At 46.5% G+C, this 72,089-nt stretch overlaps 1 protein-coding gene and 1 pseudogene across 1 annotated transcript; both read right to left on the bottom strand.

The window, feature by feature from the left end:
- Nucleotides 1–22,037: 22,037 nt before the first annotated feature.
- LOC131752226 (proteasome subunit alpha type-6 pseudogene) lies at nt 22,038–23,013 on the bottom strand (annotated as a pseudogene).
- A 1,787-nt stretch (nt 23,014–24,800) lies between these two features.
- NOX5 (NADPH oxidase 5) lies at nt 24,801–51,781 on the bottom strand. Its single transcript, XM_059056110.1, is given in 15 exon segments — nt 24,801–24,932; nt 25,972–26,135; nt 33,149–33,248; nt 33,888–33,972; nt 34,223–34,347; nt 34,742–34,786; nt 38,551–38,693; nt 41,957–42,089; nt 43,754–43,921; nt 44,883–45,061; nt 45,224–45,377; nt 46,898–47,132; nt 48,114–48,324; nt 49,869–50,016; nt 51,656–51,781. Coding segments are annotated over 15 exon segments (2,148 nt in total).
- Between the last annotated feature and the right edge of the window lie 20,308 nt (nt 51,782–72,089).

The following is a 72,089-nucleotide window of genomic DNA, read 5'->3' as shown; positions in this document are numbered from 1 at the left end:
GGGGAACGGGGATCCTGCAAGCAGGGAGAAAAAAAAAAAAAGCAGCAGAGGCACTCATAGGAGGAAGGTGGAGTGAGGACAATTTACTGCAGAGTCTCAGGGACAACCTGCAAAACGCTCACCACAGGATGAGGGCCACACCTGGAGGTGCAATACAGAAAGCCCTTGTTTACAACAGCAGGAAGTAGGCACACATGCTGGTGGCATGAGTTCTGCTGGACCAGGACTAAATGAGGCATCACCCAGACAAGCCATATTTGTAGAAAGTGGTCTGTCTCTGTGGCAACAGAGGAGGAGAGACTTTGCACTGGAAAAAGCATCACCATTGGCTGGAGACAATTCAAGGCTAAGTGCGCTTATATTAACCCTGGGTCATAAGGAAAATTTAGACCACCTGGAAGGCAACCTTGGCCACTCTCATACAGGAGGTCCACGGGCAAGGAAAAAAATAAATCACCAGCTTCAATGATGAATCATCTACACAGAGATTTGACAAGAAAAAAGGAGGGGAAAAAAAAAAAGCAACAGCAGGCAAAGGGGCATCAAAAAAATGTTGCCACAGAACACATGAAAATTCTAACCAGAAAATTAAGGACACATAGTGAAGAGACCTCAGGGAAGAGGTCGTGAAATAATAGGAGGAAATGAATCCTGAGCTGGCAGGACTCAGGGAAAAAGTGGAAGAAAAAAAGAGAACTGTTTAACCTTCATTAAAATGAAGTCTAAAATCTGAAGAAGAAATAGAAATTCAGAAGGAGAAAGCAAGAGAAATAAGGGAAGTCAGAAAATTAAACGAAAATAAAAAAAGGATTAGAGAGAAAATGATAGAAACACAAGAGAAAGAAGATCTGTTTGTATGTGCATTAAACATCTCTGAAAAGACACACAAGAAATTGGTAACATGGTTTGCTTCTAGGGAGGGAAATTAGGTCATAGGGGCCAGTGGATGGGTGGATGGGAGGAGGGCAGGGGTGGAAGGGAGAATTCTCAGTCTTTTAACATTTTGACTTGTATGAACATGTTAGCTCTTCAAAAAAATTATCATTAAGCAATCCTCACAACCCCACGACACACACACCCACACATTCACAAATCTTATTGTGTTGCTCTCCTCATTTAAAACCCTGCAATCTTTCTCATCGCTGTCAGGATAAAGAGCATCTCAAAATGGCTTATTGGGCTTCCCTGGTGGCGCAGTGGTTGAGAATCCGCCTGCCGATGAAGGGGACACAGGTTCGTGCCCCAGTCCAGGAAGATCCCACGTGCCGTGGAGCGGCTGGGCCCGTGAGCCATGGCCGCTGAGCCTGCGTGTCCAGAGCCTGTGCTCAGCAACGGGAGAGGCCACAACAGTGAGAGGCCCACGTACCACAAAAAAAAAAAAGCCTTATTAGTAGGGCAACAATAAAACCTACTGCCCAACAGGGCACTTCTGAGGTTGAAAGGAGGTGGGACAGATGTAACCGGAGACTAAGGTCACTTATAAGGCGGGTCACAATGTGGCGCTTGCTGCCCGCTCTAGCCTCACCTCCCACCTTCCAGCCCATGGGCTCTCACCCCAGCCATACTCCAGACCTCCCCACACATGCTGCGCCCTCTGCGGTAGTGTCTCTCCTGCAGTCCTCCACACTGTCTCAGGGAGGGGTGTGTGGAGATCAAAATTAGGAACTTGCTCCCCTCAGGCTATCCTCCCCTGCCCAGGAATCAGGAATTGGGCTCTAGCATACGGCTGCCTGCTTGTGTCCAAGATGAGATGTCTTCGGATGTCCACCCCAGAACACACTGATAGCTAGCACGGGGACGGTGTCTTTTGCATCTGGTTTTATACTTTTACCTTGGCTCCTGCTTGCCTCTACTTCTTGTGCAGAGCCAAGTCTGCAAGGGGACCCCTCCTATACCATTTCAGCCGTGCCTGACTTCAATACCTTCCATGCACAGCTGTAAGAACCTGGAGCAACATTTCCAATCTCCCAGCACAAGCCACTCTCTATTAGCAATTTCTCTGGAAACCGTGTAATTCCCAGTGTGTAATTTCTATTAGTAACTTCATTCTGAAATCCCATCAAGTTACCAGGTGCTATCCCAGCATCCCAATAGGCAAACACCCTAACAACTCCCCCTTTAAAAGAAAGGAAAAGATTGTCCTCCTTCAGCTCAAAATGTCCGAAATCATTGCATCCCTACATGTGGACTCAGGAGAATTGAAGAGGGAGAAGAGAAGATTAGGGTCCTAGGACACCTGGGCATGAGGAGCACAGCTCTCCTCTTTTCCTGTGACTGGCCTCTGAAGCCCCTCCTGCTCAAAGAAGTTGAAGGGAAGACCCCCAACTGCCTCAGCTGGAGCTGTGTGACCCCTGAGAGCCTCAGCTCTCCATTCATCAGTGTCATCGTGAGGATCAGAGGCGACATAACTGAAGCCACACGTCCCGCACATTGCACATAGTAGGCAGCTGCGATGGCTATTCCCTCCCTTCTGCCTTCTGGTGTTTCTTGTCTAGAGAACTTGATTGTGTTGGGACTTTTCTACAGCATTGCTCAAGGAGCCGGAAATGGCAGCCCTGCTGATTGGGCTGCTGGTTTGCTGGGAACAGAGTGGTAGTGTCGACATCTGCGGAAAGCTTTCTTGCTAAACTTTAAACACTTTGCAGATTTAATCCTGCTGGCATTGCCTGCTAGTGATATTTCTATGGCTATGATGGACACGCTGAGTTCAATCAGACACCTGGGGAGAGGTCAGGATAATTGATCTCCTTTAGGGTTCCAGCAAAGTTAGGTGGACACCAAGTCCATTTTAGCATGAGGAAACTTAACATATATTATTGACCGTTATCTGCCTGGCACATGGGAGGAGTTCAGTAAACATCGACAAGCTGAATAATGTGAAGCAATAAATGAATTAATTGCACAGGCCAGAATAAACTATGCAGTTTTACTTTGTACTGTATGTTTTGCTAGGTATGAATGGCTAATTTCAAATGTTTATATATTTATTTGGGCACAGTGGTGTGTCAGGCCCTGCCCTAGGTTCTGGGGACATAACTATAAGCAAAACCAAGTCTCTCTGCCTTCTGAGACCTCTCAGTGCAGAGAGGCTGACAGAAGAAATGGGAGTATTACCTATATTAGTCTTCTGGGGCTGCCATAACAAAATACCATAGACTGGGCAACTTGAGCAACAGACATTTATTTTCCCATAGTTATGGAAGCTGAAAGTCCAAGATCAAGGTTCAGCCAATTTGGTTTCTAGTGCGCACTCTCTTCCTGGCTTGTAGATGGCTGCCTTGTCGCTATGTCCTCATATGGCCTTGCCTCAATGTGTGCAAGAGAGAGAGTTCTCTGATGTCTCAACATCAGTCCTCCTCAAACTCTTACAAAAATTTGAGGAGAAGGGAATACTTCCAAACTCATTCTATGAGGTCAGTGTTACCCTGAAACCAAAGCCATGTAAGGACACCTCAAGAAATGAAAACTATAGATCAATATCCCTGATGAATATAGGAACAAAAAGTCTCAACAAAGTAGCAGCAAACTGAATTCAAGAACACTTAAGAAGGATTATACACCACGACCAAGTGGGATTTATACCTTGTATGCAAGGATGGTTCAACATATGCAAATCAATAAATGCAGTACATATTAATAAAATGAAAGATAAAAATCACATGATCATCTCAATAGATGCAGAAAAACCATTTGACAAAATACAACATCATTTCATGATAAAAACCCTTAGCAGATTGGGTATAGAAGGAACATACCTAAACATGATAAATGTCATATATAACAAATGCACAGCTAACATTATACTCAATGTAGAAAGATTGAAAGCTTTTCTTCTAAGATCAGAAATAAGACAAGGATTTCCACTCTCATCATTTTTATCCAATATAGTATTGGAAGCCCTAGTTAGAGTAATTAGGCAAGACAAAGAAATAATAGGCATCCAAATTGGGCAAGAGTAAGTAAAACTTATTCTTCCTGTATATAGAAATGCAGGTGATATGATCCTGTATATAGAATATCCCCAAAGACTCTACCAAAAAACTGTTGGAACTTATCAGTGATGTCAGTACAATATCAACATACAGAAATTAGTTGCGTATCTATACACTAAGGATAAAATATATGAAAAAGAAATAAAAATATTCCATTCACAACAGCATCAAAATAATAAAATGCTTAGGAATAAATTTAACCAAGGAAGTGAAAGATCTGTACAACAAAAACTATAAGACTTCTGAAAGAAATCAAACAAGACAAAACAAATGGAAAAATATCTGTGCTCATGGATCGGAAGAATTGATATTGCTAAAATGTCTGTAATACTCAAGACCATTTATAGATTCAATGTGATCACCATCAAAATATCAATAGTATTCTTCACAGAAATAGAAAAAAAAATCCTAAAATTTATATGGAACCACAGCAGACCCCCAAATAGCCAAAGTCATCCTGATGAAAAAGGACAAAGCTGGAGGTGTCACACACTTCCTGATTTCAAACTGTACTACAAAGCTACAGTAATAAAAACAGTACAGTACTGGCACAAAAATAGACACATAGACCAAGAACAGAATAAAGAGCCCAGAATTAACTCCAGCTTATACTGTCAACTTATATTCAACAAGAAAGCCAAGAGCACTCAATGTGGAAAAGATAGTTTCTTCAATAAATGGTGTTGGGAAAAACTGGATAAACACATGTAGAGGAATGAAATTGGACTCCTATCTTACACCACTCACAAAAACAAACTAAAATGGATTAAAGACCTACATGTAAGACCTGATACTATAAAATTCTTAGAGGAAAACATAAGCAGAACACTCTTTGACATAAACTGCAGCAATATCTTTACTCTCCTAGAGTAATGGAAAAATAAACAAATGGGACCTAATTAAACTGAAAAGCTTTTGCACATCAAAGGAAACCATAAACAAAATGAAAAGACAACCCACAGAATGGGGGGAAATATTTGCAAATGATGCAACCAACAAGGGCTTAATTTCCAAAATATAAAAACAGCTCATACAACTCAACAACAAAAAACAACCCAATCAAAAACTGGGCAGGGGCTTCCCTGGTGGCACAGTGATTGAGAGCCCGCCTGCCAATGCAGGGGACGTGGGTTCGAGCCCTGGTCTGGGAGGATCCCACATGCCGTGGAGAAGCTGGGTCCGTGCGCCACAGCTGCTGAGCCTGTGCTCTGGAGCCTTTGAGCCACAACTACTGAGCCCACATGCCACAACTACGGAAGCCCGTGTGCCTAGAGCCAATGCTCCGCAACAAGAGAAGCCACCGCAATGAGAAGCCCGCGCACCACAACAAAGAGTAGCCCCCGCTTGCTGCAACTAGAGAAAGCCTGCAAGCAGCAATGAAGACTCAGTGCAGCCAAAAATAAATAAATAAAATAAAAAAATTTATTTTTTAAAAAAAAACATGGGCAGAAGGCATAAATACGTCTCCAAAGAAGGCATACAAATGGCCAAGAGGCACATGAAAAGATCTTAACATTGCTAGTTATTAGAGAAATGCAAATCAAAATTACAATGAGATATCACTTTGCACTAGTCAGAATAGCCCTCATCAAACAATCTACAAACAATAAATGCTGGAGAGGGTGTGGAGAAAAGGGAACCCTCCTACACTGTTGCTGGGAATGTAAGTTGGTGCAGCCACTATGGAGAACAGTATGGAAGTTCCTTAAAAAACTAAAAATAGAGCTACCATAGGATGCAGCAATCCCATGCCTGAGCATATATCCAGAGAAAACCACGGTTTGATAGGATACATATACCCCAATGTTCATAGCAGTGCTGTTTACAATAGCCAAGACATGGAAACAACCTAAATGTCCATTGACAGGTGAATGGATAAAGAAGATGTGGTACATATATAAAATGTAATATTACTCAGGCATTTAAAAGAATGAAAGAATGCCATTTGCAGCAACATGGATGGACTTAGAAATTAGCATACTAAGTGAAGTAAGTCAGACAGAGAAAGACAAATATCATATGATAGCGCTTACATGCGGAATCAAAAAAAAATGATACAAGTGAACCTATTTACAAAACAGAAACAGACTCAGACCCACAGACTCCAAAAACAAACTTATGGTTACCAAAGGTTAACCAAAGGGAAAGATAAATTGGGAGTTTGGGATTGACATATACACACTACAATATTTAAAATAGATAACCAACAAGGACCGCTGTACAGCACAGGGAACTCTGCTCACTGTTCTGTAATAACCTAAATGGGAAAATAATTTGAAAAAGAATAGATACATGTATATGTATCCTGAATCACTTTGCTGTACAGCTGAAACTAACACGACATTGTTAATCAACTATACTCCACCCAAGCACCCCAGACGAGGGACAGCACCCTTCCTGGGCTGATTTAAGGGGACTGATTGAATCAAAGGCAGTCATGTGATTTAAGGGAGCTTATTGTTTTAAGGGTGGTCAGGAGATTAAGAAGGCCGATTGATTTAATGGGGTACAGGAGAATTAAGAAGGCAGAATGGGGACTTCCCTGGTGGCTCAGTGGTTAAGAATCTCCCTGCCAATGCAGGGGACACGGGTTGGATCCCTGGTCTGGGAAGATCCCACATGCCGCGGAGCAACTAAGCCCACAAGCCACAACTACTGAGCCCGCATGCCACAACTACTGAAGCCCACGCACCTAGAGCCCATGCTCCGCAACAAGAGAAGCCACTGCAATGAGAAGCCTGTGCACCGTGAGGAAGAGTAGCACCCCCCTCCCTCCCCACCGCCGCAACCAGAAGAAAGCCTGCGTGCAGCAACAAAGACCCAATGCAGACAAAAAAAAAGAAGGTAGAATGACTTAATGGGTGTCTGGAGAGTTAAGAAGGCAGATTGATTTAATGGGGGTCAGGAAAAGTAAGGGGTTTGATTGGTATAATGGGTGTCAGGAGATTTAAGAAGGATGATTGATTTAATGGGGGTCAGGATATTTAACAGGGCTGATTTAATCAAGGGGAGTCATGTGATTTAGGGGGCCGGCTTAATATATGAGTGTCATGTGATACAAGCATGCTGATTGAATCAATGGGAGTCACCTGATTTACGGGGACTGATTTAATAGGAGTCACATGATCCAAGGGGCTAATTGAATCAGCCCAAGCACCCTCCCAAGGAGGACAGCACCTCTGTACACAACTGTGTGTATAATATGTGTCCATGAAGGAACTTTGGGTACTCAATGCATATATACAACTGTATATATACTAAGTGTCCACAAAAGGCACTTTGGGTACACAATGCTTATACACAACTGTGTATATACTATGTTTCCACAAAGGAACTTTGGGTACACAATACATATACACAACTGTGTGCCACAGGGAGTGCATCTGGGGCCTCCAAGCACCCTCCCTGACCTCTCATCATAGACATTTCTGGTATTTCTGACTTTTTTTGCTATTACAAGCAAGGAAACAATGTCTATTGTATTAGTTATTTACTGCTGCCTAACACATTACCCCAAAACTTTGGGGGTTAAAACTATAATAAATATTTAATACGGCTCACAGTTTTTGCCAGACAGGAATTTGGGAGCTGCTTGGCTGGATGGCTTCCGGCTCAATGTTTTTCACTGGGTTGCAGTCAGAAGGTTGGCTAGGGCTACAATCACTGAGGTTTGACTAGGCTGGAGGGTGTACCCGCTCCAGGGCTGGCAAGAGGATGATAGCTGACGGTGCAGAGCCCTAGTTCCTAGTTCCCCATGTAGCCCTCTCCTTGAGGCTGATTGAGTGTCCTCACAACATGGTGGCAGGTCTCCCCCAGAGTGAGTTATTCAAGAGAGAGCAGGCAGAAGCGGCAATGCCCTTTACGACCAGAAGTCACACACTGTCACCTCTGCCACACTCTGCTCATCAGAAGTGAGTCACCAAGTCCAGCCCCTTTGAAGGGAGGAGTGGCAAAGAGTTTGCAAACCTATTTGAGAGCCCTCAGTACTATCCTTATACGTAATCTTTATGTACTTGTGTGAATATTTCCTTAGAATAGATTTTTTTGAATTAGAATTGCCAGATCGGGTGATATGTATAGACTTTTAATTTGGGTAATTCCTGTATGTGTCAAAACTGCTTATTTTCGGGCTTCCCTGGTGGTGCAGTGGTTGGGAGTCCGCCTGCCGATGCAGGGGACGTGGGTTCGTGCCCCGGTCCGGGAGGATCCCACATGCCGCGGAGCGGCTGGGCCCGTGAGCCATGGCCGCTGAGCCCGTGCGTCCGGAGTCTGTGCCCCACAATGGGAGAGGCCACAGCAGTGAGAGGCCCGCGTACCGAAAACCAAAAAAACCCTGCTTATTTTCCCCCAGTAAATATTTTCTCGCTTCTTCCTTTAGCAATGAATCTCCTGAGTTTTAGCTGGGCACAGCTTGAGAATGGATTTCCCAGGCTCCCTTGCTGAATGGGGACAGGTAACTAAGTTCTGACCAATGGGAAGTATTGTGTGAAATTTCTGGGTCATGCTCTTAAAAGAAGCTGTCGGCCTACTTCCTCTTTCTCCATGGAGAAGGCTGTTTGGAGATCAGATGTGGTGGCAGTGAGAACGAGCTTCCACCAGGTGATGAAGACGGTACTTTTGGGGATGGTGGGGTGATGTATAGAAAGAACCTGGGCATCTGGATAACCCCATGCAGTCAAGCCACCCTGCTTCTCAGGACTTCCTACCAGCTTAGATTTTTGAGAGAAAAATAAAACCTCTGTCTTGTTTAAGCCACTGTTGTTTACTGATGATTTGCCTTCTAAAAAGGCCTCACCAACAGTATATGAGTATCCATTCCCCCATCCTTGCCCACACACAGTATTATTATCAATCTTTAAAAATTTACCAATCTGATGGACTCCCCCCTTTTCTTACGACTTTATCTGCCCCCTCCTTTGCTGCTGGACCAAATGCTAGCAACAAGAGGAGGGATACTGATCAGAAAGCCCACCACAATCTGGGTTAATAGAAAACACAAAGATACAATGTTGCTCTCGAAAAAGATCCTCGTACAACTCTAAAAGTACACATCCATCACCGAAAAACGTCTCCGCGGAGACGCTGTGCTGTGCCTGCCCTCAAAGGATTACAGCCGTACTGGGGAGAGGAAGCACCTGGAAAGAGACAACTAGCTGTGCAAAGTGGAAGGGTCTGGCTGTCCAGTTATCGGGGCTGACCCAGGGACCTCCAGGAGGGAGCTATGATGGAGGACATTAGCCTCCCCCAGGCTGGGCCGTGGTTCACGAATTTCTCATGCTACTCTGGCCAGAAGTGGGGAGGAGGGAGTGGGTTACCTGGGGGAAAGTTATGGAAAATGGCGAAGAGCACGGGCTCTGGATTTAGAGTGCCTGCATCATGTCCCATGCCTGGCCCTTTACTCTGTGGACAGGGATGCACTGAGTGCCTCCTGAGACCCAGGCACTGTTGGCGGTGCTGGGAGTTCCACGAGAAACTCTGCCGTATCCAGAGCTTACCTTTAGAGTGCTGAGATGGACAAGCCAGGCTGGGCCATGGCTCCCTCACCGGCAGAGTGAGAGGGCTGCTGGGAAGACGGAATGAAATAACACGTGTGTGAGATTGTGCCCACGGCACCTGCGTAGCAAAGGCTCAGTATGGGCAGCTGCTATAATTAAGAAAAGCTGTGAAATATCATGATCTCACTTATATGTTGAATCTCAAAAATTATACAAATGAACTTATTTACAAAACAGAAGTAGACTCACACAAATAGAAAACAAACTTATGCTTACCAAAGGGGGAAGCAGGGGGAGGGATAAATTAGGAGTTTGGGATTAATAGATACACACTATTATATATAAAATAGATAACCAGCAAGGACCTACTGTATCGCATAGGAACTATACTCAATATTTTGTAATAACCTATAAGGGAAAAGAATCTGCAAAAGAAGATATATCTCTACATATAAATGTAGAGATATATATCTGAATCACTTTGCTGTACACCTGAAGCTAACACAACATTGTAAATCAACTATACTTCAATTTTTTTTTTAAGCCATGAAGGAGAGAACCCTTCCATGAAGTCTCCAGGACCCCCAAATTTCCTCTCTGTGACCTTTCATCCCCTCACTGGTGACTCCCGTAAACTTTGCATTAATGCCCATCCCCGCCTAGGAAAAAGAAAAAAAACAACAACCCTGCTTTCGTAAAAGATCTTTCTCACTGAGAAATAGTTGGTGTGGTTTTATGCACTGATCCTGTTACATTTACACTTTAGTGGGGGACATCCTGTGTTTGATTAAGCCAGAGGAATGAAAGTCTAATTATGAAATTTTTGGCATCAGTCAAGCTAAACGGGGACACCTGGCCCAGTTGGAGATGCTTCACTGATGCTGCCGAAATCATAACTTTTAGGAGATGGCCCCAACCTCCTCTCCTCTCCTCCCCCGCTCTCTCCTTCTCTCCTCTGTCTCCTGTCTTTTTCTTGCCTAAATGGCCATCTGAGTCTCTGATGATTCAGTGTGATTGCGTTTCCATAGGCAGGTGTGTGTCTTGTTTAGTCACATTAAAAATAAATCACTTGGCCACACACAGTCAATCTGTTACTTTTCTCTGCTTTCCAGGAACAGACTGCTCAGAAAGCACAGGACCGTTGGGTGAAATGTGAGCGGGGAAAGGAGTGAGGTGGAGTGGATATGGGGGAAGGCCTGTCCCGGGAAGGCCCCATAGGGTCCTGCTCCATTACAGAGACAGTATAGAGAGAGCTGGTGGAAAAGGAGAGACCCTGAGAATCTATGGGAGGAGAGAAAGAAAGAGAGGAAGAGAGAGAGAGAGAGAGGCCCAGCGGTCCCAAATGAGGCCAGCCTTCCAGCCACCCCTCTGTCGACTTAAAAAATATGCACAACCTAAAAGTTGAGAGTTATGTTTTACTTGGAGGAAATTTTTAGGACTTTGAGCCACGTAGGCAGCATTGCAGTAAACCTGAGAGAACTGCTCCGAGGAGGTGAGGGGGGAGCAAAATTATATAGGAGTTTTGCAACAAAAGACAGGTAGTCTGAATATCAAAATATTGTTAATTAAAGAAAACCAGATATCTCAAGTTAAGAAATTTAGCACTTTTCTATGCATGGGAAAATGCAAGAGTCTGGGCTCACTGAAATCATTCCTTTGATATGTTCCTCAGCTATCTGGGGCCAGTGTCCTGTGTTTTCATACCCTGAGTTTCTTCAAGGCTCACCGTGGAGTGACTGCAGTTTGATGGCTGCTAGATGGCAGGTGTTCTTTGTTTCCTTCCTGAGTTCCCTCAGGGCTCACAAGCTCATGCAATCTCTGATGACTGTGACATCCTTTCTTTACTGATGTGGCAGGCAATATTCCATTTCTCACCTCCAAGGCACCAGCCACGTGAGTGACCCATCTTGGATGCCCCAGCCCAGTCCAGCCCCCAGATGGCTGCAGTCCCAGCCGATATCATATGCAACAGAACTACCATGCGATCCCAATCAACCTACAAACTCATGAGAGACAATAAAATGATTGTCTAAGCCATTAACTTCTGGAGCGGTGAATTACACAGCAATAGATAATTGAAGCAATCAGCGATATTTTTGAACTTTCACTATGTACTACACCATGGTGTCTCACTATGAGAGATACAGAGAAATCACCCTCAGGAACTTAGTTGGGGCAAGAAGATGGTGCATAGGCGAGTATAAAGATTTGAAGCATTTACTAATCCACACTCAAATGTGTGCTTAGAAACATGATGCAAACAGACTATTTGGTGATAGGGTTGGAAGGCTGAGGAAGGTAATATTTGAGAGAAAAATATTTTGAGCTGGATTTTGAAGGAAAGGGCAGATGACATTAGATGATATTACAGAGAATGGGGGGAGAGCGGGACATTGATAGCAATGTGGCAAGAAAATAAATTGGGAGCCCCAGGAGGAGAAGTAGAGAAGCTTAAAGTTTGATATTAGCTGTGAAACCGCACAACTCAGATTGGGACTTGAACCCACAGTCTTTTAATTGAGATCACACACCTGGTCTCAGGACTTAATGAAGCTCAGCTTCCTGATGCCTCGTCTCAGAAAGAATTCAGTGAGAGACAAAGCAAAAGGTTAAGAAGTGGATTTATTTAGAGAGAAACACACTCCACTGACAGAGTGTGGCAAGAGGCCCTGAAATAAGGGGTGGTTAGTATTTATGGGCTGGGTAATTTCTTAGGCTAATTCCAACTATTTTTTTGGGGGGGTGGATTTCCAGGAATTGGGTCACTGCCCACTTTTTGACCTTTTCTGGTTGGCCTCAGAACTGTCATGGCGCTGGTGGGTATGTCGTTTAGCATATGCTGATGTATTACAATGAGTGTATAATGAGGCTTAAGGTCTATTGGAAGTCGAATATTCTGCCATCTTCGACCTAGTTGGTTCTAACCAGTTTTTGTCATGTCCTATGCCTGCGTCATTCCTTTAAATGTTGTGCCCTGCCCCCTTCCCTCCTGTTTCAGCTGGATATAAAAATAATGGGGCTATTACAAAGTCAGGTTTTAGGTCTGCAGTGAGGACCTCAGAAAAGCGCAACCTCACCAGAACAATTGGTTGGTAATTAGCAGGTTAAAGGCTCACATCGGGGATAATGCAAGGCTGGAGCCATGGGGCAGGAAATGACTTTAAAGTCTCCTCCCGCTTTGCTCCCCTCCCCTCTAATGTTTGGTGGGGCTTTGAGGTCTCCTACCTGGGAAGGGCTGGGTCCTGTTTGCCTCCGCAGCTCTGGGGGTCAGAACAAGAAGGTGATGTGTAGCACCAAGACACTGACTCACAAAAAAATGAGTGACTGCCCTTCCCTTGAAGAAAAGGAGGGGTGCAAGTGCAGGTTGGAGAGGGGAGAGGGGTAAGTGGTCCCCACTCTAGGCAGAGGAAGGTTGAGGGCCAGGGAGCCAGATGGCTCATCACAGCATCTTTTTTCAAATTTTAGGGTGCTACCTGAGATTGTGGGCCCACCCAGCCTACTCCATTGATAATCTTAGCATACACAGATTTTTACAGATACTGAATCAGTTAGGAATATGTTTAGTTGTAAGTACCACAACTCCTTACAGTGGCCTTAAAAATAAAGACATTCCCTCAATCCACAGAAAACTATTGAGAGGTGACCTCATGCCCAGCACTGTTCTAGGAGTTGGGGACACAGCAGAGAAAAGCAAACTTCCTGTCTTAGAGCAAGAAGGCAGTGGGTGAGGGCAGAGGCTTGACACTGCCTGGAGTGCCCAGGGCTCTCTACCTTTGTCCTCCATTCACCCTGTGTATTGGTTTCTGCCTCCTGGTTATAGGATCCCTTGGATGTCCGGGAATCTCGGCCAAGACAGGAAGTAGGAGATAGAGGGGGCACCAGCCTCTCCTGTTCCTTTTATCAGGAAAATGAAACCAAACCCCCCAGCAGATTCTCACCATCACTGGGGAGAATAGGCACATGGCTACATGAGTTCTGAGGGCTAATTAATCTGGTCATTATTTTCACCTGGGGTTGCCCAGAACAACATCAGGGGGTCAGTTTGCAGAGAAGAGGGAAGGATGTCGGGGCCAGGTTGTCTTGTTCCTCACTGTTCACAGGGCAAGGCCCTGACAAAGGGACATATATCCTATTGCAAATCTTAAGTAAATAGTAAAACAGTTAAAAATGACATCGGATGTAATCCAAGATCAGGCAAAAAGTCTTTATTTACTGCTGTTTACTAAGCTCTTTTCCAAGTGCTCTGTAGGAAATGTGAGGGGTGGGAGAGAAAGGATCCAGCCTCAGGGAGCTTTCGGGCTAGCTGGAGATGTCAACCACACAGACGAAACAACCCGGGACCACGAGAGAGAGTGAAAAGGTTTTGGTTGGATCTGAATGCACAGTACCGAATAGAGGCACAAGTAAATGCTGTCATGGTAGGAAGGAGGATCACTGCCTGCCCTGCCCACACCCCTTCTGCGGAACCTGTCACAGCTCCTAACCGTGTAGTCCTATGACGTCCAGGCCCCTCCCCAACCCCAGCCATGGCTGATGGGACCAGAAGTGGACCCTGAGCCCAAGGCAGCCAATTCACTGCCTGGCAGCAGGGACATGTGAGCTGAGTCACTCAGATGTTCCCTCTTGAGAATCTGAAGTAAGAGATGCAGAGACCACTGCCCAGGGTGAGAAGTCCTGACACCTGGCAGGACGTGTCAAGAGACCACAAAGGACCTCAAGAAGGGAAGGGCAGGGACTTCTCTGGCGGTGCAGTGGTTAAGACTTCACCTTCTAATGCAGTGGGTGAAGGGTTTGATCCCTGGTCGGGGAGCTAAGATCCCACATGCCTCGTGACCAAAACACAAAACAGGAGCAATATTGTAACAAATTCAATAAAGACTTTTAAAAAATGGTTCACGTCAAAAACAGTTAAAAAAAGAAAAAGGAAAGGGCAGCCTCACTCCTAGCTTGGGTCCATCCTGAACTGGAGTTGGCGTTGCCCATTCCATCCTGACCATCAACATTCCTTTTACTAGGGCTGCTTTGAACAGGTTTTGTGTCTCGGCTTGAATGGCACGGTGTGGGAAGCCTTTGTCCTCACCCCTCATCCCGGCATCTCCCTCTTTCCCATTCCCCAATCCATCCCCCACCTCTGCCTTAGTCCAGGTACTCTTCCACCAGCTGCTGCCCCTGCATTTGCTCTCCCCTTCATTTCATTGTCCACATTGTGGACAGTGGTCTTTCCAACATGATCCTGCCGTGCCCTTGCTTTACATCTGTGGCTCCTCATAGCTCAGCCTCCAGGCCTGTTTCCACCATGCACTCCCTCCCTGGCTAGGTTCCTGACCTGCCCTCCAGCCACCCTGAGATTAGACAGTCACACCTCTGTGCCTTTGCACATGCCCAGACTTGTGCATACAAATATACCCTCCACCCCTGCTTCCCATGTCTCCTCCAAGATCAAGGTCAGGGGACCTCATCTCACCTCCACCCTGACCTTGATTCCCCTCTCCTTTGGCCATGACAGCAGTTCATGAGGCCCTGTGCTGGCATCTACTTCATTGTGTTAGCACCACACTTTGTGTCCTTGTCACCTGGCACTGTGCTTGTGGGGTGGATGAATGAATGAATGAATGAATGAATGAGTGAGTCTCTAATAATAAACCTCAGATGACTTGATAGGATTTTGCTGGGAGATTTGGGTGTGAGGAGGGGGCTTTCCTTCCTGGGAGATTAGCCTTGGTCTAGCCTGGATGCGGGGGGGGGGGTCAGGTTGTTTTTTGAGGCCCTCCTGCCTCCTGCCCTTACAGACCATCCCACCTGCCTGCTCCCCTGGTGATGTGGGGACAGCCTCACTGAAACTGGCCTTCTTGTCCTCAACACTGAGCAGAAATTCCCCAGGAGCACCTCTCTGTTTTCCTCTTCTGGACAAGAGGCACACAGACAGAGCCAAAGAGCAGAGGGCGACAAAGCACTCAGATTTGAGAAACAGGCAGGAGATTTCAGAAGCAATCAGGGGAGAAAAGAACCTACATTATCCCCCGAATTCACAATGTAGCCCTAACAAGCTGGAGAGCCTGTGATTTGATCTTCCCATCTTCCCATGTCTCCTGCAGCCCAGGATTAGCCAGTTTGGGAAGGGATGCAGTGATGTCCACACAGCTAGCCAGGGCTTCCCCGGGGACGTGTGAGGGAGATGTTTGGTGACTCCTGGGAGGCGGGTGGTCCTTCCTGGGAGGGTAGGGCATTTATCAGGGCCCCAAATATGTCTGGTCATAAAGGACCTGAAGACAAAGGGCTACAGACCCCTTCTGATGGCAGAGGGGCAACTTGGAAGAGAGTTCTCACCAGAACCCGACCACACTGGCCTGCTGATCTCAGACTGCAGCCTCCTGAACTGAGAAATAAATCCTGTTGTTTATGAGCCCCCCATTCTATGGTATCATGATATAGTAGTCCCAACAGACTAAGACAGAAATAACCAGCATCTGTTAAAACTTACTACCTGCCGAGCACTGTCTTAAGCACCTCATGCACATTTATTTATTTAATCATTTTACCATTTCTCTATCTAATAGGTACCATTATTCTTGTTGTCCCCATTTTACAGATGAGGAAACTGAGAGCAGGGACTTCGACTCTTTTGTCCACTGTTCAACTCCAGCACCCAGAACGGCAGGAATTCAACAAACTCATCCACTAAACAGCACCAAAATGTGCTCTAATGTGGAGCCTGGGGGCCAACAATCTCCCAGATGATGATGTAGTGGGACCTTGGAGATGCACGGAGGCTCTGATGCCATTCAAGAGGCTCTGCCCCTCCCTCCTGCCCTCTTTCCTTCCATACTTATTTTTCAAGGGATTCCTATATGTAGAACTTGTGCACGGAGAGGAATCAGATTTCCCTTCTGCCCCCAAGTGGGTTATAATTACAGTGTAATAAGCAGCAATAACCTATGCGGAAAAATTCCAGTAAAGTAATAAAAAACACAAAGAGAAGCAAACAACGTGCTGTAACAAGTTTGTCATCCATCCATCCATCCATCCATCCATCCATTCACTCATCCAAGGAGCACGCATTGAGCTAAGCCCTGGGATGCAGGGATGAATGTGATGTAGGTCCCCCTTCTGGTGGGTGAGGCCGTGGCTGCCTCCCTCAGGGAAGAAAAGGCTTGGGGAGAGCATCTGAGGAGAGCAGGCTCTAGGCTTGAGGTCTGCCCCCTCCATCTATCTCTGCTCTGCTCCAAGAGGTGCTTTCCCCAGAGCTGGCCCAGCCCAGAGTGCAGGCTCCAGGGCTGTGGCCTATCGAGAAAAGCAGGTCAGTAAGACTTGTCCCCAGGCTTCGGGCTGACTGTCCCCTTTCAGTGTCCCTCTGGCCTCCCTCCCTCCCTGTGGTGCCTGGCAGAGGGCCTCAGGCTCCCGGCTGGGCCACTCACTCACGCACTGAGGCATCCACACACAGTGCAGCCACCCCCCCACCCCACCGCCGGCCCCCAGAGCTCTGGAGGGTGATTGATGGGGCTACTCTGCTCCTGGCCCCAGAGAGCTCCTTTGAATAATAACTTGGCAAAATTACTTTCTCTCTCTCTCTTTTTTTTTTTCTTTCCCTATTTCTGATTCATTGGCTCTAAGTCATTCATCTCCTTTGAGTTAGAGGAAGGAAGAAGAAGAATGAGGAAGAGGAGAAGGATGTGTCCCAGAGGTACAAGGGACCCTGAGCCTCACCTCCGCATTCTAAAGGGGGAGCTGGAGGTGGAGCCCACCTCTGCCTTTAGGATTTCTGTATTAATCCTGACCTCTGCTTGTAGAAGAGAAGCAAGTGTGGGAGGGATGGGAGGTGGGGGAGGCAGGGATCTTTCTAGGGCCCCTGAAGTTGCACCTTGAAGACCGCTGCCCACTCTATCCACATGTAAGGCTGGTCCAGTCTGCCTGCGGGGATATTGCACTTTGCTCATCCTTGAGGGGGCACAGGCAGAGCAGGTAGGGAAGGGAAGGAGACACAGGGGTTTGTTCAAGTGAGTTATGTCAGCTCATCAACACCAACGCTTGATCACCTACTATGTGCTAGGCACGGGGGAGACAAAGATGCATAAACCCTGTTCCTGCTCTCAAGGAGTTCACAGACATGCATAGGTAAAGCCAATGCCTGCGACAGATGCTCTCGTGGAAGTAGGCCCCATGCAATCACACAGAGGAGGCTGTTCTGAGCTGAGAGGGATCAGCAAGGAAGTCTTCACAGATGAGCTGATAAAGTGTTCTGAGATCTCAATCTGAAGGCGGGAAGCATGCTCCAAATGTTAGGCACCGCAGAAGCGAAGGCTTGAAGGTGTGAAATTTCATGGTGGTCGGGGAAACTCTGAGTTATATGGTGTTTTTAGAGTATGAAGGTGAGATGGACGTTGGCAAGACACAGGAGGAAGGGCCAGTAATGATACTGGCTGCAGATCTTAATCGAGTGCTCATGCGGGGAGGCCTGTGTGCCGGTCTCAGGAGTTCGATGACTGCAATAGGACAGTTATCCAACAGGGAGGGGTGTAATCAGATCTGCAACAGTGTGGAGGATGGATCAGACCCAGAGAGACTGGAGAAAGGAAGACAGCCAGGAGGTGGATGTAATAGTCCAGGCAAGAGGCGACTGAAGGACTGAACCAAGGCCGGGCCAATGCAGGAGGGAATGGATTCGAGAAACATGTTGACAGCGCTTGGTGGTTGGCTGAAGGCTGAGGATGGGGAGATAGAGGAGTCAAGGGTACCTCACGGGCCACCAGCTGAAACAGGGATCATAGCATAGAAACATTCACAAACTGCCAAGCACCTATTAGATGGTAGCGCTATTCCAGACACAGAGACAAATAATTCATGTCCCCTGGACGTACTTCACGGTTTTTTAAAGACAAGCTTAATGTGTATACATAGACATCCAACCAAGTTTGGGGGAATCTCAGAACTTTTTTCCTTCAGCAGAAAAATAATGCACCCTTTCCCTTCCACCACACTGAAACTCCCTCCCTATTTTATTTTGTTTTCTCCAGGAGGTGACACTCACACAACTGGGATGATTCCAGGTGGCCCCATTTGTCCCAGGGTAGGATCAGGGCAGCTCATTTGGGCCCACTGCCACGTGGCTGAGGTTGGGAGCGGGAAGCTTCCTTGAGAGTCGAGTCTTTCTCTAGCCATCTCTGCCTTTCAGCTGGAGTCTTCTTCCCCGCTGGGATGGATTTCCCCATAAAATAAATGTCTTGTCTGAATTAATCTTATTTTTAAAAGGAGAAAGTCATCATATTGTAAAGACAGATCATAAAAAGATGTATCAGTCTGTCAGGAAGACTGGTTAATATGAGTATTTGTTTAGCAGAGATAGTGCACCCGAGGCAGCCTTTCTGGACCAGCCCTGGGCCTGGAAGGGGCCTTTTATTTGAATACTTAGAGCATCTAGGCCTGGCAGCTTTGCATTCTGAATACGGGCACCGTAGCAGCCACGCTCTGCAGAAGAGGCCGGGAGAGGCCCCCCAGCTGGAGGGACGGTTCCCTCAGTCCCAGCCAGGCCCCAAACACTTCCATTCGAGAACTAATCAATATGAGGGATCTGTAGAAGACACCTCAGACCATCTCTCCATTTTGTTTCATTCTTTAAAAAATGACATAGGCCATCACATAAGTATGTAGATATAAAACGAGTAATATATGAAGTGCGTGGTATAAAAATTCTATGCTGTGAAACATTACATGGGTAACACATAAACACATGAAACAGAACAGAGAAAACCACAAAAGTGCTTTTACCTTCTCCACAGTTGACCACTGTGAACTGTTTGGTGTGCATCTTTCTCGATGTCTTCCAATACATTTCCATCTATTTGTCTCCTGCATGATACACATACATTGTTTGGTTTTTGTTAGATGGAGTAGAAACATATCAAAACCTGGTACTTGAAATTTTTTTTTTAATTAACATTCTACTTTGGGTTTCTTTTTAAAAATAAAGCTATAAAATTAATACATGTTTATCATAGAACTTCAAAATCGATAGAGGGGTAGAAAATAAAAAGTAAGAAAGAACCCTAAAACCCAAAAAAGAAAATCTTTTCCTTCCTTTCTCTTCATTCCCACCCCCCAGAGCAAACAGATAAAATATATTTTTGTTATCTTTTTGGAAATGACTAAGCATGTACAAGCGTTTAAACACACACATCCTTCATCTGTTCATTGAGGAAGTGAGAGCTCGGAGAGGTCACAGGGCAGATCCAAGGTCACACAGCTGACTGGGGCAGAAGCAAATGCAGAGCCGGGGGCCCCAACTTCAGAGGGCAAAGGCCTTTCCACGGCACATCTCCAGGGAGTTTGCCCAGAGCCAGTCTCAGCTGGTGTGGCTAATCCTAACCTCCACCTTGTCTGCCAGGCGGTCACACTTCTCCATACCGCCCCCGGCCCCCCAACACTGCTGCCTCACAGAGTATTAACGGACTGCACTCATGTGGCTTGTTCGGGGCGGGGGGCCTAGCGGTTTGTTTCACTAACACTGCTGTCTCTGCCAGAGCTGTCGGCACAGCAGAACAGCGTCGTGGAGCCTCCTGGCAAAGCGATTCGTTCAGTAGGCTTGTGCCTGTGCTTTTGTTCCCCAGATTACAAGTGACAGTTGCAGGCAGAAGACCCTTCCCGAGGATGATTCCATTTAAGTAACTCCTTGCCCTGGTGGGAGCTGGTATCCGGTTAGGGCTCTTGCCCCTCCCTCTACAGGAGGCTATGGGGCCACAGGCCTGACAGCTTGGAGCTCACAGCTTGGTGGAGAAGGGCAGCACACACCCTGATACGCCCACTGCTGATCTGCAGTTCTCCTGTGTTCCCTCTCTGTTCTGTGTGTGTATATGTGTGTGTGTGTGTGTGTGTGTGTGTGTGTGTGTGTGTGTGTGTGTTGACCTTGGCCATCTTGGGCCCAGATGTGCCTACAGCATTGCCAACATCTGGGTGGAAGGAGAAAAGTCAGCCAGCCATCGGGATGCATTTGTTTCTGGTTGACGGCAGGATGGCCCCCACCTGGGCATCTAGGAAACATCCAGACAGACAGCCCGAGTAATCTGTATACCCACATATTTGATCCTGCCACCTATGATAATGTGAGGTGGCAGAGCCTGGACCAACAAACTCCATCCCTCCAGCCAAGCCAGGCCTGTTCTGACCTTGCAGACAGAAAAGAGGGAAGCCCAGAACCCGGACACTGGGTTCAGGGATGCGAGAGGTAGGGGTGTGTGTGTGTGTGTGTGTGTGTGTGTGTGTGTGTGTGTGTGTGTGTGTGTGTGTGTGTGTGTGTGTGTGTGTGTGTGTGTGTGTGTGTGTGTGTGTATGGGGGTAGGGGCTTGGGAGGCGAAGGTTGTGTGTGCATTTGTGTGTTGGGGTAAGGGGCTGGTGGCTAGAGAAACTCTGATCTAGCAAATGAAGTCTCTGGACTTCACGGTTCTGCTCGAGTCTGGGTCTGGAGGTGTTGCCTGGGGCCGGGATCTTTGAGGGTGGAGCACAGTCTTCCCTGGCTCTTCCTGATTCACTACCATTCAGCAACCAGTGTCCCTCCCAGCAAAACAAAACCTCCCGAGATTGCTGGTTCCGCAGTGCCCTCCAGTGGGCAAGCAGAATATGTCTGGAGAGAAAGCCTTTGCCACACGTGGTCACAAGTCACACGTGTGGATCCTCCAGGCATTTTAGAATGGAGGTTCGAGTTCCTCCACGTGCTTCCACGCCCTTTGGAAGATAAGGTTCTAAATGAACAGCTGGCTGTTTGTATAGAGGAGTGGGAGACCGGTAGAAGTCCATAAAGAGAGAGCAATGGACTGAGGACTGGGGCACCAGTGTTTTAGGGCATTGTGGACAGAGACTGGGCGAAATGTAAAATAATGGTGACTCGTGTGTGTGTGTGTGTGTGTGTGTGTGTGTGTGTGTGTGTGAAGTCCTGTGCTAAACAGACTCTGCCCTGCCAACTCCCCCCGTGACTTTGCTATATCCTCTTTAGATGCCCCAGCCCATCAGGACCTCTTAGCTTACCTCTCTCTATCCTCCATAGAGTGACACTTGTTTTTTGTTCTTGTTCTTGTTTTTGTTTTTCCAAGCCTTCCCAAGTCTGATTACGAGGGGAAAACACAGACTCAACAGGAGGAAATGGGTTCCAAGAGTGTTGCCAGTTAAGCTGGTAACAACTTCTCTTGGTCTGAGTTACTCCACGTGAGTTGGGCGCCTATCCCAGGCTTGTTGGAAATTAAACACGATCATGCACAAGGGCCCCAACACAAGGCCTCCCAGATATGCTGGCTCCCAGCCCCAGGAGAGGCTCCTTGAGCCCCGTTCTCCGTCTTTCTGCCCTCCGTACGGCACGTCGTTGCCTCCTTCACCACAGAGCTGACAGCTGGGTCCCACTCTTCCTCTTGGATTCTTCCTCCTGCCCCTCCCACATCTTGAATATGACGTCCCGTGTCCCGTCTTTTCTGTCTCAGTCCTCACTCTGCATTGCACCCTCTGCCCCAAAATGCACTTCAACATCCTCATCCACCATCCCCTTTTCTCGCTGCTTCTTTTTGTTTTTTTGTTTTTTTTCCAAAAGCACTGTTTTTATTTATACAGAGTCCTAACCACTTCAGCGGCAGGAGGAGTGGGAGAGGTTCCTTTTTCAATTCAGGGGCCCCCATAATTTTGGTCTGTTGTTACGAAACACACAGGCAAGTGGCGTCATGGATTTGGTAAACTAACTACAATGTTTAGTCTCTCTCTGCTAGAGCAACAAGGTGGAGCATCAATCTCTGGTTCTGTAAGAATCCTGAATTTAGGATTTTCAACTGTAACTACTCCAACTTCTATTTCTGAAGGTTTGAAATCAATTGATAGGACAGTAGACAGGCATGTAATTGCAGTTTCCACTGTCTGTTCAAATGTCCAATCAAATTTCTTCTTCACTTTTTTTTCAAGGAAGCTGGTTGACTCGGTTTGTTTAACTCCTGCTGCAGTGGCTTTAAACCCACAGTAGTAACCTGCAGGATCACACTTGTACACCTGAGGGCCTTGTTCTTCATCTATACCGATTAAAATCATACAACAACCAAGAGGCCTCATTTCAGCATCCTGTGTGTAGACCTGAGAAATGTCGGCAATTCTTTTACACAGCATGTCCACAGGAATCTCGTAACCATACTTGTATTTCCAATTAGCTGCTTCATAGCGTGCCCTCTGTACCTGGGATCTGCTGTCAGCTGTCATTCCTGTCATCACGCAGCCTATGTTTTCGGTTATCTTGAATAAGTGAGTCACTGTGCTGGAATCCAGTAATTTGTCAGGTACTTTCTTCTGTGTGACAATTACTGCACAGTCTTTCCCTCGGACAGCTACTGATGTAAGGCCACCCTGGTTAATAGCCTTAAAAGCATATTCTACTTGGTAGAGCTGGCCCTCGGGGGGGGGGAAAATGGTAATGTGGCGGTCAAAACCAGCGCTGGAGCCACGGGACATGGTGCACCACTACTCCAAGCACAATCCTGGGGCCCCGTAGCTCCCGCACCAGGTGTACAAGCCCCTCCAGCTCGCTGCTTCTTTTTGAAAAGAACTTCTCCCACCGACTTTGTTTCATTGTCATCCACAAGATGACTCCAGGGGCTCTCTCTGCTACTCCTCTGCACTTCCCTCACCGGCTGCAACCCAGCCGCCCTCTCCCTTTGATGCCCAGCCCTTTATAATGGGTGTCACCATCACGGTTGTCACCAGCTTCTTTACCTATTCTACGCCAAGTACTTCCAACGCACAGAAAAGAAAGGTACAATTTACAATCCCATTGAAAAGTGCCTGATTCCAACCTCCTGAAGGCAGCTTTGGGCAGGAGAGTTTAGGCTGTCACAGAAGAGATGGAACACAGCAAGACCAGCTGCAAGGCAGAGGATGCCCAGGAACTGTGGGGTCACTGGGGGCTTGCAGTGTGGGGCAGAGAGAAAATGTCCAGCGGGGATCCGACAGGTGAGGCTAGCCCTCCTGTGCCTGCCTGCCACCTAGGACATCTCCTCCCCCAAGAGTCTCCTAGGGGAGCTTTTGTATTTTCTGTCCTTGCCATCCACTCCCGCCCGGACAGTGACAGATGCAGACAGAGGCTGGAACACAGACCAGAGGGAGCTACAGTGCAGAGAGAAGATGCAGAGATTCAGATGCCTGGAACAATAAAGAGCCACCCAGGGACGGAGGATGAATGTACTGGGCACTAATGGTGGTATATCATTTCACCCTCAGCAACTGTGAGCAGGGAGGACGGGGCACCGGACCCATACTCCAGATGAAGAAACAGGCTCAGAGAGGTTGCCAGGGCCACGTCGCTGGGGCATGGCTGAACTGAGCATCAAGTCACAACCTGCTAGATTCCCGGGTACAAGGCCTTTCTGTGACCCCCATGGAAAGACACACACAGAGACGCTGTCTCCATACTGCTTCTCTAATGACTCAGTGTGTGCAGAGAAGGGAAAACCGTCATGCAGAGCAAGGGAGGGACACACACACACAGGGGGGAGACACAGGGAGAAAGGCAGACAGAGATAAAAAGGGAGAAAAGGGACACAGATAAATAGGGAGATGGGAAGACAATGACATAAAGAGAAGGGAAAATTAGCTGCTTATCTCTCCCTATGGGAATGTATTTGGGATAAAATACACATTCCAGGTCTCACCCGCTGATCTTCAGAATCAGAATTTCTGGGAGTGGGACGCAGGAATCTGCATTTAAGGAAAGCTCCTCTGAGTAGCAAAGTGTGCTTTGAAATGCGTCAGATAAATGGGATAGATTTGTGGACGGATAGAGGGAGGGATACGTGGAAAATACACAGTAAAGCAAATACAGCAAAATGTTAACCGAGGAATCTAGAAAGTGGGTAACACTGTCCACTGCACAATTGTTTTAACTTTCTGTATGTATGTTTGAAAATTTTCATAATAACATGCTGAGTGTGTGGAAGTTCCTGAATGATCGTGATGATTAGGCAGGTCTGGGACCACTGTAGTAGGAGGAAAGGCGTCCTCCCAGGACTTCTAGAGAAGCTGTTGCCCAGAGAAGTGCCCCTGCACTCCCCAACCATGTCACCTCCATCCCCCACCCCGAGTCTGACCAGTCCCACAGCAATCCCAGAACTCACAGCAGCACCGCACAAGGCCCTGCCCTTCTCCCTGGGCTCTGAAGGAAGTCCATCTGTCCCCTAGGGCCTCCTGTTCTGCATGTGGAGCAGGATTTTCTGGGTCGTCTGAGGCTGGTCTCTGCAGGGCCCTGGTAGCAATCCGATCCGGCTGGCGGGCAGTGCAGGTTCCGGCAGAGCTTGGAGAGGCAGGTCTAGAAGTTCTCTTGGAAAAACTTGAAGCGGAACTGCTTACAATGGCCCTTGAGCACCTTGGCCAGAGCTGGGAAGCCACAGAAGAAGACCTGCACCTTGCCCTTCTTCTCAGTGGCTAACTCCTGGAACACCTGGAGTGCACAGGGTTGGGGGAGAGCAGCGGGAGAAGAGGGGGGACTGTGGACCCGCCCAGTGACACACCCAGTGGAGCCAAAGACATAATGGGCCAGGATGGCTGTCCTCCCCATGAGGAGCCCCAGGGCACAGCTGCTTGGCTTCAGCCATTAGTTTAGGGGCTGTTTGCTCAGTGAGTAACCTGACTCCGACCCCAGGGAGGGGCTGGACCAGAAAGAAGTAAGACCCAGGCCCTCGGTTCAAGGAGCTGCATCCATGGGGGAGATGTGCACTAAACCAGCTGCGGTGCTGTAGGGCGATGGCAGAGCCCAGAGGGCACACTGACCTCCAAAGCCCCAACCTCATGCTAGCCCACGGGCCTCCATCAAAATGCCTCTTTCCTTAAGTCAGGCTTTCTCTCCCAGCGAGGACCCTTTTCCACCCCAAGTTCTGCTTAAGAATTGCCTTTGCCTAAAGTTCTCTTGGTGCCGAAGCCCCGCTGGCATCCCGTTCCCCCCAAGCTCTCACTATCTAAACATGGATCATCTATAGCAGTGTGAAAAGTAATACCTTCTGGTCACTTCAGGCAAACTCTGCACCCCAACTGGTAAGTGCTCAGGGAGGAAAAATAATAATAAAACCAATCTGAGGAATAAAATAGAAAGACTGCAAACTATTCTGTGGCTCTGGGCCTCAGTTTCCCTGTTTGTACCAGGAACGGATAAGACTTGATGCCTCCCTGGAACTCTGTCCACTGGGGCCTTCAGACTCTGGTTTGCAGGGGGTCAGGGCTGGGAGATGCCTTGGAGGTTGTATGGGCTAACTTCCTCTGTGATCAGGTGGGGAAACGGAGGCTAGTGGTGGAACAAAGGGAGCTAGTGATGGAGCCAGAACGTAGGTCCCCTGCCTCCTGTTCCAGCCCTGAGATCCTGGCTGGACTCGGATGCTGGCCTCAAGCTTTGCTCCTGCTTGCTTGGCCCTGGACTCCCCAGTCACTGCCTCAGGCTCTCAGACCCACTAGTCCCTGCAGGCTTCAGGGCTCCAGGTGGCCTTTACCTCGTTCCAATCTGGCCGCCCAGGCTGGCTGCGTGTCTGGAGGCCCATGATGGAATCCTTTTCCTTCTTGGCCTGGAGGTCGAGGGCCATCTGCAAACCAATGGCCTTCATGTCATTCTTGCCCAGCGCAGAGGTCATATACATGCGCAGCTCCAGGAAACAGCCTACGTGGGGGAGGAGAGGGCAGGGTTGAGGGGCCAACACCCATGATGGGGACAGGGCAGGATGCCAGCCACCTTGTCCTGGGGCTTGAAGGGGGACTCACACTGTCAGCCAACCGTATTCAACCAGTACCTCCATTTGACCAGCACTGCAGAGAGGAAAGATGGCTATCTTGAGCTGCTCAAGCTGGGTAGGCCCTGTGCATGGCATAGACGAGTTATCGTACAGCCATTGTCTAATGTAAGTCTCACAACCACCCCAGGAGCTGGACCTTATATTTACAGAAGGTAAATGAATCCCAGGGCAGCGTGGCTGTCCTTGGTCTCTGAACTCATGCCCTTCTGTGCCTCATGGTGTCTGCTCAGCCTAGTTGGGGACACAAGCCATGCACACATGGAAAGACCACTGAGACCAAAGAGTCAAGGGTTGAGTGAGTGGATCAGATGGCAAATGTTACTGATATACAGGGAAGGCTGGAGCACACGCAGCCGCTTCCTGGGATGGTGGGGATTGGGCGAGGTTTTGGAAGAGGGCTGAGACTCAAAGGGGAGGTGAAGGAAGGCACCCTAAGAAGGGAGCAGCATGAGACAAAAGTGGGAGGCTGGAGTTTGTGGGGCATGATGTGACTGCCCTGCTGGAGCAGAGCATCCTTGAATGGGTGCAACAGCGGGTAGGACTGGATATGCACTGAGGCCAGAATGTGAAGAATCTGGAATGCCCAGCTAGGGAATGGGGGCAGGGAGAGGGTACTGGAGCAGGGCATGATGAGATGAAAAGAGCATTTCAGGGAGGGGAGTCAGAGGACTGAAGGGACAGGGCAGAGACTGGCATCTAGGAGACCCATTAGGCCTGAGCGTCCACAGCTCTGTGTCTGCAATGGGACAGGTTTGTGAGATACTGATCCTGCCAGCTCTAGGGCAATTGGTACATCCAGGTGGGCACCTCTGTGCTCAAGCAGTTTCCTCCATTCTCCCAGAGGTGGCAAACAAATGTTGTCATTTTCCTGGTGTGCCATGATGGGGAGAAGACTGGACAGTGCTGCCCCACACCCCTGCCACAATGCAGGCCAGAAACGGCGGGGCCTGATCTACCATGTTGGATTCACGAGCTGACAATCCTTTATCCTTAAAAGGATTCTGTCTCTCTAAAGGATTGAGGCCATCCCAGCTTGTTCTCTATTGTTTCATATGCCACGATTAGCCCACTTTTCCTTTGGCTCAAGATCTCAGCCACTGTTAAAATGCAAATGGCCCTAGGAGGGTCACCACATTTTATTTCACACATCACTGAACTTGAGTAGTGTGGTGGTGCAGGAGGGAAGAAGAGGTACCGTAAGGGATGCCCACCTGAGAGAGCCTTGGCCCTTCTTCCTCAGAGTCACTGCCCCCCCATCCCCCCACACAGGGGTAAGAAAGGAGAGAATGAGACATCAGAGTGGGAGGGAGAAGGAGGCGCTGTGGAGGTTTACGCTGTCTCCAAGACAGCGTGTTCCAGACAGTCCTCCCATTTCTGGGACACTCTCTTAAGGAAATCATCCAAAGGAAGGGGGAAACAAAACTATGTGCTCATGCATATTAATTGAAGCTTTACTTATGATAGTGGAGAATTAGGAGTAAACAAAATGTCCAGTAGTAGGGGCATGGTTAAATAATTTACGGCAAACAACTGTATCATTCATTACATAGCCATTAAATACTACTAGTACTGGTACTACTATCACTATTAAATTTATGGAGCAACTACTACTACTACTATTACTACTTCTGCTACTACTATTAAATTTATTGAGCAGTTACTACTACTACCACTACTACCACCTCTACTACTATTAGTATGACTTCTACTACTGCTAAATTTACTGAGCAGTTATTAAGCTCCAGCCCTTGTTCTAAGTGCTGTACAGATGATCTCTCACCCAATCCTCACAACAATCCTATGAGGTAGGTACTTAGTAGTATCCATATTTTTCAGATGAGGAGATAGAGGCAAAGCAATGTGCCCAAGGTTCTATAGCTATTATGGGATAGAGTAAAAGACTCAACTCAAACAGCACAATTGAAGCCTAAGCTATAGAAATTAAAAATTATAAAACACAAATTCTGTAACTCAAACCTCGGTATATGATTAAAGTTGAAATCAGAGGCCATGTGCTTCAGCTGCAATGAGAAACCTTGGAAGAAATTTGAGGTAACAAAGTTGTTGACTCAAGTGGCTTTGAGAATGCAAAGCAGTGGGTTAGCTGTTACCCTTTGTTTACACAGATTAGGAAGAAGCAAACAGCAAATATTTATATACCAGTTACTAGAAAATTTAAATTAAATCTAAACTTTTCCCTTAGGCTGTCATCATAAAAGTAAGTTTCTTACGAATTAACATACTTAAAAGCATTTAGAACAAAGTCAATGCTATATAAATATTTGCTTTAATTGTTATTTACAAGAAAGGGCAAGAAGCTTTACTACAATATTCTAGGGTTTAATTGTTCTCTTCTAAAGACTATTGACTGGTGCTTTAAGGCTTTGGATGTTTCTTATAGTAAACTATATGTGTTTGAATGTTTTTTGTAGAAAACTGTGTCTGATTACTTGAACTTATAAACTATGTTTAGCATAGGAATTTGAATTTACTCATGGCAACCTTGTGATAATTAACCAGCCAAATAATATCTAGTTCCAGTGAATTCAACACTATAAAAAAACCTCACCAATTCTCTCTTTTTTTTTTTTTTTTTTTTTGCCGTACGCAGGCCTCTCACAGTTGTGGCCTCTTCCGTTGCAGAGCACAGGCTCCGGACGCACAGGCTCAGTGGCCATGGCTCACGGACCCAGCCGCTGCGCAGCATGTGGGATCCTCCCGGACCGGGGCACGAACCCATATCCTCTGCATCGGCAGGCGGACTCTCAACCACTGCGCCACCAGGGAAGCCCAGGGAAGCCCAGGGAAGCCCTGGGAAGCCCTTACCAATTCTCTTGAAGTTAGAAACATATCTAGAGATATTCCTCCTTATATAAGATCTTCCGTAGTAAAACATAACAAAACAAAATAATGACTAACAGATTAACTTTAAACATAGTACAAAACCTCAGTATTCCACAAAGATGTCCCATGAGGACTATTAAATAACCCAGAGAAACGTTATCATGCAATGCTTAGTAAAAAATGTAGGATAAAACACTTGCTGGGTGGGGAGGGGAGACTGCAGGGACTGGCGGGAGGACGTTTAAACATTCCAATTTAATGAACACATAAAAGAAGGGACCATCAGCAAAAGAATTTGTATATGCCAAGCTGTATAATTTTTATCTTAGACCACTTTCTAAACATTTTGATTGCTACCTCATCAGGAAACATATTGAGCACACACCCCCAATAAATGTATATGTTTGTTCACATGTTCGTTTCTACTTACAGATTACGTCTATTAAAAACTTATGCTTGAGTAAAAGGAACCATATTACTCTCTCACCTTGAACAACTAGAAAAATAAGCAAGATATATAAAACAATGGTTTCCAGACATTGATCAACAGGTCATGTAGGACTGTCATTACTGAGGGAGGAAACACTGAAGTGAGCCTTATAATTGCCTGCTGTCGGCCTCACTGAATTGAGAAGACAGAAATTGGAGATCAGAGAGCAGGACAGCTAGAACGTGCCAGGCACAAAACTAGAAAAAGGGCAACTGCAGAGAGGAAGAGAGACCAAAGGAAGAAGAGAAAGAGGAAGGGAGGATGAGGGCTCACTAGCTCTGGAAATCTGCATAAAGTTCCCCCTCAGTCTTTGGCTCAGAGTTAATCTGTACACATGTGAAAGAAAATTACCAGAAAACATGAGGCTTCACAGTACCTGGAGCTCAAACAGAGCTGGCAATAGTTTGTGTTCCACCATCAAGAGTGCAGAGACCTTCTAATATACAAGGCAGTAGGATGAGTCCTCAGAGGTGCAGCGCCTTAGCCCTGGGGCTGAATTAGCCCCACAATAAGGGTTGCTCTGGACTCACCCTAACAAAAGTTAAAAGTAAGTCTTGAAAGTATCCAACCATCCTAAACAATGCCACTGTGCACCAGAGCAAAGTACAGTACTATTTAAAGAAATACCACAAAATCCAGAACACAACATGCAATTCACAGTACCTGCCATCCAGTAAAAAATTATCAAGCATGTAAAGAAACAGGAACATATGATTCATAACTAGGAGAAAATTAGTAATTAGAAACAGACCCAGAAATGACAGAGATGATGGACTTAGACAAAGATGTTAGAGCAAATATTATAAATGTGCTTGAGAATGTAAAAACAAAACAAAGCAGCTATGATGAGAAGAGGAATGGAAGACATAAAAGATACCCAAATGGAACTTTTAGAGAAGAACAATACAATAAGAGAAATGAAAAATACAATGGATAGGATTAATAGCTATTCTAGGTCCTTTGGTTTTTCCGTATAAATTTTAGAATAAGCTTCTTGATATCTATTCTAAAAAACCTGCTGGGACTTTTATTAGGATGGGAAGGATAGATAAGTTACTGCAGAAGAAAAGATGAGTGAACTTGAAGACATAGCAATAGAAACTATCTGATATGAGGCACAGATTAAGAGGAAAAAACAACAACAACCATACTCACAATAACCTGTGAGATATCAAACAGTCTAAGATCTGTGTAATTGAAGTGACAGGAAGGAGAAGGGGAGATAGAAAAAAAATATGTAAAGAAAGAATGGCTGAAATTTATCCAAATTTGATGGAAACTATAAGCCCAGATGTCCAAGAAGTTCAATGAACTTCAAGTACAAGAAATATAAAAAAACTGTTTCTCAGAAATGTTTTGTAGTTTTTAGTATACAGATCTTGCCCATATTTTGCTAAATTTATCCTTAAGTATTTCATGGTTCTTGAAATTCTATTTAAATATTTTTAAATACTAATTATTTGTTGTTTGTAAATAGAAATATAATTGACTTTTGCATATTGACCTTATAACCTGGACCTTGTTGAACTCACTATGAGACTGATCTAAATAAAGAGCTAAAACTATAAAACTTCTGGGAGAAAACCCAAGAGTAACTACTCATGACTTTGGGTGAGGCAAAGGTTTTAGTTAGGACACAAAAAGCAAGAAGAGGGCTTCCCTGGTGGCGCAGTGGTTGAGAGTCTGCCTGCCGATGCAGGAGACACGGGTTCGTGCCCTGGTCCGGGAGGATCCCACATGCCGCGGAGCGGCTGAGCCCGTGAGCCATGGCCGCTGGGCCTGCGCGTCCGGAGCCTGTGCCCCGCAACGGGAGAGGCCGCAACAGTGAGAGGCCCGCGTACCGCAAAAAAAAAAAAAAAAAAAAAAAAAAAAAAAAAAAGCAAGAAGAATAAGAGAAAGAAATCTGATAAATTGGACATCATTAAAATTTCAAAATTTTGTTCTTCAAAAGACAGTTTAAGTAAATGAAAAGACAAACCACAGACTGGGAGAATATATTTATAAAATGTACACCTGGTAATGGACCTGTTTCCAGAATATATGAAGAACTCTTACAATTTAATAAAAAGAAGAAAAATATCTGGATTTAAAGAGCAGACAAAATATTTGAACAGACACTTTACAAAGAAGGCATACAAACAGCAAATAAGACCATGAAAATATCTTCAACATCATTATTAATTAGGGAACTGCAAATTAAGAGCATATTGAGATATCCCTATACACCCACTAGAATGGTTAAAATTAAAAAGACTGCCAACATCAAGTGTTGATGACTTGGTGCTTTGTGACCACCTAGAGGGGTGGGATAGGGAGGATGGGAGGGAGGCTCAAGAGGGAGGGAATATGGAGATATATGTATATGTATAGCTGATTCACTTTGTTATACAGCAGAAACTAATACAACATTGTAAAGCAATTACACTCCAATAAAGATGTAAACAAAAAAATGTTGATGAGGTTGTGGAGCAACTGGAACTCCACTGCTGATGGAAATACAAAGTGGTACAGTCATTTGGGAAAAACAATTTGACAGTTAATAAAACTTAGCACATACCATACTACCCAGCAATCCCAATTCTAAGTATTTACCCAAGAGAAGAGGAAACATATGTCCACACAGAGACTTTCATAGTCAAAAATGGCTAAAAAATGGAAATAACTCTAACATCCATCAGCAACTGAGTGGAAAAAGATTGTGGTATATCCAGAAAATGGAACACTTCTCAGCAACAAAAAGGAATTAACTACTTACTTTAATTTAACATGCAACAGCATGGATAAATCTCAAAGGTATTATGTTTAGTGAAAGAAGTTAGAAAAGACTACATACATATTATATGATTCCATTTTTATGAAATTCTAGAAAAGGAAAAACTATAGTGATCGAAAGCAGATCAGTGGTTGCCAGGAGCTGCAAGTAGAGAGAGGGTATTGATGCAAAGTGAGATGAGGGAGCTTTTGGGGGTAATAGAAAAGTCCCATGTTTTGATTATGGTGATGGTTATACAACTGGACACACTTGTCAAAATGCCATTGTATTTATTGGACACTTAAATTGATGAATTTTATTGTATGTAAATTATCCCTCAAAAAAACTTTTTTTAAAAAAAGCGTGAATACAAATTGTCTGAGAATCATGTTAAAATGTACCTTCCTGGGCCCTATTCCCAGACAATCTGACTTAGAAGGTCTGGAATGAGGCCTGGTAATCTAACTTTTTAATAAGTGCTCATTTTGAATAAAAAGAAATGTCATAAAAAAGAGAAATGGGGTGGGGGAGGCTATACATTTTTATAAAATGTGAATAAGAAAAAATATCAGAAGGAAATCCTTTAAAATGCCTGGATACCTAGATGGGATTATGAATTTTTTTTCTCTTCTCTCTTTTAAGTTTCAAAAAATATTACATTTTATTGGGGGAAAAAAGCAGCCCCCTCTCCCCCACATTTTTTATAGAAATAGGATAGTCTAAACACTTTCTTAAAGAGACCCTGAACCCCACTGCCCCACCTCCATCATCCTCAGGCCCCTCCCCTCTCCTACCCTCCTGAGTCTCCCCGGCCTGGTCCATCTCCAGTCTGGTCAGCAGGTTCACAAACCACTAGAAAGATCACTAGTCTTGGCTGATCCAGATGAAGTCCACCTATGGAGAAGGGTCTAGTTCAGAGGGGGGCCTACCTCATTCACTCATATCTGTGATCCCCAGGGCCCTGGTGTAACCACCCTGCTCTTAGCAGGGCACACATTATCGCCCCCATTTAAGGAAGGGGGAGACCAAGGCTCACAGAGGTGAGGAACATTGCCCAGGCCCCAGAGGAGCATGGGATGAGAACTCGGGGTCCTGACAACCAGGTCAGGATTTTCTCTAATAATCTATTGTTTACAGCAAGCAGTATTCTGAGATCTTAAGTTTAGGACAGCCAGAAAAACATTACTTCATTATTTTTTTTTTTTAGAAACTCTTTGAAGTGGCCTACACAGAATAATAAATTTTCAAACGGTAAACATTTTCACTTTTAAAACAACCACCAGGTCACGGTTAGCAAGCACCATGGCTGTAACTGAATCCCGGCTGCCTGACTTTCAGGCTCCGTGTTCTTTAACGAGATGCCCGCCTTTAGGGCCCAGAATGTCTCTCTGGGGGAGCCCTGAACACAGAGACCAGCGGATCCAAGCCTGGGGGGAGGTCATCTATCCCCCCATGCCTCTGCACAGGGGGGCACCTAGCTCTGGTGTCTGGGGAGCTCTCCAGTCCTTCCTGCAAGAGGCGGTGCTCACTCACCTTGTGGAGCTTCATGTCAGCATCCTGCACACCCTCCCCCCCGGAGTGCTGGCAGTTGGGGCAGATGTGCGTTGTCTTCTGGTGCCTGAGGGGAGAAGAGAGGAGGGGCTTTTGAGTTTGGGGTGAGTATGAGATTTCTCGGGACCCCAGAGAACAGTGCAGGGCCCAACCCATGAGGAGGGGGAGGGGTGAGACCCAATAAAGAGCAGGAGAGGAAAGAGAGAAAAGGTGAGAGGGAGCCAGGTGAAAGGAAGGAGAAAGCAGGGTGGGGAGGGGAGGCGATCTCTCAGGACTCTGCCCTGGGATGCAGGCAGGGCCACAGCCTGTCCACCCACCTGTACAAGATGCTCTGCAGGATGGAAGCAAAGGGGGTGATGCTGACGCCTGCCCCGATAAGCACAGCATGATCGGAGGCGAAGTTCCTGCGGTTGGGTGTCCCGTAAGGGCCATCGATGTAGCACTGCATGCAGGAGGGGTTAGAGGAAAGAGAGGGTGGGTGGGTGAGGGAGAAGCGGACCCCGACACTTCAGTACCTCCCTTTATATGCAGGCAGTCATCTCCTGGGCTGGAACCCAGGAGTAAGTGACTCCCACTCAGAGCACATTCTACACGCTGTGCTCTGAGCCTGAGTCTGGGAGAGCCCTAGAATGTTCGCATGCAGAGCTGGTGAGAGCAGGGCCCAGCCAGCACTCCCCGTGTGCCCTGTGAGGTCAGGGGTTTGGTTCCATTATCTGGAGACCTGGGAGTCAGACCGTGGGGACTGTGGAACCCAGGTACCAAGAGCCACCACAAGCCCTCCCCATGGGCAGAGGCTTCGATTCGTCTGCTTGGGGCCACCCTCTTGAGCCTCTCACCTTGATGTTACAGAACTGGTGGTTCTCAGAGGACACCTCGGAGACCTGCAGGGAGTAGAGCAGAGAAGGTGGGTCTCTGGGGGTGGGCAGGCCAGGCATTTCTCAGAGGCTTCCTCACCTTTGCCAGTCTGAGCAACCTTACAAAAAGGGAATTGCCTTTTCTGCCCCAACCATTCCAGGGAGCATGGGGCACTTTTGAGGGAGAACATCAGTGGTGTGCTGGTACACGGACTCCTCAGAAAAAGAAAGCACCACCACCAGCAACGACAAACTCCTGATTGTTAGTGTCTAGATTTCCAGTATAAACGCTGCCATCATGGCTCCCACCAATGACTGTGCTTAATAACTGGCTCTCAAAATTCCTGAAAAATGTAACAGTCGCTCTAGAGGTCCAACACAAGTCAGCTTCAGGGTGTAATGGGAGAAGACTCACCCCAGCCGCCTCTTGGGCTCAGCCACTCCCGATAGCTTCCATGTTTCTAGACACAGCCCCAGCCTTGAACATTCTTTCCCTGTGCCTAGAGCATGCTCTCCTCTTGCCCAGCTGGCAAATTCCTGTGCATCCTTCAGTGTGCAGCTCACTTGGAGTGGCAGCTCCTCCTGGGAGCTTTGCCCAGCTGCTCCAGGCAGAAAAGCTACGCATGGGCCTGCCTCAGAGTTCGCCCCTGCCCTTGGGACCCTGCTCTGGGCTTGCTGACAGGGAGCTGCCTGGGGGCAGGGAGCAGGCCTCCTCTGCTCTGCCTAACTCCTCCAGCCCCGAGGACAGGCAGACCAGATTCCCTGAGGTCAAAGTGCTTCCTTCCTGAAGATGAAGGAAACAGACCCCCCCACACCAACCCCCGAAAGGGCTGCAGGGGCCTGTGATAGTTTCTCTCTGGTGAGGAGTGACCTTCACAATCATCCCAGCAAATCCCTTATTTCACAGAGAGAAGCTGAACCCGAGAGTGGAAATGACTGGCTCAAGTTCCCATAGAGCTCAGGGTGGAGCCTGGGCCTCCAGCTGCCCGTCCTGCGCTCACCATGTCACACCACGCTGCTTCTTTGGGGGCAACTGAATTCTGTGTCCTCCACAATGCTGCATGTGAACTACTTGTGAGGATTATTTTAGGAAGTACACTGTGAGAGGGATACTTCTCTTACAATTTTAAAAAATCCTGCTGATTGCAAGGAGAAAGGCTTACATCATGGTTATTATATCTTTAACATCTCTCTAACACTTACTAATCCCTCCTCCATTTTTTCTTTTAACAAGCTAAGAAAGAAAGAGATGGAGAGCATGACAGAGAGGGGGGCGGGGGAGAGAGAAAGAAAGAGAACAAGCAGTGGATGCAGCTCAGGCTCAGAGCCTCACTTAGCAGGCAGCAACATCTGGCAAGAATTTAATTACATTGCTTTTCCTTTCAGAGTTATCTTCTGTTTAAGGCACATGATAACTGGTTCTTCATTAAACATGGCAATCTAAAGAGTCCTTTTAAAATACGATTAAGTTGAAAGTAACGTTGGGATGTAAGGAGAAAGATTCAGTAGGAAATATTACCTGTGGGAAGTAAATATGGCAAAAGTTATGAAGGTGCCATGCAGGTGACTGGCTACACATGGTGTGTGGTCCTTCTTAAATGTGGCCTGCCCTTGAGGCCTTCTCTTCCAAATTCCAAGGACCCACCCACCGTTCCTGGGAAGAAATATCATTGGTTCTCCTGGCTCCAGCCCCAGCTTCCTCAGCCTTACCTGGCCTACGTCCTCGGCTGCAGCTTCCCACTGTGCCTGAACCCCGTCCTTTGTCCCCACGTACACCAGGCCTTCATCCCCCTGCTGTGGAGTTCCCTTGGGCCTGTAGGGCATCAGCTCCACAGAGACATCCTTGTTGGAGGCCATTGCGCCCTGTGCCAAGGCTCCAAAATGGATGGGCTGGGGCTGCAAACCCTGTTTGGTTTCAAAAAAAACAGTGCTTCATGATTTAAACCACAAGTTCAGTACGTGTTAGTTTATTTAAAGATTCAGAAACTACAGAACTTTAAAGAATAATGTAAAAAAGTACCCTGAATTGGAAGACACAACTTCTCTAAACATTTTCTCTGTCCTTCCAGATCTTTTTCACACACACACACACACACACACACACACACACACACACACACACACACACACTTTAACATAAATGGAACGTACTGCTTTGTAACTTGCCTTTTCCACTTACTACATCTTGACAAGCTTTACGTGCTAATGCATGTACATTCACAGTCTTTTTTAGGCAACCTACTATTCTATTAGAAGGGGGATCAGTAATTTATTTAACTGCTTCCCTATTGTTGGACATTTTGGTTATCCTCATTTTCTCATTCTTGTTAACAACCACGGTATATTATATAAATTAGCTCTTTCCCTTTACCCTAACTTATTTTCTTCATGGCTTTTATTACCATGTGACACATTTTATATCTATTTGTGCATCTACTGTCTATCTCCCCCTCCAGAAGGGAAGCAGTGCCAATGGCTATTTTGCTTATTGACATATCTCCAGCATCTAAAACAGTACCTGGAAAACAGTAGATCCTGTGCTCAATAAATATTTGCTAAATGAATGAATGACAAGGTGGTTAATGTACTTCTTGTGTACATGTCCAATTAGCTTTTTAGGCTAAATCCCTAAAAATGGCATTGCTGGGCCATTCGGTATAGATATTAAAATGCTGACACATATAGCCAGACTGCCCACCAGAAAGACTATGCCAATTTATTCTTTGGCAGCGGTGCTTAAGACCCCAAGGAAACTCCGCTTTTAGTGTACTTACCCATCAATCTCAGTTGCCAAGACTCACCCGGTCTTGAAAATCAGCTTTCTCCTTTGTGAGGTTTCCCCTGATTAACAGGAGAGAACACTCTGCTTGTTTCTACCTACCTCTCCGTTTCCCAGAGCTTTGCTCTTGGCACTGTTCTAGAAGGTCTCTCTGGTCTGACCAGGCAGGATTCCACATGGTTTTCTCCCCTGGACTTTAAATTCCACAGGGGCAAGGCAAGGCTGGGCCAGGCCTGGGGGCTTTCTTCCTTTGAACTTCAACAGGGTTTCCACATATTAACCCATCTCCCGGCTTAGTGGTACAGCCTACTAAGTGTTCAGGCACCCTCAGCCTCCTACATCTATCCCTGCTTCCTCAGGTGCTGCTCTGATCTCTCTGTATTCCTCCCAAACCTCTCAGAACTTGTATTCACTCCAGGCACTGGCAGATTGTCAATTTTGTGCAGTTCATCAGGACTCAAAAGATAACAATGCTGATGGTGATGGTGATGGTGATGGTGATGGTGATGATGATATGATGGTGGCGGTGATGATGGTGATGGTGATAATGAATGATCCCTCTGGACCATGTTGCTCAGTTCACTCAATACTTGACATGCATTCATTCCATTGGTCCTCAACAGAATCAAGTGTAAGAGGAAAGCCAATGGTGGCAAGCACGTCCAGTTTGTAGACGAACAACTTGAGGCTCAGCAAGGCTAAAAGATGTGCCCAAGGCCATACAGTTAGAAAGCATTAGAGCAGAGAGGTGGGGGTGGGTTTTTCTCATCTCAATTTCCCCCTCTTTGCATTGTCCCCTTCTTTCTAACGGAGCACACTGGAGCGGGGAGGATCTGGAGTGGTCAGGCTTCGAGGAAGCTCTTGGCCCACACAGTCTGTAGTTGCCTCGCCCTGTGTGCCACCGTCCAGCCAGTACACATGACAGCTGCTGAGTGGTTGCCAACTAAGAAGGCAACTTGTTCCCCATGTGTTTGTCACCATGGTGGAGACTTACTTCCCTGCAGTCACTTACCTGTGGCTTCCTCTGACTCCGTCTCATCTTCAAACTCCTTGAGAGCCTCTCGGAACCACAGCCCACTGGGTCTGATTTCTTGAAGGACTCATACAGCCTGTTTGTCCACTGGCCCTGGGACCGGGTGTGTAGCCAGATGGTGTCTGAGCAAGAGACAGGGAGGGAGGCAAGGGTTCAGCACTGTTCTCCAGCAGGGACAGACCTGTCTCACTTGGAGGGATTGGGACTGGGCATCCGCCCCTTAAGTCTTCCTTTGAATGTCCTTCCTCAGGCCCAAACTAGCAGCCACAGTCATGGGACTTGGAGAGCCGAGCTCTCTGTGCAGACCTGGCAATCTTGCTCGGTGAGGTCAACCTAAGGGTTCAGTCTCCTTTGCCAAGGCAGGGGTCAGAGTGGCCCCGAGCACACTGGGAGCCCCCTAGGGGTGGGGGCCAGGCCTCCTCCATCAAGCCAGGGTCTCACCAAGGTGGGGACCCTCTCCCTCCCACATTCAACCGGGTGCCTGTCAACAGCTCTGCACACAGTAGGCTCTCAGTCAATGGTGGGAGCAACAGCTTGCACTGCCCCCAGTGTCTGGGATGCAGGGGGTGCTTACTAATGTTCCCTGTTGAGTGGATGACCGATGGAAAAGCCTGGGGGGGTTACCCCTCTATTGAGGGGTACCAGAAAGAACCCACATGAAAGTAAGGAGGCCCCTAAGAGATCTCATCCTTTTTCTTTTATTTTGGCATATTTTCTTTTGGCAGTCGTACGAAGGAAATGGATAGACTCCTTCTCAGAATAAGGCTTTTAAATACATTGAATAACATATGTAGAAATTACAAATGAAACCAATTATAATGAGACAGTTATCAAAATATATTTTTAAAAATTTTAAGAATACATGTGTGTTTTTGTTAATACATGAAATAACAAGATGCAGTGGGAGTCACATGGCCACTGGAAACGTGAATTAGCAAATGTCCCAAAGTATGGACAGCAACCGTAATGTGATATGAAGAAGAATCCATGGTTTTCATTTCAAAAAAGGCACATGGATTGGTAATGCTACTATGGTTTGTTACCTGCATTCATACCTGAAGAAAATGCTACATTTTAGTTAGCTGTTAGTGAAAACAAAGTTGTCACATTTTTTTGTCCACCTAAGTTCCTGAATGAACTCGTTGGACCCTGTGTTTACAGAGAGGTGAGGCATCCTCTCACAGCTTTGTGAGGAGGGGACTGAAAAGTCACATGCTTGGATCCCTACTCCCATGTGCCTTCCTGGCGCTTCCTCACCCTTCAGGGTGCAGAGAGGCAGGAGGGCTGGGCTATGCCCTGTCACACAGATGCACCCTGAACTGCCTCACACAGTGATTCATATGGAGAAGGCCTCTTAAATGTCAGCTGAATTCAATCAGCCACACCTGCCAGCCTGCGTCCCACTCCTGATTCTGTAAGCCAGCTCTGCAAACAAAGTTGGAGGATTTACCAGCCCCCATATAGACTCACTCAGCTCACTGCAGGGGACTTGGGCCCAAGATATGGGCAGATTCCAAGCTGAGACCCTGAAGAAACCCCTTCAAGAATTGGTCAAATAAATAACACATCCATAAAATAAACATGGTCATTATAATCATATTAGTATTGATACGTTGGAATAGTATGCAGCCACTAAAAGGAAAAGTTCTTCTTTTAAAAGAACTGACATGCAAAGATTTTCATGACATACTATTCACGGAGAAAAAGTGGGCTTCAAAACAGTGTGAACAGTGATCCCTTGCATGCAGAATTATCTCTGCTTCTGATTATCCATGGAGATGTATCAAGATCTGGAAGGCAATGGTTTTATATTTTTTCTTTTTAAAATTTTATTGGAGTATAGTTGCTTTACAATGTTGTGTTAGTTTCTACCGTACAGCAAAGTGAATCACTATATGTATATCCCCTCTTTTTTGGATTTCCTTCCTATTTAGGTCACCAGAGAGCATTGAGTAGAGTTCCCCATGCTATACAGTAGGTTCTCATTATGGAATCTACTTTATACATAGTATCAAGAGTATATATATGTCAATCCCAATCTCCCAATTCATCCCCTCGCCCCTTTCCCCCTTGGGACAATGGATTTCTTTGGGTGGAATTACTTGAGGGATTTTAATTTTCTTCGGGACATGTTTCTATACTGTCTGAATTTTCCGGAAGCATATCTGTTCTTTACAAAACAGCAAAGGAAAGAAAAATAGGAAGAAGATAACCCACCCTCTCTAACACACACCCTCACCCTATTGTACATCCAGGCCACCACTCACATGATTCCAGGGCAGGTGTTGTGCAGCTTTGGGTGGGGAACCCTGGACTTGGGTCTGCGCCCTGAACTGAGGGAGCTAGGCCAGGGGGTGGGAGGCATCCTGAGTGAAGCTACAGTTTTTAATGGGGGTGGGTCAGAGAACCCTGGCAACCAGAATCCTTTACTCCTCACGAAGCCGAGCAAGGGTCTCGCTGTAACAGGCCACGCAAGGCCTCCTCTGTCAGAAGCACTGCTTGAGGTGGGAGGGCCAATGCCCAGCCAGGAGGTCAGAGGTCCAGCTTGTGGCCCGACCAACAGCTCAGGACCAGAAGGCAGGCCCACGCATGGTTGCGAGTCAGAGAACAGCTGGGCAAAGGGAGGGTCAGCTGAGTGGTTCTATGGTGCTGGGTATCCAGAGGGAATAGGGGTGGTCCAGGGATGGGGGAGAAGGGTGCGAGGGCTTCTGCTGCCTTGGCGCCCCACAGTGCTCATGCCCACATGGAGTGCAGGAGCCTGGCTTCCTGTCACAGCCCCCTTGGAAACGACCAGGTCCCCTCTCCTCTGAGCCGCTGTTCCTCTGCTTAAGACCTCTGAGGGCTCTCAAACGCCTGCACCATCCTGTGTTCCACTCTGTGTTCCACTCTGCGTTCGAAGTCTTTCACAGTCCCACCCTGGTTCTCATCGACTTTGCCAGCCACTCTTGTCTGCCTTTGGTCCCTTCTCTGACCCTCTCTCCTGCGCCCGCTGCCCCTACTTCACCCAACCCTCAGCCCAAACTACATCAGACCCTCCTACGTTTCCACGTTTTCATGCTTCTCCCTCCGCCTCCAACCCCTCATCCTTCCCTACCTAGGAAACTCCTACGAACCCTTCAAAGTTCAGCTGAAATGCCACCCTGCCCACTTCCCCCACCAGGCCAGGCCCTCCCCTGTGACACTCATGGCAGCCGGTACAGCCCCAAACACCCCATTCAGTCAGCATCTGCACGTCTGCCTCTGTGTTCCAGAGGGAGCTTTGGGAGGTTGACTTTGTGTGTCTGGTCTTGTTCACCTCTGTGTTCCTGGTTCCCAGCCTTGCTTGGCACATGGCAAGGACTCAGTAATACCTGCTGAGTGACCGGTGGGGCTGGCGCAGGCCTACCTTTCTGCTCGAGAGCGCTGCTGATGGTGAAGGGGTGCCACTCGTGGTGCGCAATGGTGGGGATGTTCAGATACAAGTAGTCGCCAGGCCTGTAGTGGAAAAGAGGGGATTTCTTGATGAGGAGATGAGTGACCTGGGGAGAGAAGAAAGAGACCAGGGTCATCTGTGCAGGCCCAGAGCTGCCAGGGGCCCCAAGGCCAGAGGATGGAGGCTGGGTCGTCTTTCTCCACCATAAGCCAGGCTGGCCCCAGACATGAGATTCTTCTGTGCCTGTGAGTGGGGTCTCGCCCCTGCAGCACATCTGCCAACCAGGGGGTGAGCAGTGATCAGAGAAGGGAAGTCAGGCTGTGTCTGAAGTGGGGCTCATGGTGTGATCCCACTTCTTGTGGTGTAAATACTGCTTCTCAGTGGCCCTCCCCCTCTGTGAAGCCCCTGACTGCTCCAGCCCCTTTCTTGGAACTTCTGTGGCACTTGGGTGGTATTCCGACCATGAACGGGCATCTCCCCAGGATACAACAGCCTCCTGGATAGTAGCTTCGGTTTATTGAGCACCTACTGGGTGCCAGAGCTGTGTGGAGCTCTTCTAGTGCTATCTCTAGTCCTCACAGCGACTCTCTGAGATGAATGTCATTCTTTCTCCACTTTACGCAGGAGAGGCTGAGGCTCAGAGAGGTTAAATGACTTGCTCAAAGCCACCAGCTAAGAAACCATGGGATTTGAATCCAACCACTCTGTCTGATGCCAGGGTCTAGACAGAAACCTCGGCCTCTTAGTCAGCTTCTGTGTCCTCACTCTCAAGCTGTCCAGAGTCAAACCCACCTAGAACTGCCTTCTCTTTCTCCAAAAATGGCCCCAGTTACTCAGGCACCTGCAAGACAGCCTAGACGCCTTCCCCACCTCAACCGCAAGTGCAGCCAGTTACCTCTTGAGTCTTTCTGTAACATGCCCCCTCCCCACCCAGATCAAGGTCAAGGTTCTCATGAGCTCTCATCTACATATGTGCGACAGCCTCCCCAGTGGTCCCCTCCAAGCCATCTTCTACAGAGCAACTAAAGAAATGCAGCTGGAGTATAAAGCGGCTCAGTACCACCACCCGCCCATCCCCCACCCTGCTCAAGAGTTCCCCGTGGCCTGCAGAGTGAGGCCACTCACCCTTAGGCCCTGCCCACCCCTCCAGCTTCTCCCTGGCACCTTGGATCCAGCTGTGCCAAATTACCTGTAGTCCCCCAAGCACAATATGCCCTTTTATAACTCTGTGCCTTTGCCCATGCTGTTCCTTATCCAAGCAAACCCTTCCCTATCTTGTCTATCCAACAAATTCCTATTCATCTTTCAAAACCCTGAAAAGGCAGCTCCCCTCTCATTCTGAAGCTTCTCTGATCTCTCAGAGACAAAGAGTTTTAACACCTCCTGGGATTCTTCTTCTCTTACCAACACAGCCCTGCACTGTAATGGAAGGGCTGACTCTCCTATTAGCCTGTGTGCCCGTGGAGAGTGGGACAGTGCCTGAGCCTTCTCTGCATCTGTCACCTAGCGCAGGGCCTGCCACCTTGTAGACACTAATATATACTTACTGAAGGTATTCTGTGCACACTGGCCTTTAGTGGTACCCTGCCTATCCGTCATTCCCCTTCCAGAAGTGTCACTCCCGGAGGGCTGGATTGAGTCTTGCACTTTGCTTATCTTCTCCACTGTGATGGGGCGCCCCATTTCCTTGGGGGCGGGGGTCTAACAGAGTACTAGCTGCTGCACCCCACCACCTGTGACTCCCCTTGGCTCATCAGGCCCCCTTTGCACCTTGGAAGGGAGGAGATTGACTTCCACGATGTACAGGGCCTCCATGCAGGACGTGGCCAGGCCAACGGCCCTCTCCAGGAAGAACAAAGTGCCAGGGACCAGCAGCCACTTCAAGAAGTTGGGCCCATGCAGACATGGGAGGTAGGACAGGTGGGTCCAATAGAACACCTGTGGGGGTAGGGAGTAAGTTGCCAGAGTCAAGGCCTGGGGGTGGAACAGAGCCAAGAATCACGGCCATCCTTAAAGCCAGGACTGTGCCCAGAGCCTTGGCCACACACAACCTCTCCTGGGAACAGGCTTGGGTAGGAGGTTGGGGGTGGGAAGCTTCATTGCCTCTCTGTTCTGGGGGCTTGGTCCAGAAAGTCTGTAAGGGAAGATTCTTGGTGCAAGTGGCAAACATCTGGAACATCTGCCTGGGGGTGTTCTGGGCTCATGAGCATCAGTGTCTCAGTCCACTGACCCTTTCTCAGGGGAAGGAAGGAAAGACAGCAATGGTGTTCTGGGAGTGGAGGAGAAAGAGCAAAGCCCTGAGTTTTAATACTTGCTCTGCTACTAGCTGTGGGACCTTGGCCTGGTAAGTTAAAAATCAGTCCAAGGGACAGTTCCGGTCTCCCAACCAAATCCTCTGTGACCTCTTGTATCTCAAGGAGGCTAGAGAGAGGAAAGCAAAGCTAGACCTAATACTTAATACTTTTGGACTGACCATGTGCCAGGTGTGTGTAGTTATTGGCTTCACATGTATTATCTTATTTAATTCCTAAAATATTAATAACTTCAAAGGTAGAGAATTATAGATCCGTTTTACAGATGAGGACAATGAGTGACCCATAAGTAGTGGGGTGGGGATTAGAATCCCGAAAGCCTGTGTTCCTTCCCCTCCCTGTGCCCAATTTAATCCAATTAGAGCAAGGGGATAAGCCAGCGAAAAAGCTAGAAGAAACTTCTAGAGCAGAACATTTTCACTCAGGAGACATAAACTACAGCCCAATGGCAGAACCCCAAATCACATGTCCAGAGCATGCAGACCGCCTGGAGCTTCCTGGGTTCTGGAATAATTTACAGGGAACGCAGCATGAAATTAAGTTGGGAGCCCAGGATGGGACAGGCAAAGGGGCAAGGGCTGGGGCACCTCAAAGTGGCCGCTCCTGCGGACCCAGGAGCCGGAGCAGGCGGACATGCCAGGCAGCAGTAGGAACAGGGCCACACGGGTCAGGGAGGCCGAGCCGTGGGTCAGGCCAGTGCCAGGCCTCGTGGTGAGCAGCAGTTCCCCAAACTGGAGGGGGCTGGCCTTGGACTGAGCCCGCAGTGCTGCAGACGAGCACGAGACAAGCTCTGCCCGCTGCACTTTCCCTTTGGGGTTCCCACCCCTCCCCCTTCTCTGCCCATTGGGCTGGTGGGACACACAGGGGCAGGATAACTGAGGGGTTTGTGGAAAGCCCGGGTCCCCACCCACTGCTCCAGGCTACTCACCGAAGTTCACCACGTGGGCCACAGTGTGGACGAGGGAGAGCCTGACCACCACGTAGCCCATAAGCTGGTGGAACTGGAGGTCGTGGTGCGGCAGCAGGACCTGAGCCAGCCACGTGGCCCGCAGCCACGTGAGGCAGTGCCTAAGCATCAGCACCTGGCTGGGCAAAGCAGTAGAGAGCCCCACGTGGCTCGCTCTCCGCCCTGTCCTCTGCTCCACAGCAGCTGTTTCTCTACCCTGAGCCTGTTGTGCTTCCAAAACGGGGCCCTGTCACCACCTCCCCTGCCCCCAAGCCTCCGCTGCTCCCCTAGGTCCAAAGCTGGGGCTCTGCAAAGTAGGATCTCCAGAATTGGTGAAGAAAAAATGTTACAGAATGTCTGCTGGTATCACTTTTATCTCAACACGTGGGAAGCACATAAGCTTTTACTAATATTTAGTATCTGTGGAGACATGGTGCCCTCATTTAGTCATATGTCAGACTGACACCATGTCACATGTGGTTCTCGAGATGTCCTGGGGGCAGATGGGGCTTTTCAAGGCGTTTATGATGAAGGTCCCCTCACTTGGTCATTTACTTCAATGTATTTATGCATGCCCTGATACGTGGATTTGCAGATTACATTAACTGCTTTTAACTTAAGTAAGCTAACCATCCCTCAGCAGGGACAAGTAACTTAAAAAGATTCCCTACAGAGAAAATGCAGATTGAAAATAGTGTTAATAAGGCAAGAGCAAGTGACCACAAAAATGAGTCACATGTCTCCCACCCCTGGTGTGAATTCTTTGTAGCCAGTTATGAGGTTGTAAATAAAACCCACTCTAATAAGAAGCTGATATTGTCAGGAGGAGTATTTGGACTAGAGATTTACACCCCTGATCATTAAGAATGAACCTTGGGACTTCCTTGGTGGTCCAGTGGTTAAGACTTCACCTTCCAATGCAAGGGGTGCAGGTTCGATCCCTGGTCGGGAAGCTAAGAACCCACATGCCTCACGGCCAAAAAACCAAAACATAAAACAGAAGCAATCTTGTAAAAAATTCAGTAAAGACTTTAAAAAATGGTCCACATCAAGAAAATCTTAAAAAAAGAAAGAAAAGGATGAAGCTTGCCTTATAGTTATATTGTGCCATAAACCTATTGGCTAATGATAATAGGGCATATGTATAATTATAAGTAAGTGAGCATATACTGGGTAATTGGGAGGGGTTTTTGTTTTCAGTTTATTTTTTGTTGTGTTTTATTTCGTTCCAGTTGCCAAAGTGTGTCATCAAATACACTTGGAGACCTCAGTCTCTGGTCCCCAGGATCACATTCTGGCATTCAAGGCCTCTGGAACTATTCTCTTTCTGGTTGGAGCTCTGCACAGGAGCCAGCCCACCTCCTCTGGGTCCACCATAGGGTTATTGTGAGGATCAGGTGGAAAGTGCTTAGCACTGTGACTTGTACATAGTAGCACACAAAAATGTCAGCTATGTTATTTACCTGCTGTGTGACTATGGACAGCTCACTGCCCCCTCTGAGCCTTAGTCCCCACCAGTGAGTGTTGGCCCAGCTGAGTTCTAAGGTGCCATCCTACCCTGACATTGCAGGTGTCCACGTGTGGGTCATTTTGTCTAAGAGGAACCTACATCAGTCCCCCTACCCGTTTCCCTGCATTGTGCCCGCAGAACCCTACCGCGATGAAGCTGCAGTCAAAGTTGAGGCATAGGCCGCAGCCCTTGGCCACCATGACACTGGCGCCGAGGGCCCGGTGCGCACTAGCTGCCAGGGCAAAGAGCAGCACGTGGAGGCCCTCGTAGGTGGGCAGGCAGGGCAGGTGGCTGTGGTGGTTGTGCCAGTAGGCAGAGGTCAGCTGCAGAGGATGGTGTTAGGGCCGCCCGGTGGCGGAAGGAGTCAGCCAGTGGGCAGCACTGTGAGAGAGGGCTCCACTCAGAAGGCTGCGGTGTGGAGGGGACCACCAGAGTCTGAACCTAGAGACCCCATTCCCTCTGCAGCCCACTAACTCTTGGGGAGCCTCATGGCAAACAGGCTGGCTTTCTTTTACACCAGGAAACAGAGAGGTCAAGTGACTTGCTTACAGTCACATAGCTAGGTGGAACTGGGATGAATCTCTGGTCTTTCGGATGCCACACACATGACTTTTTTTTTTAACTACCTCTCCTTACTTCCCAACTGGGGGTGAGGCAGGGGAGGTAATCGAAAAGGATGGAAGAATCTGAGACATTTTGTGATAACCCACAAGAATGTTAATACACAAAAAGAATGAACTACAAAACTGGCACTACTCAGAGCTTGGAGTCAGACAAACTTGGGTCTGTTGTTACACCCTTTTTATATTATTTTTTTCCACAGTGCTTATAAATTTGTACTTATCTAGTTTATATACTTGTTTATTGGTATCAATTACCTGTCCCTCAGTCTGGAACCTAGCCCCAGCAGAGCTCTGCCATTACTGAGAACAAGGCTTGGTACATAGTAGCTGCTCAACCAAGTTGAATAAATAACTGTCTTTGCTAACTATCTGTGTGATCCTAGGCATGTTACCTCAGGTGAAGTAACTTTAATGTCCTTTTGTAACTTTAATTTCCTTTTCCATGTTATGCACTGGTATATTTGTAAAAATGCCCAGCACTTAATATTGTGAGTTGATTCTAAAGAAACACTGTAGAAAATGGACACATGACAACAGCTGCCCTGCACTACAGACCTTTGTCCGCAAGAGAAAGCAGGCAAAGAGGGGAGGGGCTGGGCGAGGCTTATCTGGGGCTGCGCTGACCTGGGCAGGGAGGGGCGGGGCCGGGCTGAGGGATCCTCCATGTGTTCAGGCCACACTTCGCACCTGGTGTCTAATTCCAGCACTGGCAGTGCCCCTGCACGAGACAGGGCGGTACCTGATGGTCAGGTTCTCCATGACCCCGGGGAAGCGTTGCAGCTCGTCTCGAAGATCATCGAAGGTGATGGCACCGCTACAGTCCTTGTCCACCAACTTGAAGAGCACTAGCGTCAGCTGGTCCAGCTTCTCCTCGGCCAGCGAGATGGCGCTCTCATGCAGGCACGACAACAGCACGATGCGCAGCTCATCCACATTGATGGAGCCGCTCCCTGGCCCAAATGAGGATGAAGCCGATTGCTGGCCTGCCCCCAGACCTTGCTCTGTACTTGCAGACTCGCCCTGCCTTGCACAACCATTGCATCAGTGGTTCGTTCATCTTCATCTTTCTGCCAACCAATTCTCTTTAGGAGCATATACCAGGCAATCGACGGACATATGGCACCTTCCACTCACAAACCTTCCATGGCTCCCTACTGCTGAGCTCAACAGAGGTGAACATCTCCCCAAGCATGGAGAATCTTTGGACTCAGTGTATGCCTTCCTCCAGAATCTGCAGCCTCCTCTCTAAGTACCACTCAACTTCCAAGATCATCTGCCCAGAAGATACACTTGCTTACTTAATCTATAAGGAGCTATGTGCCCAGAGCTTCAATTATCCAGAGGCGAATTTTATATGAGGTGGTGGTGAAGCGGTTCCCTGTGGTTCCCCAACCTGTAGCAAAATTTGCTCATCCATGTTGTCCTGAGAGGCTGCAGTTGGGCCCTCAAGTCCAGCCTTGTGGCCTTATGTGAACATGAGTGGCTAAGAGTGATGTGAAAAGGAAGCCAGAAGTGCTGTCGACCCCCCGAAAGACTGCGTTCTACATCCAGGGATTCCACCCGCGGTTCGTTGAATCGGCGGGTGTGGAACCCACAGATACCGAGGGCTGACTGTATGACTCCATTTTATCTAAGGGACTTGAGCATACACGGATTTTGGTATCCACTGGGGTCCTGGAACCAATCGGAGAAACTACTGTACCAACTGAGATGGGATCTGGGGCACTTTTTTCTCCTGTATGTATTTTCATTTGTCATGAGCGGTAGGACTCGTGATTAGTGATTTCTTGGCCTGTGACACACCTGAGGTAGCAACTTGCTTCTGCCCCTTACCGGGTGATGGTGGGCTATACGTCCTTTAGAGTATTGCCCCTTACTTTGCTCATCTCTAAAATGGGGTTGGGCTTCCCTGGTGGCACAGTGGTTGACAGTCCGCCTGCCGATGCAGGGGACACAGGTTCGTGCCCCGGTCCAGGAAGATCCCACATGCCGCGGAGCGGCTGGGCCCGTGAGCCATGGCCGCTGAGCCTGCGCGTCCGGAGCCTGTGCTCTGCAATGGGAGAGGCCGCAACAGTGAGAGGCCCACGTACCGCAAAAAAAAAAAAAAAAAAAAAAAGTGGATGGTGAGTGTATGCTATCAGAAGACAGTATAGAACAATGTTATGGGTGATTTTTGTCATAGTGGGCTATTATGATGATTATTAAAAAGCAACAAAACAATTTCTTTTTTTAAACATATAAAAGAACAAAGGAAAGTTCTGGCTTCTGCTGAGTTGAATCAAGGGCATTTGTCTCCCTGCCAGGGACCTACCTTCTCCCCCAACAAAAGGGAAGCAGAGACCAGAGACAGGGCAGGGAACCCACAGAGACAGAGAGAGAGAGCTGTCAGCCTCACCTGGAGAAAACAGCCCCATGCTGGGTAGTCACTGAGATAGGCCGATTCCCTTTGTCCCCCCTACTGAGTCCTGCCCCCCACCACACAAAGGGCCCTTACCGTCAACATCATGCACCTGGAAGAGGAATTGGAGTTTGTCTGTGGGGCTGCCGTGGATGAGCGGGGTCCATGCCTCCTGCAGCTACTGAAGCGTGATGGTGCCACTTCTATCCGAGTCAAACAGAATGAAGAATCTCTTGGCAAAGGACTGTGACCAGAAGGGGGAGGGGGATGGGCGCAAGTATGGCCACAGGGCCCAGGCTTTGAATTCATTCACTGCATCTGCGTGTATGTGTATGTGTGTGTGTACACACCGTGGGGTGGTGGGAATCAGGGAGGACCCAGGTGCCTGAACACAGTGTGTGATCTGCCGATGAGGCCACATCAGGGGGCAATGTCCATGGCGCATCTGGCCAGCTGAGAGCAAGTTCGGGGTCTGGTGAGAGAACTGTTCAGCTGTAGCGAGGATGGGCTTGTGTCTGGGCCTCTGACGCCCTTCTGGCCCCCGGGCCTGGTAATTTGCATAGGCTCTCTGTCCCCACAGTCTATTGCCCCCATCAGCCTTGCAGTCCATACCTCTGGTGGCCCCTTACTCAACATGGGAAAAGGGTCAGATCCAGGGTCCTTGAAGGCTCTTCCCAGGTCCTGTCTCATTCCCCTTGGGGTCACCCCGAGGGATAGTGAAACCAGGAAGAACTTATAAAATTGATGCCACTTGAGTATCTGTGTCTATGCCTTTTCCTGTTGTTTGGGGGTGCCTACAGCCTACATTTAAGTGTTCTTAACGTAGACTTGTTCTGAACAGCACCTGTTCTCAATTGCCGATTTACTCACTCCATTCATCATTCATCCATTCCTTCATTCAACAATCATGTCTTTGCAGCCTCTGCTTGCCAGGCCTGGTGTTAGGCACTGGAAACACAGAAATTAATAAAACAGGCTGGGTCAGAGTCACAGATATGCCAGGCCCGGAGGCTCCCCTTGAGGCAGGGAGAGGAGCCTAAGGGCTTTGGTGTCTGACCTCAGTTCACAAGCAGGAAGTCTACTGTGGGCAGTCCAACCCTGCCTTGGCTTCACTCTTTTTCCCCTGGGTCCCTCGAGTAAGTCCTTTATCACTCTCTACCATCCCAAATGGCCTTTATCTTAAGATATTTTATAGCCCCTGCTAGGGAGAAGATCTTTCTTTCCTTCCCCATATTGACTATGAAAGGAGGCACAGCATTTAGAGTTCTAAGTAGTATCTCCGTTACCAGCAAATGAGGGGCTCTCCTATCAAAATAGGGGCATTCAAATGCTCATTGGCTCGCACCCATCAAGGACACAGGCCACCATGAGATGCCAGCCCAGAGGACACCTGGGGTGAGACTCACTCCTTCCGCCTCTCTGCTAACTTCTCCGCTGTTTTGTCGGGCGTGCAGGCTGTTATGGGGATGGGCAGAGGACCTATGAAACCAAGAGAGAGGACTGGAGATGGCGTGGCAGTGCAAATGGGCCTTTAATGGATACAAATCATGGAAAAGCTTATTTTGTGGCAGGAGGCTTAAGTCATAGCAGCACCTTTGCCCATGAGGCTAGCAGTAACTATGAGAGCAATAATGTTTCTTAAGATTTGACAAGCTACTGATTTCCAACTGCACGTGTTGTTTGGAAGACCCCAGGAGGCGAGGGATGGAAGGACCCCAGTAGCAGAGACAGAAACATCCTCTGGCCCCACTTAGAGGTGGAGCCTCAAGCCCGGAGAAACCCGGGGAGCAACTTTTCCCTCCTTGTGAGGTACTGTGTCCTGCAAAGCAGATTACTCTTCCTCTACAAAATATGAGTGCGGGGTCCCCACTTCTGGAGTGGACACTTGCCTCTTTCACGTTCAGGGCTCTTTTGAGCTCTTGCAGGTTGATTTCCCTGTCTTCTCCCGCAATGGTTTCAAACTGGTGTGTCACCCACTGAAGCCACTTGGCATCCTCCTCGGCACTCATGGTGCTGGCAGACAAAGGAGACAGGTTTGTCGGTTTGGGGTAGCCAAGGACTCAGGAGGACTCATGGTGGCCCCAGGACTTCTGTCTTCCCCCAGTTAGGGCCTCAGGCCTCCCATGGGGTTGAACCAACTTCAGGGCAGAAGCAGTGCTTCCCCACAGCTGCTTCTTTATGACTTTAAGTCCCTGTTTCTTCCTTCCATCTGGCATTGGCCGGCCCAGGCTTAAGTCTCTTTAGCTTCTGGAATGACAGGGCCCCAGTGAGATGGACCCCAGACTGTGGTCAGAGAATGGCCCGCTCCAGGGGTGCTATTAACACGATGACAGTGACTGTCCTACCTCACATTTTCATAGCTCTTTACTGTTTTCAAAATCCTTCCCACGCACTATTTCCTCTGGTCTCTATTACCAAATGTAAAATACTTAACTTCTCTGAGCCTATTTCCTCCCTATGATATTTTACAGAGAGGAAACAGGCTCAGAGTGCTTGAGTTATTTAGCAGAATTTATTCAGCAGGTTAGAGACAGAGCTCAACTCTGAGGCCAGTGCTTTTTCCATCATGCCCCAGAGCCTCCACCCTCTGCCTGAACACTTCAGGTACAAGCCATGCCAGGACTGAGACCTCAGGGCTTGACTCTCCAGGTCCAGGGTGTATTCTACAATGTCACAAGGGCATCAGCCATCTAAAACCCTCACAGATGGGCTAGCTATACTGTGATAAGAACAGAGGTTAGTGATGAAATGAGGACAGCACTTTCTGTGGCATCAGCACCCAGCAATACAAAATTGAGTCAATAAGTAAGAATTTGTAGCATCTTATTCTATAAATTTCCTCTGTCAGAATGGCTTTTGTCTGTATCCCATGAGTTTAATATAACCTTAAATGATTTAGCTACAATCAATCTTCATTATTTGCAGATTCCACATTTGTGAATTCATCTACTTGCTAAAATTTATTTGTAACCCTCAAATCAATACTTGCAGTATTTTTGAAGTCATTGTGGACATGGGTAAAGTGGGAATACATTTGAGTCTCCTGATGTGCATGTTCCCACCTGAGGTCAAACAAAAGCAATGATCTGCCTACTTGTCTCAGGTCTCAGACTGTAAACAAATGTCCTTCCCACGATCTATTTAGTGCTGTGTGTTTCACATTCTGTGCTCTTCGTTGGTGATTTTGCTCTTTAAAATGGCTGCCAGGAGTAATGCTGAAGTACTGTTTAGTGTTCCTAAGCACAAAAAGGCTGTGATCTGCCTTATGGAGAAATTACATGTGTTAGATAAGCTTTGTTTGGACATGAGTTCTAGTGCTGCTGACCATAAGCTCTATGTTAACGAATCAACAATTTCTGCTTTTAAAGGAGTCTTTAAACAGAAACACACATAAAACAAAATTATGTATTGATTATTATGTGAAAAATTTGTGCCCATAGGCTGGCAGGAACCAAACCCTGTATTTATTTTCCCTAGCAGTAAAGGTTCAGAATTTCCCATTCAGGGTTTGTGGTGACTTTATAGAAAACAACTATCATGAAAAATGAAAATTAACTGTATTTATAAATAAAGATTAAAAATAAATGAGTTAAGTGAAATCAATCAGAGAAAGACAAATACTTTATGATATCACTTATATGTGGAATCTGAAAAATAAAACATACTAGTGAACATAACAGACAAGAAACAGACCCACAGATATAGAGAACAAACTAGTGGTTACCAGTAGGGAGAGGACTGGGGGAGAGGAAAGATAGATGAAAGGGATTAAGAGGTACAAACTATTATGTATAAAATAAGCTACAAGGATATATTGTACAACACAGGGAAGGTAGCCAATATTTTATAATAACTATAAGTGGAGTATAACCTTTAAAAAGTAAAATAAAATAAATTAGCTAGATTCCATTTAAGGAACTAGAAAAAGAATAAAATATACACATACACGAATAGAAGAAGAGATTCTTAAATATATGATCTGAAATTAAGGAACTAAAAAGCTAAAAAAGGTCAAAATGGTAAATTGATGTCATTTATGACAATGGTTCTACAGATGCATGCATATACCTCAATATGGTAAAAAAACCAAGTTGGTTCTTTGAAAATACTAAGTGAAAAAGCATGATTAAAGAAAAAAAGTGGAAAATATAACATTAATATTGAGAAGGGCAATAGAATCCAGAAAAAGGAAGGGCTACAGAAATATAAGAGTATTGTGTGTAAATGCTTGGTGAACTTAGAGACGTGAATTAATTTCAAGAAGTAACCACCTGAACAGACCAATAATCATTTAAGAAATTAGTAAGGGGGTTAAATGTCAACCATTTAAAATAATGTCAGGCAGCCCCTCCCATCAGGAAGCTTGCACAAGCCTCTTAGATAGCCTCATCCACCAAAGGGCAGACAGCAGAAGCAAGAAGAACTAAAATCCTGCAGGCTGTGGAACAAAAACCACAATCATAGAAAGACTGACAAAATGAAAAGTCAGAGTACTATGTCCCAGATGAAGGAACAAGATAAAACCCCAGAAAAACAATTAAATGAAGAGGAGACAGGCAACCTTCCAGAAAAATAGTTCAGAATAATGATGGGGAAGATGATCCAGGACCTCAGAAGAAGAATGGAGGTAAGGATCAAGAAGATGCAAGAAATGTTTAACAAAGATCTAAAAGAATTAAAGAACAAACAAACAAAGATGAACAATACAATAACTGAAATGAAAAATGCACTAGAAGGAATCAATAGCAGAATAACTGAAGCAGAAGAACGGATAAGTGACCTGGAAGGCAGAATGGTGAAATTCACTCCTGTGGAACAGAATAAAGAAAAAAGAAATGAAGACAGACTAAGAGACCTCTGGGACAACATTAAACGCAACAACATTCACATTATAGGGGTCCCAGAAGGAGAAGAGAGAGAGAGGACCTGAGAAAATATTTGAAGAGATTATAGTTGAAAACTTCCCTAACATGGGAAAGGAAATAGCCACCCAAGTCCCAGAAGCGCAGAGTCCCATACAGTATAAACCCAAGGAGAAACACACCAGACACATAGTAATCAAACTGGCAAAACTTAAAGACAAAGAAAAATTGTTGAAAGCAGCAAGGGAAAAATGACAAATAAAATACAAGGGAACTCCTGTGAGGTTAAAAGCTGATTTCTCAGCAGAAACTCTACAAGCCAGAAGGGAGTGGCATGATATACTTAAAGTGATGAAAGGGAAGAACCTACAACCAAGATTACTCTACCCAGCAAGGATGTCATTCAGATTCAATGGAGAAATCAAAAGCTTTACAGACAAGCAAAAGCTAAGACAATTCAGCACCACCAAACCAGCTCTACAACAAATGGTAAAGGAACTTCTCTAAGAGGGAAACACAAGAGAAGAAAAGGACCTACAAAAACAAACCCCCCCAAATTAAGAAAATGGTAATAGGAACATACATACTGATATTACCTTAAATGTGAATGAATTAAATGCTCCAACCAAAAGACACAGGCTTGCTGAATGGATACAAAAACAAGACCCATCTATATGGTGCCTACAAGAGACCCACTTCAGACCTAAGGACACATACATACTGAAAGTGAGGGGATGGAAAAAGATATTCCATGCCAATGGAAATCAAAAGAAAGCTGGAGTAGCAATTCTCATATCAGACAAAATAGACTTTAAAATAAAGAATGTTACAAGAGACAAGGAAGTACACTATGTAATGATCAAGGGGTCAATCCAAGAAGAAGATATAACAATTATAAATAAATATGCACCCAACATAGGAGCACCTCAATATATAAGGCAACTGCTAAAAGCTATAAAAGAGGAAATCGACAGTAACCCAATAATAGTGGAGGACTTTAACACCTCACTTACACCAATGAACAGATCATCCAAACAAAAAATTAATAAGGAAACACAAGCTTTAAATGACACAACAGACCAGACAGATTTAATTGATATTTATAGGACATTCCATCCAAAAACAGCAGATTACACTTTCTTCTCAAGTGTGCATGGAACATTCTACAGGATAGATCACATCTTGGGTCACAAATCAAGCCTCAGTAAATTTAAGAAAATTGAAATCATACCAAGCATCTTTTCTGACCACAATGCTATGAGATTAGAAATCAATTACAGGGGAAAAAAAAGGAAAAAACAAACACATGGAGGCTAAACAATACATTACTAAATAACCAAGAGATCACTAAAGAAATAAAAGAGGAAATAAAAAAATACCTAGAGACAAATGACAATGAAAAACACGACGATCCAAAACCTATGGGATGCACAAAAGCAGTTCTAAGAGGGAAGTTTATAGCTATACAAGCCTACCTCAAGAAACAAGAAAAATCTCAAATAAACAATCTAAGGTTACACCTAAAGGAACTAGAGAAAGAAGAACAAACAAAACCAAAGTTAGCAGAAAAAAAGAAATCTAAAGATCAGAGCATAAATAAATGAAATAGAAACAAAGAAAACAATAGCAAAGATCAATAAAACTAAAAGTTGGTTCTTTGAGAACATAAACAAAATTGATAAACCACTAGCCAGACTCATCAAGAAAAAGAGGGAGAGGACTCAAATCAATAAAATTAGAAATGAAAAAGGAAGTTACAACAGACACTGCAGAAATACAAAGCATCCTAAGAGACTACTACAAGCAACTCTATGCCAATAAAATGGACAACCTGGAAGAAATGGACAAATTCTTAGAAATGCACAAGCTGCCGAGACTGAACCAGGAAGAAACAGAAAATATGAACAGACAAATCACAAGGAATGAAATTGAAACTGTGATTAAAAATCTTCCAACAAACAAAAGCCCAGGACCAGATGGCTTCACAGGTGAATTCTATCAAACATTTAGAGAAGAGCTAACACCCATCCTTCTCGAACTCTTCCAAAAAATTGCAGAGGAAGGAAAACTCCCAAACTCATACTATGAGGCCACCATCACCCTGATACCAAAACCAGACAAAGATACTACAAAAAAAGAAAATTACAGACCAATATCACTGGTGAATATAGATGCAAAAATCCTCAACAAAATACTAGCAAACAGAATCCAAGAACATGTTAAAAGGATCATACACCATGATCAAGTGGGGTTTATTTCAGGAATACAAGGATTCTTCAATATATGCAAATCAATCAATGTGATACACCATACTAACAAATTGAAGAATAAAAACCATATGATCATCTCAATAGATGCAGAAAAACATTTTGACAAAATTCAACACCAATTTATGATAAAAACTCTCCAGAAAGTGGGCATAGAGGGAACCTACCTCAACATAATAAAGGCCATATATGACAAACCCACAGCAAACATCATTCTCCATGGTGAAAAACTGAAAACATGTCCTCTAAGATCAGGAACAAGACAAGGATGTCCACTCTCATCACTATTATTCAACATAGTTTTGGAAGTCCTAGCCACAGCAATCAGAGAAGGAAAAGAAATAAAAGGAATACAAATTGGAAAAGCAGAAGTAAAACTCTCACTGTTCACAGATGACATGATACTATACATAGACAATCCTAAAGATGCCACCAGAAAACTACTAGAGCTAATCAATGAATTTGGTAAAGTTGCAGGATACAAAATTAATGCACAGAAATCTCTTGCATTCCTATACACTAATGATGAAAAATCTGAAAAATAAATTAAGGAAACACTCCCATTTATCACTGCAACAAAAAGAATAAAATACCTAGGAATAAACCTACCTAGGGAGACAAAAGACCTGTATGCAGTAAACTATAAGACACTGATGAAAGAAATTAAAGATGATACCAACAGATGGAGAGATATACCACGTTCTTGGATTGGAAGGATCAATATTGTGAAAATGACTATACTAACCAAAGCAATCTACAGATTCAATGCAATCCCTATCAAATTACCAATGGCATTTTTTACAGAACTAGAACAAAAAATCTTAAAATTTGTATGGAGAGATAAAAGACCCCAAATAGCCAAAGCAGTCTTGAGGGAAAAAAACAGAGCTGGAGGAATCAGGCTCCCTGACTTCAGACTATACTACAAAGCTACAGTCATCAAGACAATATGGTATGGCACAACAACAGAAATATAGATCAAAGGAACAGGAGAGAAAGCCCAGAGATAAACCCACGCACCTATGGTCAACTAATCTATGACAAAGGAGGCAAGGATATACAATGGAGAAAAGACAGCCTCTTCAATAAGTGGTGCTGGGAAAACTGGACAGCTACAAGTAAAAGAATGAAATTAGAACACTCACTAACACCATACACAAAAATAAACTCAAAATGGATTCGAGATCTAAATGTAAGACTGGACACTATAAAACTCTTAGAGGAAAACATAGGAAGAACGCTCTTTGACATAAATCACAGCAAGATCTTTTTTGATCCACCTCGTAGAGTAATGGAAATACAAATAAAAATAAACAAATGGGACCTAATGAAACTTAAAAGCTTTTGCAAAGCAAAGGAAACCCTAAACAAGATGAAAAGACAATCCTCAGAATGGGAGAATATATTTGCAAATGAATCATCGGACAAAGGATTAATCTCCAAAATATATAAATAGCTCATGCAGCTCAATATTAAAAAAACAAACAACCCAATCCAAAAATGGGCAGAATACCTAAATAGACATTTCTCCATAGAAGACATACAGATGGCCAAGAAGCACATGAAAAGCTCAACATCACTAATTATTAGAGAAATGCAAATCAAAACTACAATGAGATATCACCTCACACAGGTCAGAGTGGCCATCATGAAAAAATCTACAAACAATACATGCTGGAGAGGGTGTGGAGAAAAAGGAACCCTCCTGCACTGTTGGTGGGAATGTAAATCGATACAGCAACTATGGAGAACAATACGGAGATTCCTTAAAAAACTAAAAATAGAACTACCATATGACCCAGCAATCCCACTACTGGGCATATACCCTGAGAAAGCCATAATTCAAAAAGATACACATACCACAATGTTCATTGCAGCACTATTTACAATCACCAGGACATGGAAGAAACCTAAATGTCCCCAATAATATTGTTGCATGATTACAAAATTATAAACATTAACTGTAGAGAATTAGAAAAATACCTAAAAGCACACACACACTTTAAAAAAGATTTTTTGAAAATCACTATAATCTACCTACCCAAATAAAATCACTGCTAATGTTGAGCATTTATTTCTAGTCACATGCAGAAGGTAGCCCAGCCTGGGATTCAGAGGGGGGTTGTGTTTGATGGACTCATTCACATGAGCTGGTTTTGAGGTAGGAGATCAATGGGCCCCTGGGCTGGACAGCTGGTATGTGTCAAGTGAGGAAAACTGAAGCTTTGCTCTCACCCAGATGCTCCAAGGACAAAGCTAGTGGCAGAAGATGAGCTCTGCTGAAGTAAAGAGATAAGATGACCACTCCTGAGGTCAAGGAAAACTTCCTTGTCTGCACATGGGCGGGAAAGCTCCTTGGGGGTCAAAAAGAGAGGGGGCACCACACCATAACAGGTGTGGGATATACCGCCACAGGCCTCTGTGGTGGGATCCATCTTAGCAAAAAGTTGGCAGGCATGTTAGGGAGGGTCCTAGGGCAGGTCAGGTGTGGAAAAAGAAACCAGATAATTGGCCAAAGGTAAACAAAGACCCGGAAGAACTGTCCTATGTAAGTGATTTAAATCACCTCTTTCCTGCGCTCCTCCTAGTTAGGAAGGATGGCTATACCCTTTCTCCCTGGATGTGTATTTCCGCCTTGCTTCTGACTTAAATAAATACACTCTTTCTCTGTGTGCTCTCCCATACATTGAGCTGTGTCTCTAATAATAAACTTTGTAACTATTTTGCAGTTTTTGCTTCCTTGAAACATTCTTGCTTTCAATGGGGGAAAGAGCCAGAGGCACTTTGCTTCTAGCCTCTAGCCCCTGGTGGACTAACGGCTTGGATTCCTGGTTTTCATCCAGGCTACCCAGGTTCAATTCCTGGGCAGGGGAACTAAGATCTCTCTCAGGACCGCTCACTGCTGTCTCTTAGAAATCAGTGTCACTTGTGTGAAAGGGGCCACTGAGGAGAACATTGTAAGTGGAGGGCTTGGGGGTGAAACCTGGGAAGAAGGAGAGGGAAGCACGGGTCTGTTCTTCAGCTCTGTCCTTGAACTCTGGTCTGAGTTCTCTGAAGAGATAGGGAATGCAGGGAATTCTTTGCAGGGACTGCAGGAGACTCTGGTACTGTTTGGACTCGGGGGTCTTGAATGTTTGGAGGTCCAGGAGATCACCCTTGTACTGGGAGGTGTTAGGACAGTACAGCCAGTAGGAGGGCTGCCAGGTAGTAGACAGCTCTAGGAGCACCAGACTGGTGGGAGCTGAGCAGGCTGGCTCGTGAGCACATGTGAGACACCCAAGTACCTGGGGAAAATTGGGAGTGGAGTAAGCAAAGCAGTTAGCAAAAGGTGGGCATAAATGCTAATGACACTTCTTCATAGCCATAAGCCAGAGTCAGAAAACTAAGAAACTGAGACTTGGGACTTCTGGTTAAGATGGTATTACATTCACTCTTTGAGGCCCCCTCATCTGTACCACACACAAAGCAATGATAGATTTTTAAAAATTTTTTTTAGTTTAAAAGACCAACTGATCTCAAATAAGATAAACATCTCTGTTGACCAGAGATGAAGCAGAAACATGCCATGCCCCTGCTTATGGGAGAGGGCTGGAAAAAGCTGTGTCTGACCATTGCCTGGGACTGTGATTTATATTTTGTACTTAGCCTCCTAGCCAAGAGCTGGACCACAACAACTGCTACTTGGTGACTGGACCCAGGGTATCCTCAGCTCTCCCTGGATGGGAGCCCCAGGCCACCAAGGTAAGGCTAATATTGAACTGAGGGGACCAGGAAGCTGGGTGGAAGCAACACAGAACTTCTAGAGAAGGGCTGAACACAAACACAACACAACACAACACACACACACACACACACACACACACACACACACACACACCATTCAAGATGAGTCAACAAGCTGGTATTCCAAAAGACCTCAAAAGAATGACTGCAAAGAAGACAGCCAATCAAACCAATAATAGGGGGAATTCATTTTGTAAGAAGTGAAAATAATAGACATTAAGCATATTTAGAATTCTCAAAGAAGGAAAGAAAAACATTCATGAAAAACGAATAAGAACTTAAATTAAAATGGGCAGAAATGAAACCAGCCCAGTTGGTATGAAGAAAATGCAACTAGAAATATGGAGAAACATATGGTTATTAAAATTTTAGATAATTCAATACATAATTTTTAGTCTAGATCTAATTGAAGAGTGGATGTACAATCCCTAAGATAGGATTGAATAATTCACTTGGAATAATTTTGTAACTTTTTTTCACTTACCAACATATGTGAAACATTTCTCCATATTATTAAATATGAATGTGTCAAAAATGTTGTAAACTAGTCTTCTATGTTTGGACAGTTAACTTTCTTATATTTCTTCCATTACCATAAACAAGTTTTTGAGAAATCTTGTTATTAAATCTTTGTCCAAGTTTCCAATGGTTTTTCTAGGCTGGATTCCCAAAAGAGGAATTACTGAGCCCAAGAAGTATGAAATTTCCTAAGTCTTTTGGTTACAGCCAATAAATAGCTAAACTGCTTCTCAAAGATCTTGAACCAATTTTTTACTCCCACCCATGTTTTAAGAAATGTCTGTTTAACAGAACATTTTTGAATACTAAGAATTATCCCTTAAAATATTTGTCCATTTGGCAAAAAATGATATTTTCAATTTTTATTTGCTTTAGTCTGATTAGTAACAAAGTGAAACATCATCATGGAAGGAAAAATAGCAAAAACCTCTTTTCCTCATTTCTTGGGTAAAGTAGAACATATTTTACTGTAGAGGGGACACAGAGCTTCGTTACATGACATACTCCCAACTGGTTGTTTTTTGGCTTAAAACACTCTTCTTCTACATTTTTTTTTTTTTTTTTTGGTCAAAAGCATGATGTCTTCACTCCAGTCCTACAACATATTATTTGTTGATTCTTTGGGCTGATTTTAAGACCTGAGTCTGTAGCCCATGGATTTGATCTGCTTGCTGTAGGGTGGGAACACTGCTACGGCCACTTTCCTCTGCCAGGATGAGTCTGGAAAGGCAGCTGAGATGTGGACAAGCCATAGGGAAAATGATGGCTGACCTGCATGTGCTCCCCGCTGCAGCTGCCTCACCCCCTGTGCCCTGGGGTCCTCATCCTCTCACCCACTCAAGGATTTTGACCTGCAATTATCTCCTTGCTTTCTGCATCAATTTCCTCTTCTCTTTCCTCTAGCTATTGCCCACTTTCTCCTTAATAGCAAAACCTCCTGAAAGAGTTGCTTATATTCAGTCTCCACTTTGTCATTTCCCCCTTTTTTTTGGAACCCACTCCAATCAGACTTCTATCACCCAAGGAAACCTTTCTTAATAAGATGAACAACAACGTCCTCATGGCCAAGCCAAGGGGTCATTCTCAGCCCTTAGCAGTGTTTGACGGAGGTGAATACTCTTTCCTTCTTGAACCTCAGTCTTCTCTTGACTTCCAGAATCCCACCCTCTCCTGGTTTCCTTCTAACTCACTCTCTCCTTCTCAGTGTCCTGACTTATGGATAGATCCTGTTATTTTATCTGGCCTTTATAAGTTGGGCTCAGCCTATCTTTTCTATCTAAACTAAATTCCTTGTCAGCTAGCTCATCAACAAGTGCATGTCTCCATTCCCAACCTTGGCCCTTAACTGTGGTCCAGTAATTCTAACGGCCAGTTAACATCTCCACTTGGATGTCAGTATGCATCTCAAGCTTAACACGTCCAAAACTGGACTCACGGTATCCCTAACTCTGAGCCACCCGCTGTTCCCATCTCAGTAAACGACCCCTTCCCCATTCACCTCAGAACTATGGAGTACTCATCTATTCCTTTCTTTCCCACATGTCTGACATCCAACCCACAAGCAAACCTTGCTGCTTCTACTTCTACATTAGAAATAGATTTAGAATCTGACTGCCCCTCTGCAGGTCCCACCCTAGCCAGAGGGACCATCACGGCTCACCTGGACAGCCTCCTAACTCACCCTCTGTTCCACCCTCATCCCCTTATAGTCTGTTCTCTATTCAGCTGCCCTGGAGATCCTGTTCAAATGTAAATTAGATGAGTCACTCCCCAGCATAAAACCTTTAGATGGTTTCTCATCCCACTTAGAATAACCACAAAGCCCTCCATATTCCCCCCATGACATGGCCCCATGACCTGTGTGCCCTTATCTTGGGCTCTCCCCTTGCTCACTCAGCTCCAGCCACACTGGCCTCCTCAGTATTTCTTGAACATACCAGGCACACTTCTGCCCCAGGGCCTTTGCACTGACCATTCCCTCTGCCTGGAACATTCTTCTTCCAGAGATCTACCTGGCTAACTCTCTCCCCTCCTTCAAGCTTTTGCTCATCTCACACCTTCTTAATGAAGTCTATCCTGAACACCCTGTCTTAAAGGTGGCTCTCATCCACCCCAAACTACTGATCCCCATTATCCTGCTCTACTCCCTTCTTTCCACAGCACGTATCATATTCTAATGTGCTGTATAATGTGCTTCCTTATTGTTTTTTGTCTGCCTCCTCCCTCACTAGAATGTAAGCTCCATGAGCGGGGGGGGGGGACTTGTGTCTGTTGTATTCTTGAATGAATCTCAACACTAGAGCAGTGCCTGGATTATAATAGTTACTCAATCGATATATAGTGAATGACTGTAGTAGACTAGCCACATCAGCATCCCGCAGAGGAATCTCCCCACTCCAGTCAACCATTCCCAATGCCCAACTCCAGTTCTAAGCAGGGTCAGCAGGAACCGAAACAGCTCCAGGCATTAATCAGGAGAGGGGTCTTCTACGCCCAGGCTAACTCACTGTCTGGCCTGGGAAAGTCACCTCCCCTGTTTAGGATCCATTCCCTCCTCTGCTCAATGGAGATTTTCTCCTGTTCTCCCTGCCTTGGCACACAGTGTAAGAGCAGACACAGGGGTATACATTTTTAGAACCATCAAAGTTGACCTTACCCACATTATGCACCTTGTGTCTGGGAGACAGGCTCACAAGGAGTTGTTCCCTGGGGCCAAGAAAAGTAAGCAGAGGCTCTATTTTCCTGCTGATGTCACTAGGGCTCATGCTAATGAGATGGAATATGACCTATCACCCCACCCCAGTCTCACACCTTTGGGGTTGAAATGACCTTCTCATGGAAAACAGGGCAGTTAAGTTGACCTAATATCATTCCAGCAAGTTCTATTATCATTTTCAACTGATACACAAAATCTCAGGGGATATTAAGTTTTCACCCGCTTTTCTTATCTCCTTTTTAAGCTCTGGATGGCTGGTACCCGTCTTCTTCCTCTTGTATCCCCTGTGGGGCTCCACCCACAGTAGCAGCTCCATAAACGGTTACTGATTTGGTCAGTGTTTGTTTCCTGGGCCTTGAGTCACCGCCCCTCAGCTTGAGGAAGACACAGAGAGAGCAAACACTGTGCCTGCCTTGAGCAACAGGTTTCATCTTGGGATTACAGTGAGTATTTGCAAAACATTTCTCAGACCGCAAAATGCTTGTGCAAACACATCCCAGGAAATACCAACAAGATCCCAGTGGGGTAGACATTCTGACTTCCATCTGTCAGACAGACAAACTGAAGGACAGAGTCTGGGTCAGAACACTCTGAGCCCCGCCAGTCCTGTCCAGCCTCCCTTCTCTCCACAGCAGAGACACATCTCTGTTGGAGAGCTTGAGCATGTTTTGCTCATTTCCAACAATGGAAACTTTGCAGGAACTGCCTCTTCAGGGCAAGCAACTGGGGGCTCCACACCCCTCGAACCGGACTCATCCCTCAAGGTCCAGTCCAAGGTCCAACTTCTTCTAGAGGTTCTTCCTGCTCTCCTCAGCCCAGAATTAGTTACACTGTGTTCCTGCACCACAAATGCTGTCTTGCAACATGTCATACCATTGCTTTGCATGGTAACTTGGTCCTTAGATCATTATTTAACTTTTTGTGTATATATCTCTTCTCTCCCCAACGAGCCTATCAGCTCTAGGTAGGAATCACCTCTGCTCATTCACTATTTCATTCAAACATTCCTTCAAGAAATATTCTATGCCATCCAAGAGATAGATAGATGATCAATGTTTCCTACCCTCACAGATCTTATATTCCTTATTTCTTCTTTATGTCCCCACAGGACTTGCTATAATCCACTTGTAACCAGTGGGCAAGAGTTAACAGTGACAGCCTCTGGCCAGCAAGTTCCAGCAGTGTGTCCCTTTGATCTAGTCAAAGCTGAGTGAGGACTATTTTTAAGTAGAAAAGCAGCAAGGACCACAGAGATGGGGTCTCTGTGTGGCTGCCTCTGGATGGTAAACCTAGAAAGGGATTCCTTCTGGGCCCTGCTCCTGGGAGAGATTGGAAGCTCCACCCATAAAGGGTCAGGGGTTATGGGCCCTGAAGAGGGCTTAAGGCTCACCAAAGGCACCCTCATGGCATAGATGGGGAAACTGAAGCATGCAGTGGGCTTGTGGTTGCTCCAGTACTAGACTCCCAGAACAGTGCTCCTTTCCTAGGACCCCACTGAGGTATAGTTTCCTGCTAAAGGGAAAGACTTGTTTTCCCTTTAGCTGTTGGAAGCCTTTCTGGCACACAGGAGCACACAGGTGGAAAGAGGGGTGGGGGAGAGCAGTTCACAACAGTGGCTTCAAATACTTTAAAATAGGCTAGAAAACACTCATGCTCTGGTTCTGAGCATCTCCTCCGTATCCAGCACTGGGTCAGGGACAGGAGGGAGGGGCTGACTGTACTCATGGAACTCACGTGGGACAATCAGCTGTTTGGCAAGGGTGGCCAGCAGGCCCTCGGATGGGAACAAGACCTGTGAGTGAGAAGGGCTGGCCTTGGCTGGAGCTCTGCCCTCCCTGGCAGCCCCCTCACCCTCTCTGAGTTCTCTGTAGGGGGTGAGGGGTGTCTGCTCCGAATACCAAAGCACATGGTTGTGAGGATTCAATGAAACACCACATGAGGAAGCACCTGACCCAGAAGAGACACTCAGTTCATTTTCACTCATTCAGAAGGCCATTTTGATTATTCTCAACCACCTGCTTTTTTCCCAAGTTCCAGAAAAAGAATCCCGGCTAGTCTTCTTGAAGCAGAAATAGGTGAGTTCATGTGGCCCCAACTGCCTACCCAGGGGCCATGGTCTGATGTTCCTGCTCACTTTGGGCTCACCACTTGTTGCCTGAGGCCAGTGTGCTTCCTCTCCCTGTTCCTCACTCATCTTACCTGTAAAAAGGGACTGCTCCTGAAACAGGGAAGAACAAATCTGACTCCATATTGGGATGGTGCTTTCACTTTAACCTTTGTATTGTATTCCTTCTGCTACAAGTTAATCACTCAAGGGATGTTGCCTAGAGCTTAAAGTATACATAATGGCCCATTCTCCAGGAACCTTGCCTGGCATGCCTGAGTGTTAAGCAGGCCCACCTGTGAATGGCTGCAGGAAGGAAGAAATTAACATATCCCCTCTGGAGTCTGGCCGGAACCAGGAAATATTTCCAACAACCAATCGCCTTCTTTTCACTTTACCTCCTCACATCCCCCTCTTTGTCCTATAAAAGGAACTAGCGTCCAAACCTGGGCAAGATGGTTCTTTGGGACACAAGTCTACTACCATCTTCTCGTCTGCTGGCTTTCTGAATAAAATCGCTGTTCCTTGCCCCAACACCTCGCCTCTCAATTGACTGGCCTGTCATGCAGCGAGCAGTATGAGCTTGGACTCAGTGACACTCAGACTTACCCCCATGAGGTTGTGTGACTCCACTGAGACAAGGCAAGTACACACTCCAGTGGATCACACTGGATACATGATCTTGTGCCCCTTGCCTTCTCCTTCCTGGAATGGTCTGTTATCCAGAGAGCATGGGGCAGGGCTTGGAGGCTGGGCAAGAACCTCTCCTCCTCAGCCACCCCACTCTCCTCCCACCCCCTTCTGCATCCTTAGCACAGGAGACCCCCTCACTGCTCCACCCATCAGAAACATGTGCAGCAAGAGCCAGCTGCCAGTGCCACCACCATTCAGCCCAGGAGACAGGTGACATGTGTGAGACACACTGCTTTATCAAAAGAGGGTAACGGTGGGAGGGTTGCTGCGGGCACCTGGCTGAAGCCAATCCACCTCCCTCCTCCCCACTCTACCTCCACTTTTTTTTTTTTTTTTTTTTTGTGGTACGCGGGCCTCTCACTGTTGTGGCCTCTCCCCCGTTGCGGAGCACAGGCTCCGGACGCGCAGGCTCAGCGGCCATGGCTCACGGGCCCAGCCGCTCTGCGGCACGTGGGATCCTCCCGGACCGGGGCACGAACCCGCGCCCCCTGCATTGGCAGGCGGACTCAACCACTGCGCCACCAGGGGAGCCCTCTACCTCCACTTTTGAGCGTGGAAAAGTCTAGAGACTTACAAAAATTAGGTCTGGGTACAGCCTTGAAGATGATTTATTCCAGTGGCTTCCAAACACTCTAAATTAATTTTCAGTTATGTGGGTAAAATTTTAACTGATCCCCTCCCTAAAAAATGGGTATGCAGATATTTTTCTATGAAAGATCTAGTGCAACCTTTCCTTTCTAGATGGGTAAACTGAGGCCCATGGAGTGCACGTGGTCTCCTGGCGGTATCTCAGGAGTTGGTGGAGTTGGGACTAGAGCCCTGGTCCCCTAATGTGGCTCTTTCCACCAGCCTCCACACTGAGGGGGTGACTGCAAAACCCGAGGTTGGGCTCTGCATCTCAGACTCAAAGAAGAAGGAGGCAGGGTGGAGCACATGTGGCCTAAGTGGAAAAGGAATCCTGGGCCGATCCAGGAACTCTGTAAATTTATGTCCTGATCCAACTTCCTAAGAATTGGTTCTTGGAATAAGGCTAGTAGCTATAATGCAGACTTTCTGTTGGAGAAAATTAAAATATTATTTTTGCCTTTTGTTTTTGAGAGGTGCCAAGAACCATCGGGCTTTGGGAGTCCCAGAGGAAGGAAATGTGAGCCTCGAATAATCAGGCCTTGGAGGATGTCTGTGAATCATGTTCCCACTGTGAGTCGTGGCCTGAGACCTTCCCCAAAGCAAACTTGCCTGGCCTTTCCTGCTTTCTCCACCTTGCCTTGCCTTTCTTTTCTCCCCAGTCTTTTAACCCTGTCTAGTTTGCACCCACAGAAATCACAGCATGAATGATAAGGCCTTACTTTAGGGCAGCAGTCCCGGCCTGTTCCCAGGACACTGGTTCCACAAGAGAAGTGGAGTATCTGGCAATTCGGTCCACATCGGCGTATTACAGGCTCCATCTGGACTAAACATGTCCTGGCCAGCTGACAAGACAGCATCACCTCTCTCCAGGCTCTGAGTTCACCTGAACATATGCCTTCAGTCCTGGAGATAGAGAGGGGTCGGGGCCATGGCAGCATGGTATAGTTTGGAAAATCTCTGGTCAGAGTCAGGTCCCTGGTTTTAGCACCAAGCATATGATAGCTCGCCTTCTCATTTCTTCACCTGGTGAACTCCTACCCAACCAAGGGCCACCACAAAAATTCCCTTCCCCAGCCCACTCCTCCCCAAGAGAGCTAATTTAGTTCTCTCCTCTAGTTCTCACTGCATTTTACTTTTATTCTATCAACACACACTTGAATTTAAGCAGAAGAACCTATTGGGAATTTAATGTATCACAATAGTTTATTAAGGAATTAATTTATATCATTTATTGCTCTTGTTGACTCACCAGAAAAGAACAAAAGCTGTCTTGACATGAGCCCCACCCACTGGAAGGTAGCTCAATTTTCTTCTTGTGGTCAATAAGGGTTCTCCAGCCCCTTAAGAAGCAATAAACAATTCTCCCTGTTTCTGGGTCTGAGAGAGGAAGTTGAACGGGCTGGGAGGGGACCCTGGTGTGAGAATGGGCTGCCCCCAAGACAACCGCTAAACCAGACTCTGTGTTTAGAAACCAGTAGAGGCAGTTAAACCAGATTATCCCAGCGGGGAGGAGAATGGGTCTTGGTGTTCCGAGGTAGAGGTAAAGATGTTTTTAGGTAAAGAACATTTGTCTTTAGAAAGCATACACCATGCAGTGCAGACCACTGAACACAGACAGTGTCTTCCTGAAATCACACAGCTGACTCATCCCATGCCAGCACTGATAGAGACATATTTTTTAACATCCGGTACCCAGGGTGGTGTGGGGGGGTTCCAAGCCCCCTGCTCACAGGGCTGGGAGGGCCAGGCCTGCATCTTGTGTCACCAGGAGCAAAAGCTACCATGGCAACTAGAGGCTGCACAACCCCCTTTTTAGACTGCTAAGTCCCTAGAGGGCCTTTTGCAAACCCAAGGGAGAGGAGAAAGCAAGGATATGGCGATATGAGGATACAAATATACAGAATATGTTCCTCCTTGCTTAAGGAGGGTCCAAAATGATTCCATTTCCTTTTTTTTTTTTTTTCGGTATGCGGGCCTCTCACTGTTGTGGCCTCTCCCGTTGCGGAGCGCAGGCTCCGGACGCACAGGCCCAGCGGCCATGGCTCACGGGCTCAGCCGCTCCGCGGCATGTGGGATCCTCCCGGACCAGGGCACGAACCCGTGTCTCCTGCATCGGCAGGCGGACTCTCAACCACTGCGCCACCAGGGAAGCCCTCCATTTCCTTTTAATAAAAGCAACTCACGCACGCAGTGAAAACTGAAATAGTGCAAGAGAGTAGACAAGGAGATGAGTATCCCTCTCTCCTCAGCCACTGGTCTCACTTTCCACAGGTGATACCATTAGTGGTGTTTGTGTATGTACACATGACATCTGATTATAGAGCTGCCACACACACACACACACACACACACACACACACACACACACACACATACACACACACATATACATACACACAAGCCAGAATGTACTGTTCTGTCCTTTGCCTTCCGTCGTCTGCTTTGAAGGTTGCTCTACGTCAGCTAACTCAGTGCGACCTCATTCTTTTTAATGGCTGAAACCACCCCATTTCTGGTCCCCTTTCAATGGATTCAATCTGACTTAGACACCCTCAGGAGTGTGACATTAACTGCACCCAAATGTCATGGTATTATTTCATTCCTATACTTATATAGGCATTTACTATTCCTCATATTGCCAAGATTTGTATCTGCATCTCTCTCCCTCCGAAGAGGTGAGCCCCCTAAAAGCAAGGTCTGAGATAGAAAGTAGTTTAGCAGTGGCCGAGGAATGGGGGGGTGTGGACAACTATGAAGGGGACACAGAGGGAGCTCCTTTGCAGTGACAGAAAAGCTCCATGTCTCGATTGTATGATGGACACACAAATCTATATCTGTGATAGCAGTACATAGAACTACACACACACACACACACACACACACACATACCCCTGTATACACATTAATTAGTACATGTAAACGCTGTGTGTTTGTACCAATGTCAGTTTCCTGGTTTTAATATTATACTGTAATTTTATTCTAGATGTTGCCACTGGGGAAAACTGTGTGAAGGGCACTTGGGACCTTTCTGTACCATATTTACAACTTCTTGTGAATCTATAATTATTTCAAGGTGGAAAGCTAAAAGGTCGGAGTCTGTGGCATCCTGGCATTCTGTTCCCAGGCTCTGGTGCAAGCCCTGGCACAGAGAGGTGTTCGGTAAATATAAGCTAAAGGAGTGGAGAGTCTCTCCTTTCTGGGCCTCAGTTTCCCCATCTGTACAATGAGGCCTGTGGACTAAACAGTCTTCACATTTCCAGTCCCCACTTTCTGTTCTGTGCAGCAGCATGTGGTCCTGCCTGTGAAACCAGTCAGCTGACTCTCTGAGCACTGACCCCTCACACTCTCCCTGCTCTCCCTCCCACCCCACAGGCCCCATAGGCGGATACCCCACGTCTCCAGCAGAATATAATAATAGTGTGACAAAATTAGTAGTCAAACTAAAATTGAAGGTGTAGCACTTTTGGAAAACTGATCTTTCTGCATACCTCTGACGTGAGCAGTGGAAGAATGTGTCAGATGTGTGTAACTAAGCCTGGTTTGCCCTGTAGGCTGAAAGCACACAGCCAAGTAAAAGAATCGTGTGATAATTAAGTCTGGGGTCTCTGGACGCCAAGGCTCACCTTCCTCCAAACGAGGCTGCCTTTCCATTACCTCTGTCGACCAAGCCCTGGACTTGCTGGGATTTGAAGGAGACACTGGCTTGTCATGGACAGTGTTGGTGCTGCATCCAGAGCACCTTTCATCATTTCTGGGCCCCTGTCCACAGCAGCACTCCCACCTCTTCTGGGGGAGCTGCCCTCGGCTGCTGGAGTGAAGAATGCAGGGCATGCCTGGAAGTAGGCATCCTCCTTCTCTCCCAGCATGCAAGCCCAGCTCAGCTTGGGACATCTGAGGTGTTCTTCCCACTCCAGACTTCCCTGCGGGATCGGCAGAAGCTGCCCTCATAGGCCTTTGTCTGAGGGGCCCCAGGCTTTGTCCTGCTTCCCCATCCCCTTACCTATGTCCCCTAAGAGCTTAATAAATGGCTTGCTACAAATTCATGCCTCACTATCTGCTTCAGGGCAACCCATTTGAGCAATGCTATCCCTCAACAGTTCTAGCCATTGAGACTTTTCTCTATGCCACTCCTAAAGGACGGGAGTTTGCCCCTCCCAGACTGAGACTCAGTGAGTAAAAGATGGTTAGAGGAGCAGAGAGCTAGGCCTAAAGAGGAAGAAGAAGTAGTTTCTCCATCAAAGCTAACATCAGCTACAAGTTTAACTTGCTATTGAAAAACCATGACCCAGCAAGAGGTCTAGGACCCTCCAGAAGAGCTGGGGAGAGGAGCCTCGGTTTGCCTCTCTTGGCCAGTCTGGCCTCTACAGGAAGCTGGCCTGTTGACCTTTGCTCCTCACTCTCTGTTTCATCTTCCACTCCCCTCCCTGCCACTCCCCAGCTTTAGGCACCAGGGCTCTCTCCAGACTATATTATTTAAATAGTGCTATTAAGGTAAGAATACATATAATGAACTACAAATACTTCAAATGTGCAATATGATATGCTTTGACATATGTAGAGATCCATGAAACTGTCACCACAATGAAGACAGTGAACATATCCATCACCCCCAAAAGTGCCCACTGGCTTTGAATCTTGAGTCAGTGTCAGAAAGACACAGCAATGTGACAGTATCAACAGCGAGAGTCCAGGGACAGGGTGCCAGGTTGCATCCTGATCACACTGTTCCTGAAGGTGAATTTGCTG

This window comes from Kogia breviceps, chromosome 3, assembly GCF_026419965.1.
Source record: "Kogia breviceps isolate mKogBre1 chromosome 3, mKogBre1 haplotype 1, whole genome shotgun sequence".
In the NCBI taxonomy this organism is placed as follows: Eukaryota; Metazoa; Chordata; class Mammalia; order Artiodactyla; family Physeteridae; genus Kogia; species Kogia breviceps.
The sequence above is the reverse complement of the archived record's forward strand: the minus strand, read 5'-3'. Positions and strand labels throughout refer to the sequence as shown.